General features: G+C 45.0%; 1 pseudogene; it reads right to left on the reverse strand.

The window, feature by feature from the left end:
• Positions 1–1,811: 1,811 nt before the first annotated feature.
• Positions 1,812–45,438, reverse strand: LOC129033970 (iron-sulfur cluster assembly 1 homolog, mitochondrial-like; annotated as a pseudogene).
• Between the last annotated feature and the right edge of the window lie 26,651 nt (positions 45,439–72,089).

A 72,089-nucleotide genomic window follows, 5' to 3' on the forward strand; every position in this document is an offset into this window, starting at 1 on the left:
CAAAGTGCTGAGATTACAGGCGTGTGCAAAAGTTTTTAATTTTCATGAAATTCTATTTATCTGTTTTCTCTTTTTGTTGCCTGTGCTTTTGGTGTAATATCTGAGAAATCATTGCCAAATCCAAGCCATAAAGCTTTTCCCTGATGTTTTCTAAGAGTTTTATAGTCTTAGCTCTTACCTACCTTTAGGTCTTTGATCAAGTTTGAGTTAATTTTTGTAAATGGTGTAATGTAAGGGTTCAACGTGATTCTTTTACATGTAGATATCCAATTTTTCCAGCACCATTTGTTGAAAACACTGTCCTTTTCCCAGTGAGTGCTCTGCAAACCCTTGTTAAAAGTCAATCAACTAAATATGCAAGGATTTACTTCTGGGCTCTGTATTCTGTTCCAGTGATATTTTTGTGTATCCTTATGCCAGTGCTGCATTGTTTTGCTTTTGTGGTAGCTTTGTAGTATATTTTGAAATCAGGAAATGTGAGGGTTCAAATTTTCTTTCTTTTTCTCGATAGTTCTGGCTATGTGGGGCCCCTTGAGATTTTATATGAACTTTAGGATGAGTTTTTCCATTTTTACAAAAATCGCTATTAGGATTTTGATAGGAATTGCAATGAATGGAGATTGCTTTGGTTAGTATTGTCATCTTAATAACGTCAAGACTTATCATCTATGAACAAAGGATGTCTTCCCATTTATTTAGTCTTCTTTAATTTCTTTTAGCAATGTTCTGTAATTTTCACTGTATAAGTCTTTTGCTTCATTGGTTAAATTTATTCCTAAGTATTTTATATTTTTTGATGTTATTGTAAATGCAATCATTTTCTTTTTTGAATTGCTCATTGTTAGTGTACAGAAATGTTACCGATTTTTTTGCATGTTGATTCTGCATCCTAAACTTTGCTGTATTTGCTTGTTATTAATAGCTGTAACAGGTTTCGTGTGTGTGTGATCTTCTGCATATAAAATCATGTCAACTGTGAACAGAAGTGGTTTTATTATTCCTTTCCTTTCTTCCTTCTTTTTCTTGCCTAATTGCTTCAGTTAGAACTTCTAGTACTGTGTTGAACATACAGCCAAAAATGGGAACCCTTGTTTTGTTCCTGATCTTAGGCTAAAAGCTTTCAGTCTTTCACCATAGAGTATGATACTGGTGGTGCATTTTCATCTATGGACTCTACTATGTTGGGAAAATTTCCTCTTACTCCTTATTTTTTGGGCATTAAAAAAAAATCATAAATGGGTGCTGAATTTTGTCAAATGGTTTTTCTTCATCAATTCAGATGATCATGTGGGATTTTTTTTTCTCTTCATGCTCTTAATGTGGTATATTACATTGATTTAGTGTCATATGTTGAACAATTCTTACATTCCAAGAATAAACCCCATTGGTCATAGCGTATTTTTTTTAATATGTTGCCAAATTTGGTTTGCTAGTACTTTGTTAGGCACTTTTGTATCAATATTCATAAGGAATATTGGTCTGTAGTTTTCTTGTAATTTTGTTTTCTGGCTTTGGTATCAAAAGTAATGCTGGCTTTATTGAATGTTAGGAAGTGTTTTCTCTTCAACTTTTGGGAAGAATTTGAGAAGCAGTGGTGTTAATTCTTCTTTAAAAATGAGTAGAATTCGCCAGTAAAGCCATCTGCTCCTAGGCTTTTATTTTTTTGTTTGTTTCATTTTCAAAATGCATCACTTTATTTTCCTTATAAGGCAGCCACACATTAAGCACGTGACAGTCACATGATTTCTTCAGTGAGCCCCAAGGCTTCCATGAGCTTTCCTGGAGCCTATGGTCAGAAGAGTCCTGAGATTTCAAATATTAAAGGTTTCTCCACAGCCACAAGTTGCTTTGATGTTTGGGTTATTGAACACAAACTCACTGGATAATTTGTCTTCAACATAGTCCATTTCTGTTCCTAAAAGTGTTAGCTGTGCTTTCTTTTCGATGAATACTCTGACTCCATCTTGAATAACTTCTTCATCAGAATCTCCTTTTGTCTTTGTATATTCTATAGTATAAGAAAGGCCATTATAGCCCCTGGTTCAGACACCAGCATTTATACCTACATGCTCAGGCTTATCTTTAAGAAGTTGTTTTATCTTGTTTACTGCTGAGGGTGTCAGGGTGAAGGCAGCCCCGGTGGGCTGCAGTTTCCTCTTTCTAGTTTTTTTAGTTTTCCTAGTTTTTCTAGTTTTTTAGTTTTTTTAGTTGCCCAGACTAAGGAAGCCAACATCTTCGTTGTCCTGGAGCCCTGGTGCTTCGGAGCCCGGCCACCTCAGCCTGTCTCCATGAACACGGCGGGCGAATTCCTGGCTTTTCTTTCTTGGAGGTTTTTGATAAGTGATTCAATCTCCTTCCTAGTTATAGATCTAATCAGATTTTCTATGTCTCCTTGAGTCAATTGTGATAGATTTTATGTTTTATAGGAATTTTTAAATTTCACTACTTTATCCAGTTTGTTGGTGTATAATTGTTCATCATATTCTTTTTTAATAATTTTTATTTCTGTAAAACCGATGGTAATGTCCCCACTTTTATTTCTGACTTTAGTTATTCGAATCTTCTCTCTTTTTTCCTTAGATAATGTAGCTAAAGTTTTCTCAATGTTGTTTTTTTTTGAATAATCAACATTTAATTTTGTTAATTTTCTCTATTTTTCTGCTCTCTTTTTTTTAAATTTCTGCTCTAATCTTTATTATTTATTAATTATGTTTCTTTTGACAGCTTTGGTTTTAGTTTATTCTTCTTTTTATAGTTTCTTAAGGCATAAAGTTAGTTTGTGAATTTGAGATTTTTCTTCTTTTTTAATGTAAGCATTTAAATCTACACGTTTTTTCCTGGCATCACTTTTACTGAATCCCATAAGGGATTTTTAATTATAATTTTTTTAAATTTTAGATTCAGGGGATACGTGTGCAGGTTTGTTACAGGATATTTGTGTGATGCTGAGGTTTGGGCTTCTATTGATCCCGTTATCCAGATAATAAACACAGCATCCAATAGGAAGCTTTTCAGCCCTTGCCCCCTCTCTCCTCCTCTCCTTTTGGAGTCCCTAGTGTCTGTTTTTTCCATCTTTATGTCCATGTGTACTCAAGGTTTATTTTCCACCTAAGTGAGAACATGAGACATTAGGTTTTCTGTTTCCGCATTAATTCACTTAGGATAATGGCCTTCAGCTGCATCCATGTTGCTGCAAAGGATATGATTTTATTATTTTTAATGGCTGCATAGTATTCCATAATGTATATATGCTGCATTTTCTTTATCAGATCCATGATTGATAGGCACCTAGGTTGATTCTGTCTTTGCTATTGTGAATAGTGCTGTGATGAATGTATAAGTGCGGGTGTCTTTTTGGTAGAATGACTTATTTTCCTTTGGGTATATACCCAGTAATAGGATTGCTGTGTCAAATGGTAGTTATATTTTTAGTTATTTGAGAAATCTCCAAACTGCTTCCCACAGTGGCTGAACTAATTTGCATTCCTACCAACAGTGTATTTGCAGTCCCTTTTCTCTGCAGCTTCACCAACATCTGTCATTTTTTGAAGTTTTAATAATAGCCATTCTGACTGATGTGACATGGTGTCTCATTGTGGTTTTGATTTGCATTTCTCTGATGACTAGTAATGTTGAGCATTTTTTCTATGTTTGTTGGTCACTCATACGTCTTCTTTTGAAAAGTGTCTGTTCATGTCATTTGCCCACTTTTTAATAGGGTTATTTGTATTTTGCTTGTTGATATGTTTAAGTTCCTTATAGATTCTGGATATGAGTCCGTTGCCAGATGCATTGTTTGCAAATATTTTCTTCCATTCTATAGGTTGTCTGTTTACTTTGTTGATGGTTTCTTTTGCTGTGCAGACTCTTTAGTTTAATGAGGTCTCACTTGTCAATTTTTGTTTTTGTTGCAATTGCTTTTGAGGACTTAGTCATAAACTCTTTGCCTAGGACAATGTCTGGAAGGGTATTTCCTAGGTTTTCTTCCAGGATTTATATAGTTCAAGGTTTTACATTTAAGTCTTTAATCCATATTGAGTTATTTTTTGTATATGGTGATAAATAGGTATTCAATTTAATTCTTCTGCACATGGTTAGCCAGTTCTCCCAGTTCTCCCAACACCATTTATTTAATAGCGACTTTTCCCCATTGCTTACTTTGGTTGATTTTATTTAAGATCAGTTGTTTGTAGTTGTGTAGCTTTATTTCTGTGTTCTCTATTCTGTTCTATTGGTCTATGTGTCTGTTTTTGTGCCAGTACCATGCTGGTTTGGTTACTGTAAGCATATATAGTTTGAAGTTATGCATCCCATAAGTTTTGATATGTTGTGTTTCATTATCATTTATCTCATTTCTTTCATTACTACCTTCTTTTGTATTTAGTTGATTTTTTGTAGTGATACATTTTGATTCCCTTCCCATTTACTTTTATGTATATTCTATAGATATTTTCTTTGTGGTTACCATATATAACCTCCTAAAGTTATAACAATTAGATTTAATTACCACCAACTTCAATCACACACAAAAACTACTCCTACATAGCTTCATCCTCCCCTTCATGTCATTAATGTCACAAATCATAAATGACATCTTTAAACATTGCGTGCTCGATAACATAGATTTATAATTATTTTATCCCTTCTTTTTTTAATCCCAGTAGAAAATAAGCTCAAAATTATAGAAATACTGGCTTTATACTTGCCCATGTATTTACATTTACAGAGATCTTTATTTCTTCATATGGCTTTGAGTTACTGTATAGTTTTCTTTAATTACAACTTCAAGGCCTCCCTTTAGCATTTCCTGTAGGATAGGTAATGAACTCCTCATTTTTTGTTTATCTGGGAATGTCTTAATTTCTCATTTTTGGAAGACAATTTTTATGCATATAAAATTCTCAGTTGACAGGTCACTTTCCTTTCAGCACTTTAAGCTATCTGCCCATTGCTTCCTGAGATCCAAAGTTTCTAATGATAATTCTGCTGATAATCTTAGGGAGCATTCTTTGTATGTTATGAGTTGCTTCTCTCTTGCTACTTTCAATATTCTTTCTTTGTCTTTTGGCAGTTGATTATAATGTGTCTTTGTATGGTTCTCTTTGAGTTTATCCTACTTAGAGCTCGTCAAGTTTTGTGAATTTGTGCATTCATGTCTGGCATCAAATTTGGGGAGTTTTTAGCCATTATTTTTTTCAATTTTCTTTCTTTCCCTTCCTTTCTCTCTTCTCCTTCTGGAACTTCCCTAATGTGTGCTTGTCTGCTTAATGGTGTCCCACAAGTCTCTTAGGCTCTGTTCACTTTTCTTCATTCTTTTTTCTTTCCATTCTTCAGACAAGATAATTTAAATTGTCTTGTCTTCAAGTTCATATATCTTTCTTGTGCCTGTTGAAATTGAATCTGCTGTTAAATACATGTAGTGAAATTTTCAATTCAATTATTGTACTTACAGCTCCAAAATTTCTGTTTGGTATTTTTTAAAATTTTGGTCTCTGGTAATATTGTCATTTTGCTCATCTATCATTTTTCTGATTTCCTTTAGTGGTTTGCCCATGTTTTCCTTTAGTTATTTGAGCATATTTAAAACAGTTGTTTTAAGGTTTTTGTGTAGTAAGTCTGATGTCTGGGTTTCCACAGGGATGGTTTCTGTCAATATCTTTTTTTTTCATTTTTTACTTGAGTGAACTATGTTTTCCTGTTTCTTTGTATACCTTGTGTTTTTTGTAAACATTGAACATCTCACTGTTACAATGTGGTAAGTCTGAAAATCAGAATCTTTTCCTTCCCCAGAGGTCACTGTTTTTTTGTTTGTTTGTTTGTTTGTTTGTGGTTTTTTTTGTAAAAATTGTTGAAGCCTGTGGCATTCATGTCTGAGAGTTTTTCAGACTGTTTTCCCAAGACTATTCCTTGTCACATGTAATCACTGAAGTCTGTATTCCTTTAGTTTGTGTTCAGCTAATGCTTTGACCGAGATTTCCTTCAATGCTAAGGGCTCTTGCAGTCTTTTCAGATTGCCTCTGTGCTACAGCACTCTTTCAAGGCTAGCGAGGCTTATTCAGACCCTAGGGATCAGCTTCAGGTGAAAGCCTAAGGCTTTCTTCAGACTTTTTGAGCCTGTGTCTTGCCTGGGCATGGACATGGCTTTCTAAATTCTCTCATAACAGCTGCTTTTGAGTGTCCTAATTTCCCAAAGAGTCTTACTCCAGCTTCTCATCTGGGCCTTAGATGGTCTACTCTGTGGCTCCACTCAAAATCTCTTGCCCAGGCCATGAGCCTATAGTGATCTTGCAGCTTGTATTAACAGTGTCCACTTATTTTTCCAGCTGTGTTCTGAGTTAGGTAACACAGACTAGTGAGTCAGTCCGTCACTTATCTCCCAGACAGTTTAAAAGAGATGTATATAATAATTTGCAAGTAATATCTGCTCTGATTCTTCCAGTTTACAAGGAGGAAATTGGAACAAGGCTGGTTGCTGTGTTTCAAGACAAAGACTGCTGCCACACCGGGGAGAGGATGGGGCCAGGGTGAGTTAAAACACAAAACTTCCCTGCCATTTTGAAGATGACTTTTTCTTGATTGGGCCTTCACTTGACTGCTGTAAACCTTTGACTGTTTCCAGTGCTGTGACAAAATTGGTTCAGAAAGTTTCTAGGTTTTAAAAAATGTTTCTGTGGGGAAATGCAAATTAGGAGCTTCCTAGTCTATCATTTTGCTGATATTCCAAAGCCAACAAAGTCTTTAATCATGTGTATTAACACACAGATATTGTCATATCTATTTCGCCTGAATGCTTCCTCAGATCTTTGTGGAATGAAGTAGAGAATAAACACATAAACCCTTGGACAGGCTGCTGTGCCAAGACTGCAGGTGCCTGATCAGACTTCAAACTGATATTTTTGTTGAGAACTTGAAAGAGGGAGATTGTAAATGGGCCCAAAGTCCTTCTGGAGAAAAACTATTGTGAGGGTATGTCTCTCCTTTCCTTGGAAACTTTACTCAAAACCATTTAAAATTCTTCACAGCTACTTTACCAATCTGGTGGAAACTTCAACTTTAGTGTTATTATTTTTTTACCCATTTGTGGTGTAACACACATGTATGTATGTTATGAAGTGGGCAGAGGGGGGATGACTAATTATTTTTCCTTGTCCAAAAGGGCAGAGAAGTTCCCCCCTCACTCTGTCACTCCCCCACATTGATCAATCCCCTCTTTACCTCCCACTTTAAAAAACTCAGCACCTGGCCTCATTATTCCCTCTAAGGAGCTCACAGTTTGGTGAACTCCTTTCAACACCCTCACAATCTCTTGTGGGGCAGGTCTTTCTACCCACCCTTCCTCTCCTGCTGGTTTTAGATCTAAAGGGCTTTACATTTAGGATCAGCCTTCTAGTTAGTTGAAGAACTGGAGAGAGAACAGAGCTTGGTGGCTTCCAGTTGGCTCCAGTGCCACCTGAGTCCAAGTCAATTAAATTCCCACCATGACCAAGGATGGTGCCCAGAACTTTCCTTTTGAAATGTGTAATGCAGAGAACCCTGAGAAAGTTGCAATGAGGGAGGAAAAGTCAATCAGATGGGCTCCACCTTCCCTGTCATTCCTCTTTTCAGTGCCCCATCTGCTGCCAAGTAGCAATTTGGGAGCTTTTGAAAATGAGTTTTAAATGGAAGAACTAATGGAAGAAAAAGTATACAAGGAGAAGGGGTAAAGGAAAGAGGATACCCTTTCTAACAGGTAGCTCCTCTTTCCTCTTGACCTGACCTTGTGAGACAGTGAGACCAAGGAGTTTCTGGGGTCACACTTGGGCATTGTGGCCTGAAAATCAGACAGACATGGAGTGGGTGTGTGAACCATTAAAACAAGTGAGAAAAAAACCTGAGCTCGCAAAGGACAGCTCCCAGTGCTGTGGGAACACACTTCGCAGATGAGGACTGGTCGCAATGACTACTTGCAGGACCTCAGTCTGCATCTTTCAGTCCCAGCCCCCCAGGGGAATCAGAGGAGGGAAGGAAACCTCCCTAAGATGTCTGTCTGGTCAAGGCTGCAAGGCCTTCTGGTTTTCAGTTATGAAACAAAGGCATTTAAAATGTTCTCTCCTCACTTTCTCTGAGAGCCAGGATCTCTTTCCTGGGACTATGGGAAAGAGGAGCTGCTACAAGCCCAGAGGATATGCATGATTATCAGATGGCAATGACAACTGGGAGATTTTTATTTGACTTGGTCCCACTTTCCCATTTCACAGGTGGGAGAGCAGGCTCAGAGAGTGAAGTGGTTTTTCCAGTTTTATAGAGTAAACGTCTGTTGAGATGAAGGCCAGACTGCTGATAGCAGGCCAGGCATGTATGCTGTCTGATTAGTTCATCTATCTTCCCCTCTACTCCTGTATCTTCCCACACACTAGCTCCAGTCAAATGAATCAGCTATGAGGTCAACAAACCCATGCTTTGCCTTCCTGCAGAGTGAACAAGGTAGGGGCACATCCCCATCAGAAAATAGGGCAAAACCTCCTGGTTTAATCAGGCTGACTTTGGTGCACAATCTCAAGTAAAGGGTGGAGTTGTTTCCTTTTCTTGGTAGCTGATGTTGTCTTTGCAAAGAAATAAATCAAAAAAACCACAGGCAGAACTCCTGCTAGTATGTCAGTGCTTGACCGACAAACCGATTCATACACTGGTCTGGTTTGGCTATTTACATGTATAAGGTCTTTCCCCACAGGATTGATATACAGACAAGTGGGTTTGCAAATCCTAGCTCCTCCATGTGTGATGGAAGGATTTGGAATCCCAGTTGGGGTGTTCTGCTGTGAAAAATTTATCAAGGTAGGACTGTGTCTAAACATTTAACTCTGAAAAACGGGCCAGCAAACAGAAATACCATATGTGAATTTCCTATTTGTTCCTTAGCTCAGGATTATTGGTGGTTTCATCCTTAGTCCACAGTACACCCCTCCCATCACTTTTTCATACTCATTTAAGTACAGAATTAGTCAAAACTGGTTTAAAAGTTATGACTCAGAGCACGGGGCCAGTCACCTGGGTGTGAGACAGAGGGTCCTGCACTTGGTTTAATGCTTGGATGTTGCTGTCTTGAAACTCTTAGTAGTTTTTGGACAAGTGCCTGTATTTTCATCTACCACTGGGCTTTGCAAGTTATGAAGCTGGACCCGTTGGCATATATGACTTCCAATTTCGGCTCAAACTTGTGTTGTGACTTTGGCCAAACTTTACTCTTTTTGAGACTCTGTTTCCTCATCCATACTCGCCACAAGGGCAGTGGCTGCAGTAGTTATTTACTACTAAATTCTGAGCCCTTACCATGTGCCTGACACAGGTAAGTGCTCAATAAATACTTGTAGAATAAATGAATTAATGTCAAAGAAAACCTGCTGCTTAAAATTTGAATGGCCATTCAAATTGAATGGCCATTATGAAATAAAGATGATGGCAATATCACTGACCATCTATTTCCTGATGGCTGCTCTGGGAATTTACTAAACAGCGGATACGGAGAAAAGAAAACAGCCTTCAGTAGATACAACCGGGACTGATGCCAGACATCTCATTGAATCTTATAAATTCTTCATCTTTACATAAGCGTGCATGGAAAAAGGCTTCTCAAGCCATAAAGAAAGCTACAAAGAAAGCTCTGGATATTGCGTTTCAGGCCAAGGTCTAGTTCAAATGCAGTCTGGGAAAAGTCCCATTTGGAAAAGCTGTCTGCTTGCAGAATTTTATTCCCCATTAGTACTTTGGTATCACTCAGAACACAGGCAGAACTAAACGCTGGGCCTAGAAAGGAAGAGGACTTCTCGTAAGGATGCCTCCAGTCAAAAGTGTGGTTTTGGACTGGATAAAAACTAAACATCAGCTCCAGCAAATCTGGGAGGCATTTGGTAAATTGCTGAATTGGACCCTGCCTCAAGACTTCTTGATTATTTTTTCTGCTCCCTTTCCTGCCCCAGGGTGTGCCTCAGAGACGGAATTCAGGGTGAGCTTTTCTCCTGAGCTGCTGGGGGATGTGGGCACAACCCCACCTGAGATGTGAGCATGGAGCTCTGGTTAAAGCATCCAAGCTTTTGAGATTCAGGGCTATAGTTAGAAGGGGAGGTCAGAGATCACAGTAGCTACTGGTTATTTCTCACTTACCAGGTGTCATAAGTTCTTCATGTGTATCATGTTTAATCCTCAAGACCCCTAAAGGAGCTATTATTACACCCGTTTTAAAGGTGTGGAAAATGAGGCTCAGATAAGTTAAGTAAGTTGACTTAGTTGATGCATTTATTAGTGGTAGATCCAGGATTTGAACCCAAATTGCTCAGGGTCTAAAGTAAGTGCTCATTTTTCATCTACGACTTGTCCCTTTTGATTTTGGGATTGCCAATGGAATGTGGGTGGGCATGATGTGGGCACTGGCTCTAAAAGTGCTTGCCATGAGAGCATGAGTAACCACTGCCCTTCAGGCTTAGCCCCAGCTGGGAGATGTGAACAGACTGGAGCTAGCTATGAAGCTGGAGAATCTCTGAGCTGTGGAGGTCATTTGTTACACAACACCATTGCAGCAATAGCTGATTAACACAGCTTGTTTTTTCACTGGGAAAAGACAATCAAGATGATATACGTATCAATTCAATAAATGTTTATTGATTACTCTGTGCCAAGTACTGAGCTTGGTTCTAGGGAACACAATAATCAATGGATCAGACACATGCTTCCTTAGTCTCGTTTGCTGATTTATCCTTCCCTACCTGACTTTCAAATGTTATTGTGAAGGTTCCATTCTAGACCCTCATATGTCTCAATATTCTTCCCAAATAATCCCATCCATCTATGTCCATGGCTTCAATTCCAACCATATCTGTAGCTCTCTCTTTCTTTCTGAGCTCTAGATTGGCATAGCTAATCCAATCTTAACTGTCTGCTTTCCTTTGCCACTGGGCACTTACAGCCCCTTTCAAGCTCAACAATTCCCAAACTAAACTCATGCTCTTCCTCCCCCTAATTTGGGTCATCTCCTGTCGGTAACCACAGAGGAAGTCCTGTCCCCATTATCTACTGTCAGAGTAACTCATACTTGTCCTTGGTAGGGCTTGCCAAGGTTAATTAATTAAATGCAATAGCTTAGTTAGTTAATTGCTTGTCTTCCTCGTGAGAATGTAAACTCCTCCAGAGCATCCACAGATCTGTATGTAATTGTGGACACTCACCTATGGAATAAGGTCCAAACTCTCACAGCTTTCAAAGCTCACTGAGATCTGGTCTCAACTTAACATCAAGTCTCCATTTCTCTGCTCAGGCAACTAACACCCTTCCCCTACTATTTCTCTTTCCCTGGATAGGGAGAAACACACATGTAGGAGGAAAATGACCTATCACTGAAAATGCACCAAGAAGCTGGTGTATTTGGCCTCGCCTGCTGGCTCTGAGGAGCTGCCCATTCTGAGTCCCTTCTTCAGGGACAGAGTACTGTGGTGCTCCTCTTTACCACACTGTCTCCCATTATCCCCAGCCCTTTCTCCTCTAGCCTGTCCCTCCCACTTTCCAAACTATCACTGTGCAACAAAGAAAGAGAAAAAGGAAATGAAGCAATTGAAGTGGAATTGAATCCTGGAAATCTGCAATAGCAGAAGGAAAGGTGGGGCTTGTGCTCCAACCTCCTCATGTCAGAGTTCATGGCAATCTCCTGGGGCTGGTTTTTTACCTTTTATCCTTTAAAAATTTTAATGTACTGCAGATTCTAACCTTCTTATCCATTCCTGGAAATCCCCCCATTTTACTTCTTTTCCCAATAGGCCCATTTAAATCTTGGCTTTGCCATTAGCAATGTTTGAATCTGAACAGCTTTAAGGTAAAGTGATCCCTGAAATGGTTCAAGTTAACATTTTCTTTTGTTTCAAAATTTCTTGCTTATTTTTTCCGGTTAAGACCCCAGTCCAAACCCCACATTTCAGATAGCACATCTGAGCTGCAGTCTCAGAACAGTGAGCTCATGTGCTGTGTTTGTCTTGGCTCAGCCCGCCTAACCTAGGCAGGGACTTGGTGTGTATGTAGGGGAGTGGGGGAGTGGGGATTTGTGGGGGGGCGGGTAACGGCAATAGATTAGAGCCATAACGACAGCCCAGTCCTAGCCCTTGTTAAGCACAAGGCTGGCCAGCCTCTTAGGGCTTCAGGAACCCCTTCAGGGAAGCCCAGCAACGCCTTGTTGGTCCCTTTTTGGCCCTGATTTGCACCTCTGTGGTCTTTTATATTGGCTTATGTTCTTTTTTCTTTTTTAGAGACAAGGTCTCATTGTCACCCAGGGTGGAGTGCAGTGACACAATCATAGCTCACTGTGGCCTTGAACTCCTGAGCCCAACCAACCCTCCTACTTCAGCCTCCCAAGTAGCTAGGACTACAGACCCACACCACTATGCCTGGATAATTATTATTTTTTGTAGAAACAGGGTCTTACTGTGTTGCCCAGGCAGGTCTTGAACTCCTGGCCTTGAGTGATCCTTCTGCCTCAGCCCCCCAAAGCACTGGGATTACACGCATGGACCTTTGCACATGGGCCTGGCTTACATTCCTCTTCTGCTCAACCAGGACAATGGTGATAGGTGGTTAGAGACAGTCTGAGCAGATGGGGAGGCAGAAGAAGAATCTGATGCATCTCCAGAGGTCTTTCTGTCCATTCTGGTGGGCAGATGTCGTGGCCGTCCCCAGGGTCCAGCCCAGGCCTTAGCTCATAGCCCATTTAGTGCCTGCCAAGTACAGGTCTCCCAGATGTATAATAGAACCTGACTATCGCTAGCTAGCTGTCCTTTTCTGTGGAATCTGCCTTGCCACCCCAGTTTGAGTCTTCCCTGACATCCATACACCTATCTACAGCCCTCTGCTGCTGTTGGAACCCCCAGGGCCCCATGAAGGCCCTTCTTGCCTCTTCCCACTAAAACGTCTGCCAGCTCCGCAGTAGCAGGGGCCTCATTAGCCAATCTGAGAGTGAAGTGGCTTCGTTGTCTGGGGAAATACCCGAGGTTCGTTGTCTCGAGCCAACAAGATTAACGACACGGACACACACGCACGGAGTAGGTTTAGGTTTAAGGAGCGGAAAGTTTAATAGACACAAAAAGAAGAGAGAGAGAAGAGAGCTTCCTCATGCAGAGGAAGGGGGTGCCCAAGAGGGTTTCTAAGTTTGGGATGGGATGCAGTTGATTATATAGACGGGCTTGAGGAGGTGGTGTTTGATTTACACAGGACCCAGGGGATTGGTTTGACCAGGTGTGTCATTTACATAGCCCTCGAAGAAACTGGCCCTCCCACCCTAATCTTTTATTATGCAAATGTGGCCTCAACCTGGTGGTGCCATGACACCTGCACAGGTGACAACAAGGAGAGGGAGGGGAAGTCACCATGTTGGAATGTACTTGGCTTCTAGGTACAGCTGCTGGCACTTACACATGTGACCTTCCAGCTTGCTTATCTATGCTTACAGCTTGGCTTTTGGGCTGCTTTCTGTTAGAAAAGAAATGGTTTGGGGGCTGCTTTTTATTAAAAGGAAATTCCACCGAAAACTCTTTTACCCACACTAACTACCTAAAATAATTTCTTAATAACGCCTCTATCATTCATGCTGGTTCCATAGACTCAGGGTCCCAGGGCACAGAGAATTTGGGACCCCATGGTGCCCTAGCCTCTAGATCCCAGGTCCTGAGGGCAGTTAGGGATAACTGCATTTAGGCTGGGAATGTAATGCCATTCCTACTGTTTGAAATTTGTGGGCTGGCATAGAAAGCCATTGCATGGGGCCTCTCACACAGCACTCAATAAACCCTAACAAACCTCATGATAACCTGTTTCTACATGTGGGAACATTCGTATCTTTCAAAGATCTTCCATGGAACTCTCTGGAAATACTAAAATAGAGATCTTTGTAAGGGCCATTGCACTTTAGTCTGGGCAACATAGCAAGATCCCGTCTCAAATAATAATAATAATAATAATAATAATAATAATAATAATAATAATAATAATAATAGAGGTCTTAGAATCTGAGAGTGGAATTCTGACCCTGGCCCTGTCATGGCACAGTGTGACTATATCACACGCAGCTGCTCTGGGTCCTGCTTTTAAGATGTGTACAATGAGTGGCTTGCCTAGCGTTGCTGGTTTTCTAATAAACCCTGACCACACAGAGGTGCCTGGGGAGGAGGAAGGGAGGGAGAGCTCTGTGCCGTCCTTCCAGCTCCGACAGAAGAATCTGTCTTAATCAGGCCTGCCCATAAGCTTTCATTTGAAAGAAAGTTTTGCACTTAGAAAGTAAAGCTCAAAAGCCACAGGACTAGGAGAGAACCAAGACCTTTCCAGCTCTAACATTCTGGAACTGAGCACCACAGCCTGGCATGTGACAAGCTGGCATTGCATTCCCCTCAAAGATGTCACTTAGGAAAAAGCTGACTCACTCATAGGAGTTAAATGGATTCTTCTAAGGGAAGACAACACCAGTAGCTAACTCATTACTGAGCAGGCTGAATAACACTGATTGTCAAAGGAGCACGTCTATTGGTCGCAAAGTGCCATATGGCTGATTGCGTCTAATAAAATGAGCTCATGTTGAATTGACAATCTGTATATGTCTCTGTTGTCCTCAAAAAGACAGCTGAAAATGATTGAGGGCTGCAAGTATTTGGTGACTGCACCATGGATGCAGTAATTTAACTCAGCTGTCACTAAGCTTGTGCCAGATTTGGCCTAGCAGACATTTTTGTGTTGATGGGGCGTGTTTCTTGGTGTGTCTCATTACAGGTGATGGGGTCAGGCCCAGCTGAGGGGTCCACATGGACTCCCCAGCAGGGGCAGTGTATGGCTGTGAGAGCTGCTCACATATCTCTAAGTCCTCATCCATTCCTTCTGTTCCCATGCCCTGCCCATCTCCTCCCACCAGATACAGTGCCAGGTGGGGAAGGCAAGTGAGGATGGTGGGGAGGGGGGTGCAGTGGCAAAGGCCCCCAATACGGTCTGCTTTGTGACTTGTGGCTGGAGGACTCCACCTAGCACCTTCCTTCTGAGCTGAGCTCCAGCTTGAGCCCCAGTTGCCCCGAGTCCTGGTTAGAGTTCAGAGCTGCAGCTCAAGGTGGTAGCTGCAAGCCCCATGTGGCTACTGAGCACTCTAAATGTGGCAATTCCAAACTGACACTGAATTTCAAACCCTTGGTATAGAAAAAGAGATTATAAAAATCTTACAAATTTTATACAATTACATGTTGGAATGATAATGATTTTTATATATAAAGTATATTGCTAAAGTTAATTTCACCTGTTTCTTTTTATTATTATTACTTTTTAGTTAGCCACTAGAAAATGTAAGATGACGTGTGTGGCTCACATTATAATTCTGTTGGGCGCCACTGATCTAGAAAGAATTCGATTTGTAAAGGGGCCCAGATGGACCATTTCAGGGGATTCGGCAAGTGTTTGCCGAGCACCTTCTGTGTGCAGCTCATCTGCCGCACAGATGGCTGTCTGAGCTGCTGAGGGAGGTGGGAGGTGGGGTCGGAGCAGGGAGCTGCCCCATTGGAGGAGCGTGGGGAGCAGTGCCCATCCCTGAGCTGAACCACGGACATCTGCCTCAGGAAGCACTTTGAGTATCTGGGCCCAGCACAGCCCGGAACCCTCCCAATACCTCTAAGGTTACAAGCAATTGTCTAAGGCCTACGTTATTACTGCACACCCAAGCACAGCCCTCAGCATCTCATGGGAAAAGAGAGCCTTGTCTCCAAGATGCACTTTGAAGTTTAAAAATAAAAGTGGGGGTGACCAGTGCAGTGCTGGTTGGCCTCAGCCCATGATGGGGGCTTGGGAGAGTTTTCTTCTCTTTCTTCTCTTCCTCCCTCCCCTTCCTCCCTTCCATTCTCCTCTCCTTCCTTCCTTTCATCCTTTCCTTCATTCCTTCCTTCCTCCCTCCCCTTCCTTCCTTCCATCCTCCTCTCCTCTCCTTTCTTCCTTCCTTCCTTCCTTCCTTCCATCTTTCCTTCCGTCTCTCCCTCCCTCCCTCCCTGCCTCCCTCCCTTTGATGCTTAAGACTCAGCACAGGAAGAGAGAGCTCCTAGGAACATGAAAGCTGAAGATAAACCCCAAAGCCTCCTTTGTCTTCCCTTAATCTGCTTTAAGCTCCCACCAGCTCAAGCCTAATTGAGTTAGTTCTTGAGTGAAAGGGAGCTTTGGTGATGTTAAACTGTTATTTAATCACAAGTGGCAGGTGGGATGTGGGGCAAAGGGCAGGAAAAGTGGGTCTGTGGGAACGTAGAGCTGAGCAAAGCCTTCCTTCCTCCCCTCACATCAGGGAAGGCCCGCGATGCCCTTTCATTAGTATTTCAGCCAGTGTTTTCCAAATTGCTGACCATAAACCGTTAGGGGATTGGGAAATCAGTTTAGTGGATTTCAATGAGCATTGTTGAAATGTGGGGGGTGGTGCGGCCTGGGAAGAGTAGAACAGAAAGTAACAGAAGGCTTTGCCTGTAATAAAAGGAAGTATTGCTTCCTGAAACTTTTGACTTAGATGTGAGTGTGTGTGTGCGTGTGCACGCATGGGTGTGTATACTTAATTGCAACAGAAAATGCACTTTTTGCTGTGGGTCATGAGCAAAAAAGTTTGAAAGCTTCTCTCTGATGCTCCTAGAAATAGAGCCCCTTCTGTGCATGGATCAGGAGAAATGATAAGCGACAGAGGACGGGGAAAGGAATCCTTGGCCGTGTGATAGAAAAGGCCGTGGGGAGGTGCGAGGTGGGAGGTGGGAGAAGCAGCAGGGCCTGAGTGCCCAGTCCTGGGCAGCCTGTTAGACTTCATGGCCCCATGGTCTGTTTGCTGCTGCACATGCAGCAGGGAGCAGAGGCCAGGTCCCAGGGGGCACGTGGCTCCACATTCTGAAAATCAAATTAGTGGACGAGGGAATGGAAGGCCTCTTTGAGGGGCTCTGTGCCGCATGTATTCACCTGGGATCGGGGGAGGAAGGATGACAATGGAGAGAGTGTTCTGGGAGGAAATTCAGTCCTCACCTGAGTAGACTGTCTGTGGGGGCTTTGCAGAGGCTCAGCATTGCAGAAGATGACGTTTCTATTTCCATTGTTAAAGACACCGTCTTGGCCGGGTGCAGTGGCTCACACCTATAATCCCAGCACTTTGGGAGGCCGAGGTGGGTGGATCACGAGATCAGGAGTTCGAGACCAGCCTGGCCAATGTGGTGAAACCCTGTCTCTACTAAAAATATAAAAAATTAGCCGGGTGTGGTGGCATGCACCTGTAATCCCAGCTATTCGGGAGGCTGAGGCAGGAGAATCACTTGAATCCAGGAGGTGGAGGTTGCAGTGAGCTGAGATCATGCCATTGCACTCCAGCCTGGGCAACAGAGCAAGACTCCATCTCAAGAAGAAGAAGAAGAAAAAAGGAACCCCTCTTGTTCTTTCGCCATTCATATTTTATGTGTATAATAGTCAAAGAATATTACGATGAGCACTGGGATTCATACTAACTCATTCTATTGCTAAAACAATTTTTTCACTGAACTTTTTCTTTTGGTTCCTCTTAAATAATATCACTATTAAACCAAAAAAGTCAGAAAGCGAGCTATTTGGGAAAAAACAAGCACAAAGATGAACTCAACCCTGGTTGAAATATAGCCCTGGGGAAGGGAACTACTTGATCTCCCAAAGCACAAAGATTGGCGACTTTGTAGCACTTTGAGTGTCTGGGCCTGGCAGGCAGCTCCGAATGTTCCTGTTGCCTCTAAGGTTACAGATGATTGTCTAAGGCCTATGTTACACCTTCATACCCATGTACCACACTCAGCATCTTATGAGAAAAGAGAGCTTTATCTTTAAGATGAACTTTGAAGTTTAAAAATAAAAGCAGGGCTGCTGTTTCCCAGGCCGCTGTTAAGACTGCGCAGAATGGGCTATTTCTTTACAAATAAACAAGCATCTCACTGGTTGACCAGCTAACTGGCATTTCAGGTGGCTGCAACCTCTTCCTTTGAGGCCTACCCAGGTGAAGGGACATTTACTTGGGTTTAGCATGTTTGCATCTGAGGAGAAATTTTTAAAAGCATTTTTCTCATGGAGAAAGGGAAACATTTTGCTATTTATTTATTTATTTATTTATATTTTAGAGATGGAATCTCACTCCGTCACCCAGGCTGGAGAGCAGTGGCATGATCATAGCTCACTGCAACTTTGACCTGTGCTCAAGGGATTGTCCCGGGAAACTGTTCTTTTCAAATGGCAGGGAGATAGAAAATGCTGATGATCCACAGTGCTGCTCAAGTTTAGAATGCAACAAAGAAACAGCCAGTTGTTGTGAAATTATTTGCCAATCATTACACACAATGACAGGAAATTATTTATAGAAAAAAACCCAACACAATTTCTTTCCCCAGCGTCCCAGGGGACGAACCGGGGAAGGTAGTGCAGGAACAAGCCCAGCAGTGAGCTGTCACCTGCGGCGCTGCTCAGCCACCTGCTGTGTCTTCAGTGGCTTCCCCTTCAGGCGTAGGGCTTTCTTCCTGCTGTACCTTAGTGTATCCCGGCAGGATGAAAGCAGGTCTGAGACAGATGTTTCTGGGTCCTGGTGTTTCTCTTTGCCCTGCCCTGGGTTTAGTATGCACACATCCACACTGGCGGTTGCTCCTAGCCCCAGGGCCTATGTCCTGCGACCTTTCTTGGCCTTTACCTCTCATGGCATGAAAGAGGGAAAGGCCCAGAGAAGCGAAGGCCCTGCATGAGCCAGGTGGCTGGGGAGGGGTTGAGCAGGCTCACAATTAGGAAGATGACAGACAAGGATGCTGGCATCCTTCACACTGATGTGCTGTGTAAGGTCCGGCTCACAGTGTGACCCTGTCACCCCCAGAGGACCAGGACCATTGAGCAGCACCTTCTGACTGGCACAGCTCCTTTGAGGCTCTCAGAGGTACAGGTTTTCCTTCAGGCCTGGTGGCTCTTCCTGGAGGAGATGGTGCTGCCACCCTCTCTAGCAGTCCAGGGTCTGCACAGTGGGCTTGGTGGGGCCCAGTGTCCTCGGATCACAGCTCCCAGCAGAATTCTGCTTCTCTGCTGCCTATGGTAGCTCCTCCACCAGGACCCAGCCAGTGCCAGGAGGGTGGAGTGGGTCCTGGAGGCAGGAACGGGGTAGCAGATCCCTGGAGAGCTGAGCCCGAAGGGACCATGGGCCAGCTTGGGAAGTAAAAAGAGCAGTAGAGAGGCTGGAGCCAGGTGTGGGTCTCAAGTATGGGTCTCAGGGCAAGCGAGGGGGTGTGTCCCCAGAGGGATGGGAAAGTGGGCCCAAGGCTGAGTGAAAGCACGTTGCCAGGAAGAGCCAGGGGACGGAGAGGGAGCCAGAGAAGCAGAGGACTCATCTGCTGTCCTGGGGACCTGCGGGTCACTGCTGCTGAATCATCAGAGCTGCCTAGAAGCTGCTTGGTTGAACCCAGGAGCAGAATGGGAAGGACCAGAAAGGAAGTTCTTCTCCTTCTCGGGGACCCTGGAAAAGGATCATGGTCATGGCTGGGCTGGGCAGCACCATGAGGGCATCAGCCTCAGGTGGAGCAGGTCCTGGTCAAAGAGCTCCATGGTCCAGGCCAAGCTGCTAGAGCAGAGCCTGAGGCCCCTGGCAGTGCGGTGTAGGTACCGTCAGCACGCACTGGCTTACGTTCTAGACTCTACGTTCACTTTAGAGGTGAGGCAATGGAGACCTGGAGACTTGCCCGGGGCCACAGAGAGTCGGAGGCGCTGGTCCTCCAGAGTCCATGCTCCTTAATCACTTCCCAGGGTCTGCAGTGATCAGATCCTGGAGACACAGTGATGAGACCTTATCATGCCTGTATTATTAAGGGCCCAAACTGAGCTAAATGGCCAATTGAAAGATGGATAGATAAATTCCAAGGATGCTGTCCTTATGGCAAGGCCATTTGATTTGCTGGTGTATTTATATATTTGGTGGATTTTTAAACCTCTGAATAAGTATAGAAATTTTTTACCATGCTCATCTGAGGAGTCCCCAGGCCTGGGAAATAGGGAAGGACTGCACAATTTGCTGTTTCTTTAAGGAGTGGAGCATCTGCCACCATTCTGTGTCTGGCTGCTCTCCCAGAACCTGGTGCACTGACAAGGCCAGGCTGTGGCTCAGGTCCACATCCCAGGAACTGCCCTGCCCTGGGTGCATTGATAGCGATGTTGGATGTGAAGGTGGCTGTGGGCCTAGTGTGCACACTCTCCCCTTTAGAGAAGTGGATGCTGGGAGTTTTATGTTGTCCCATGCCTGGATGCTGGTGTGGCCTGGGCCGACCGAGTATCTGTATCAGCTGCCATCTTAGTGCTCTAAGATTTGCCAGTTCCCTTCCTGGGCTAATGGCCTGCAGGCTGTGCCGGCTGTCTCCATGGGAGCAAGGCTGTGGACTGCTGTGTGTCCTAGAGAGGAAGTGGACTGCTGAGTTATGTGCTTACGACAGCCTGTGGTTTCTCTGTAGGCTGCAGCAGACCCAGCAGACAAGCCGAGGAGACCCTCCTTGCCTCTGCTCCATGCCTTCACCATCCTCTGATTCTGTCCACCTCACAAATGAGAAAACCGAGGCTCCCTGAGGGTCAATGCATTGATCAAGGTTCAACTGCTTGGAAGTGGCATATCCCAAACTCAAAGCTTTTTTATGCAAAAGCTGATGCTACACTGTTGTACCAAGTGCCTGTTATATCTTGTGAGTAATTTTGCTTTGGCAGGACAGACCAGCAATCTAGAAATCGTTTCTTAGTGATGCTAAAGGGCACCATGGTGGAGTCTTTTCCTTCATGACCAGAGTGATGCGCCTGCCCCAGAGAGCTCCTGACCTCTCCCTGGGCTAATCAATGATGTTTGCAATAAGTTATCCCACCCAGGATTTCCTTCCCCAAAAGAGGGGTTTTGCAGGGGCTCTGCTGTTTGGATAAGGCGGTGAGTCAACGTAAGATTAAAAGCCTCTTGATCTGCAGAGAATAGTGCATTGTGGGCTCTGGCTGCACCCTACAGGGTGGGGACCCAGGCACTTCCTTTTCTGTATTGCTTGTTTGCAAGGAAAGGGCTCCTATGTCATCCATAGAGACCAAGCGGGTGATGACAGGTGTTCTTGCTTCCATCATGGGTATCTCTGGCCTGGACAGCCAGGAAGAAAATAGTGATTAACTTTGCGCCAGCTTTCCTTTCTCTGGTTGATTTGGCAAAAATGCTCTGACTTTCCCTTTTGTTCTGTTTGAGGAACATTTTAGCAGGAGGAAAGATTTTGTCAGGCTGAATTGATCCAGTTGTGTTTCCAGGGTATCCAAGCCTCTCCCTGCGGCCCTGGCCCACCTCCTCCCCATGCACCAGGCTCTGGCTCTCGGGTACTCCTCCTGCCATGGGGCCCAGGCAGCAGCTACAATGCATGCTTTGTTCAGGAAGCCCTGGGGAGGCAGCTGGCTACAAAAAAGTTCATCCACTAACTGGGCTTGTCCTTGACATCTGGCTTCTCTCCTAGGACCTCACTTTCCCCAACTTAAGTGGGATTTTGAATTAATGAAATTATAGCCCTTTGAACTGACTTGAGAATTCTCTCCCAGGCTCAAATTACATCTCCACTCAGTGTGTCTAGATGGCTCCAACACTTTCACAGATCATCCCCTCCCAACCCCTAGGAGATCATCTACATTGCTGTTTTCCAGTTGTAGAAGAATGTGATTCAATAGAACCTACTGCCTGAGACAGTGATAGCATGTGTGCATTTATTGAGAGCACTATACTAGGCATTTTATACTAATTTTCTCTAAAATTCACAACCCATAAGGTAAATAATGATACAATATCCCAATTTTTCTGACAAGAAGACCAAGGCTTTTGTCTACAGTTACTCAGCTAGAGGGTGGCAGAAACTAGATTTGAACCCATATCCCTCTAATGCTAAAGCCTGTGAGACTCCACAGTGTCCCTCTAAGTCACAAGTTGTCTGTGAGTGTATATTTACAAACACATGTGGACAAAAATATTAATGGTAGCATCCACAAACGTCACATTGAGATGTGAAACAGGCCTCTAATAAATCAGATTGGGATACCTTCCTTGCTTCTCACCTGGCATAATGCTGGGTTTGTGGCAAAATACAAATATGTATAAAGTTGGCCTCCTGTTGCCTCAACACAAGAAGCCTTTGCATCCTAAAATTGCTATTACTTAAGTTAAAATACATCACACAGTCTACTTCAGCCTGCTTCAGGCCAACTTGTGGTTGTCACAGGGGCCAGCCTCAGAGGTAGACAGAGTTTAGACTTTTCAGTCTTGCCCCCAGTGTCCTTCTTCTCTCACTGGGAATTTCCCTTTGATATTCCAACCAAATACCCTTGCCCTGGATGGAGTCATATTCTCTGAAGTATCTTCCATTCAAGGGTCCTAAGAGTCAAGTTCATTCCTGATGGAAACACATGCCCAGGAAAAGAAAATCAACCCTCAATGTGATCTAGGTCGTTTAGATCTAATTTCCACTTTTTAAAAAAATCCAAGGGTCAGAGGGACATGTTAAATGACACCATAAGAATATAGCAGCAAGTCCAGACTGGGGGAAACTGCAGGACAAATGACCTGGTTTCTTCTCCAATAAGAATTTGTAAAGGGAAAAAAAGGCCAAGTGTAGGTGCCCGTGCCTGTAATCCTAGCGCTTTGAGAAGCTGAGCTGGCAGGATCGCTTGAGCTCAGGAGTTTAGCCTGGGCCACATAACGAGACCTCATTTCTACTAAAAACTTTAAAAAAATTCACTGGGCATACTGGCACCCACCTGTAGTCCCGGCTGTTTGGGAGCCTGAGGTGGGAAGATTGCTTGAGCCCAGGAGGTTGAGGCTGCAGTGAGCCGTGTTGTGCCACTGCACTCCAGCCTGGGGGACAGAATGAAACTGTCTCAAAGAAGAAGAGGAAGAAAGAAGAAGAAGAAGGAGAAGGAGAAGAAGAAGAAGGATTTATAGAATATGTAGGTAGAAAGAAACTTCAGAGACAAATCAACCAATCTCAGTATATGAATCTCTTATTAAATCCAGAGTCAAACAAATGAAGTACAAATTGCAAGACAATTGGGAAAATGCAAACACTGGCTGGGTATATTATGAGACTAAGGACTAACATTAATTTCTTAAAAAGTAAGAATAATGTTATCATAATCACATATTTTAAAAAACAGCCCTTATCTTGTAGAGCTATCAATGGAAATACTTAGATTGCAATGACATGATATTTGTTCATACTAGTATTTGTTATACCATAGCCAGGGTAGGCAGCAGTTAATTGCTGGGTGTATAGACAAAATACTATCTGCCATGTGTTGATAATTGTTAAAACCAGGTAATGGGTATGTTGGATTATTAAATATTGTCTGTAATTTTATACATATATGAAAGTTTCCATAATAATGAGTTAAAAAAAAAAAACAAAAGAAAATAAGGGCATACCCCTTTATGCTCCGTCCCCAGTGGGTGGCCCAAGTGGAGGGTGGAGAACTTCGACTCTGGATTCAACCAGACTAGTTGGGCTCGCTGCGCCCACCACTGCCCAGCTGGAAGCTCCACTGGATGGAGCCCTGGCCTGATGTAACCATGGCTCACTGAGGAACAACCTGAAGGAGAAAGAGCTAGCTAGCACATTTAGAGGACAATCAGGAGAGTAATGGAAAGGAATTACTAGCACAATGGCAATCTATGAAAAGCACTTTGTAAATTGGGAATTAATAAATTCTTTTTAGTTACAATTCATGTATTCTTAGAACTAGGGATATAGCAATGTTCACAAATCCTCTTCCAAAGGAATTTAGAAAAAATAATTAGAGGATGGTGCAGAAACACAAGGATATAAATGATGTAGAAATGCCAGAGAGAGATCATGATTGATGGGTAGGAAACTGAGGAATGACCTCAAGCATGCCTGGACTACCCCTGGTCCCAGGCTGGTGGGTTCAGGATGCACAGGGTAGGGCTGTCCTCCTTCCCGCCTGGCTAGCCTGCCTGGCAAGGCTAGCTCTTCACGGAACCGGCTCAAGAATAGAGATTGCACAAGTGTTTCAGCAAAGTGCTGCCACCTGGCAAGACTAGAATGCCAATAAAACTAGAAGAGTCAGGAGGAGCAGAGAAGTCCTGTCAAAGTGAAAGTGGGGGAGTGCCTTAGTCTGAGGGTTCGGCTCTTAGTCAGTGTGTTCGGGGTGGATAGTGTCGGGGTGGGCCATGTCGCCCTTTCCTCTTGCTGCCTCCGGCCCTTGTCCCAAGAGCTACCTCTCTGGTCCTCAGATATCCCAAGAAGGCAGGACGGGGAAGGGGTCAGGTCCCCAGTGGTGGAGCTGGGAGGTGAACACTTCTTATTTGTCCATTCAGTCAGGCTGGTGAAGGACTTAGGACTGCCCTGGTCATGCTGGGCTGATGTCACGCACTCAGGGACCAGGTTTGCATCCTAGCCTGCTTCCTATTTGTTTCTGTCCTTGGACAGGTTATTCATTTACCTCATCAGTAAAATAGGGATCTCCCTCTGCACTGCTATCATAATGGAGATTATTGCCACGTGTTTCCAGGTAGGGGTTTGAGAGGGAGAATGAGCAGGAGGTGGTGAGGTGCAGGGACAAAACGTGGGCTCCAGGGACAGACAGAGAGGAGAGATCCCTGTTCCTCTTCTTGCCAGCACTTGGATAAGGTTTTTAGAAATTTACATTTTCCTGCTGCTCAAAATTGTTGTTATTTTCTTTTGCATTTTCTGGACAAACAAGTAAAAGATTCTTCCATAATCCAGCTTCTCTCCCCCATCAAGGTTGTAAAGAAAACCAGTAGTGCTTGGGAGAGTGGATGTCAGGCGTGGTGTGATTATGTGTGAGAGCTCTTGGGAAACACTCAGTGTATTGGAACTTTCTTTCAAAGAAAGCAAGTGAGAGAAACAAACAAGTTAAGGGGACTGCTATGGTCTGAATGTTTGTCCCCCCCTCACCCCAACATTCATATTATTGAAATTTTAACCTCCAATGTGATGGTATTTGGAGTTGGGGCCTTTGGGAGGTGATTAGCCCATGAGGGTGGGGGCCTTATGAGTTGGATGAGTGGCCTTATAAAAGAGATCCCAGAGAGCTCCCTCATCCCTTCCGCCATGTGAGGACACAGAAAGAAGGTGCCATCTGTGGACCAGAAAATGAGCCCTCACCAGACACGGAACCTTCGGCACCTTCTTCATGGAGTTCCAGCCTCCACAGCAGTGAGGAAGGAGTTTCTGTGTCTTGGAAGATGCCCAGCCCAAGGCATTTTGTTATAGCAGCTGGAATGGACTAACACAGTGACCATTCTCCCTTTGCTGAAGTGTCAGTATCAACCACAGCAACACAGGGTTTTGAAAGCAGTCAATAAATGAGTCACATTAAATCACAGAAAATAATTCTCATATGGAAAAGTCATCTCTTTGTCTCCTTTTGCCTGCTGGGAAAGGCTGTCTCCTCTGAGCCTCCTTCCGGTGATCATGCACGGGTGTCGGTTAGAGATTCACCCTCAGTCTGTGGCTTTATTCACATCTGCTGCATCAGAGCTCAGCATTCAGGAGCCAGAGCCCACTGGGACAAGGGACAGCCACCACCGGGGAGGCAGAGCTGGGAGACAGAGGGCACCCTTTTCTCCAGGACAGGACCACCACAGGCCTGGCTGTCTCTGCGATGGGCCCCCATCTCTGTCCTCTGAAGCCTTACCAGAAAGGTTATCGGCTGCAGGGAGATGGAGGTCCTCAAACGAAAGTTGCTCTAATATGACCAAACTCAGTATCTTTCAGAAGGTGGCCACTTACTGTTGTGGATGGGAGCCCTAAATGGTGACCTGGAATTGCAGCCTCACTGAGAGGCTTCCCCAGGGATCTGAGGCATGCAGCTCTCACTCAGCCACAGAGATGGCGTCTGAATTGCCTTCTGTCCACGGAGGGGCAACAGCAATGTCCCCACAAAGTAGTAGTGGGGAACTTGCTGTGGGCAGACTGAGACAGGGCCTGAAATATGCCAGGGAGTGGCTAAGTGGCAAATGGGAGCTAGAAATGGAGGGACCTGGGGAAGGGCAGCTCAATCGAGCACAAGTGGCACTCGCAGAGCAAGCAGGAGGACTGTGAGGCCATGCTTGTCGCATCCAGCTACCTGCACAGTGGGTGGTCCCGCCTCTCCCTAGTCCCCTGCATCAGCCCAGTCTCCGTCCTGCTAGCTCTCCACTTGCTGTGGCACTGAAAATTCCGGCCGATGGCATTTCTACCAAGTCATTACTGACCAATAGCATTTAGCTTGTTTCCCTTCTCAGAGACAAACAAGTTTAAAAAAGAGTTTTCTGCTGCTTCTCCTTCTCCTCTTTCTCTTTCTCTTTCTCCTTCTCCTCCTCCTCCTCCTCTTCCTCCTCCTCCTCCTTCTTCTTATAGAGACAGGGTCTTGCTCTGTCACTCAGGCTGGAGCTGGAGTGCTGTGGGGTGATCATAGATCACTGAAACCTTGAACTCCTGGGCTCAAGTGATTCTCCCACCTCAGCCTTGTGGTAGCTAGGACTATAGGTGTGCACCACCACACTCAGCTAAATTTTTTGTAGAAAATAAGTCTGTTATGTTGTGCAGGCTGGTCTCACACTCCTGGGCTAAAGGGATCCTTCTGCCTTGACGTCCCAAAACACTGGGGTTACAGGTGTGAGCCACTGTGCCCAGCCAAAAAATAGTTTTCATTTACTGTACATCTATGTGGCATAACCTGAAAATTTTTCAAATCAAATCGCTCAGTCCAACTTTTATTTTGTCATATGTTTTTCCAATTCTCAGCCATTTGCATAAGGAAGGTTCATTTAATCATTTCTCATTTGACAAATACTAGTGCCTGCTATGTCATCCTAGAGTTTCACAACGTATTTTATGCTACTGAGAGTTCTGAGAAGTTCTGCTGTAAAAAAATCAATCTCTTCCACTTTAGCTCATCATCTTTTTTCCTTGATACAAATTCTGGTGGATTTATGCAAAAGCATACTTTACAACTTCAGAGTCCAATGTGGAGCCCCAAGACCCCTGTGGCAATCCAGCACTTGAACTGGGACTGGTCTAAACTGAGACATGCTGTAAGGATAATATCCATGTCAAGTTAGGAAGATAGGGCAAAAAAGAAGAACATAAAACCTCACATTAACAATTTTTATTTATTAATTTTTTAAGACAGGATCTCACTCTTGCCCAGGCTGGGATGCAGTGGTGCGATCACGACTCACCATAGCCTCGACCTCCCCGGGCTCAGGTGATCCTCCTACCTCAGCCTCCTGAGTAGCTGGGACTAGAGGCACATGCCACCACACCTGGCTAATTTTTGTATTTTTTGTAGAGACAGGGTTTCGCCAGTTCACCCAGGCTGGTCTCAAACTCCTGAGCTCAAGTGATCCTCCCACCTCAGCCTCTCAAAGTGCTAACTAAGATCACAGGCGTGAGCCACAGTGCCCGGCACATTAACAATTTTGAGGGCGGTGGTGGAGAGGACAGCGGGGATGGGAAGATGTCCATCAAAGGGTACAGAATTGCAGTTATGTAAGATGAATAAGTATAAGAGATTTAATGTACAACATGAGGACCATAGTTAATAATATTGTATTGTGTTGTATACTGGAAATTTGCTAAGAGAGTAGATTTTAGATACACTTAACCACACACACATGCACACACACACACACACACACACAGAGTAGCTAACTATATGGGTAATGGGCATGTTAATTTGCTTGACTGTAGTAAGCACTTCACTACATATATGTATATCAAAATATCAGGTTATACACCTTAAATACATACTGAAAATAAAACAATTTTTATATTGATTATGGGTTGAAATGATAATATGTTGGCTATATTGGGTTAAATAAAATGTTGCTAAAGTTAACATTATTTGTTTCTTTTTTTTTTTTTTTTTTTTAAGGAGAGTAGGTCTCATTCTGTTGCCCAGACCAGCCCAGACTCCCCTCAGACCCTGCCTCACTTCCACTGCCAGGGTCTGATTTGTCCTTAGATGGCCCACACAGTCCTCCCAGGTATCTGCAGCTGCTGCTGGAACCTCCTTCACGCAGGCAGAGATGGGGTTTTTGGCCCTGACACGGTGTCCTCTTACACTCTCCCTGAGCTGGCTGCTAGAACTGGGTCATGTCTCTAAATGCCCTTCAGTCTTTCACAAAGCAGGGCGCGCGGGGTGTGTGAAAGTTCAGGCTGTGCTGCTGGGAACAACCCATCCCGTCCTTTCCCTTTGCTCCTCCCCAGCGTTGGCTGAAGCCCTCCTTTATTCACTGGCCAGGTTATCTCGTAAAGAAGGCGCTAGCTTATGAACTCAGTCAGCACATTGGTGAAACAGCCTGAGATCATTTGAAGCTGGTTTCGGGGCTTTGTTTATTCTTTCAGTTTTTCTAAAGTTACTGAAGGAGGTGCGTAATTCAGAGCAACTGAGAATTTTCTAGTAACTCTTTTTTCTCTGTGCACCCCCTCTCCACAGGAGGATTTAGATAGAAGCCATTACTTATTATTCTTAAGTGAGTTTGCCCTTTTGCTCAAGGGTAAATTATAGTCAAATCTTATCAATTTTTACTAAAATAATTTGAAATTATATAATTCACTGTATTAGAGTTCTCTAGAGGGACAGAACTAATGGAATATATACATATATATATATATATATGGGAGTTTATTAAGTATTATTAAGTATTAAGTTTATTAAGTATTAACTCACATGATCACAAGGTCCCACAGTAGGTCGTCTGCAGGGTGAGTAGCAAGAAGAGCCAGTCCGAGTTCCAAAACTGAAGAACTTAGAGTCTGATGTTCAAAGGCAGGAAGCATCCAGTACCAGAAAAAGATGTAGGCTGGGAGGCTAGGCCAGTCTCTCTTGTCACATTTTTCTGCCTGCTTGTATTCTAGCCATGCTGGCAGCTGATAAGATTGTGCTCACCCAGATTAAGGGTGGGTCTGCCTTTCCCAGCCCACTGACTGAAATGTTACCTTCCTTTGGCAACACCCCCACAGACGCACCCAGGATCAATACTTTGTATCCTTCAATCCAATCAAATTGACAATCAGTATTAACCATCACATTCACATAGGGCCTGGATTGAAGTTACTGGTCCTTGTCAAACCATACATTGGGAAATACCTGTGGCACAACAAAGGGTCCCAAATTTGGAATTCCAATCCCATATTTGGAATATGTGGGTTCAACCCCTAGCTATACCAAGTTTTCCCAGGGAGGCCACTCATCTCTTAACCTTAGTTTATGCTCTATAAAGTGAGGATAATAGTAGAAATACACCCTGTGCCAAGTTGTAAGGATTCACCAAAATAACAGAAGTAAACAACCTTTGTAAACTGCAAAGCTATGCAAATAGAAATGGTCATTGTTTATCAACAGTGTGCATGAAAAGTACAAACAAGATTGGGAGAAATAAAATGTTAAGATCATATTTTAAAACTCTATAAGCATTCTATCTTCTTACGATTGATGTGCTAATTCCAACACCTTGTATTATGACCAGCTCTCTGATGACCTCTGTTTGAAATCGGACCCTTCTCACTCTGTTACCTCCTAGAGACCCTGCCAGAAATGCCCAGAATAGAAAGGGGAACAGCCAGGACAAAGGGGGGCAGCTTCTGCAAAGGAAAGGCTTGTTTCTCTTGGTTTTATTCACTGCTTATAAGGAGAAGAAGTTAGGTCCTGAAATCCCAGTAATTGACTCACCATCACTTTAAAAAACTGATTTTTATATGGAAAAAAATATGTTTTCCTGACAGAGTATAAAAAGATAAAAGAGCATCTAACCCACTGCAAAGAGAGGTCTTATGAAATTCAAGGGCTGAACTCCGACTTTCCATGAAAAGAAAGGCCATCTTGGTCAAATTAAACATAGGCACTTGCAGTCCATATCGTCAGCAGAAGGACGGCCTGCTGGTCTAGCGAGCATACTTCTTCCTTATGCTGCTTGCTGTCTGTCACCTCCAGCAGATTCACTCCCTACCTTCTTCCTCCCTCTTCCTCCCTTCCCCCTTTCTTTTCTGGTAGTATTTGTGTCTACTTAGCCACACATTATCTAAATCCTACTTAAGATAAACAGGAAAACGGAAATGGGATTTAGGAGTTAGTGTGGAAAAGTCCTTGAAATTTTCAACTCAGTGTATGAAAACAAAAGAGGGTTAGGTAAGACGCCAAAAAAAAAAAAAAAAAAAAAAAAGAGTGCAGAGATTTCTAATAATTGAATTTGGGAAATATTTGCAAGCAAATCATACAAATGCATTAGTAGATGGACCCCACCAGAAGCACCTTTGTGGATGGATAAGTTGGAAGCTATTCCTATTAGATGGTGTAAAAGAAGACAATTTAAAAAGGCTTAAAGTTTTACAATTTTTACAGATTAAAATTTGAGAAGGCAAATGTTGGGGGTTATAGGTATTAAGAATGAGGAGTAGGGATATCAAATGGACTTCAGTGAAATGACGGCTGGGTGCGGTGGCTCACACCTGTAATCCCAGCACTTTGGGAGGCCGAGGTAGACAGATCACGAGGTCAGGAGATCGAGACCACCCTGGCTAACAGGGTGAAATCCCATCTTGTAAAAATACAAAAAATTAGCTGGGTCTAGTGGCACACACCTGTAGTCCCAGCTACTCAGGAGGCTGAGGCAGGAGAATCACTTGAACCCAGGAGGCGGAGGTTGCAGTGAGCCGAGATCGCACCACTGCACTCCAGCCTGGGTGACAGAGCAAGACTCTGCCTTAAAAAAAAAAAAAAAAAGAAAGAAAGAAAGAAAAAGAAATGGCATAGTTGTTGAGAAGGAACTTCCAGTGTGTTTAATTAATCCTGGATACTCACATAGGATTAGAGATCTGTGATGCTCTGGCGTTTATGAGCCTCCACTCCTCAGTCTTCCTAACTTGTAGCATGGGTCTTTTTAATGAAAAACTGCCCCAAATCATTTTCTAACAAAGAGCAGCCTGAAAGCTGGGAGTTTGCAAGGGTGAATGCCAGCAGGAACTAAGGAGTAGACATGTTCAAGATAGCGACTTCATCTTCCCTTCTCTGCCAGTCATGTGTACTGTAAATGACATCATACCAATATTCCAATCAATTCTCACTCAGTTGCCACCCACAATGACAAACTGTAAGACAGAAAAGCAAAGGAGTGAAAATGGCCCCTTGAAGTCCAGAGAGTGATGTCATACTTGCCTCTCTGGCCTCATCACTTATCATGACAAACATCTTCTCATTCCCTTAGTATGCTTATGCTGTTCCTGCCAAACTAAGATATCTTTTGAAGATAAAACAAAACATAAAAATAGGCCTTTCATCTTATTTCAGTGCAAATGGAATGTTACTGAAAAATATATAAAAACAAATTATACCAGAACATAAAATACATGCATGGGTCTGTGCAACAGAAGTGACCTCTATTACACACATCAACTGAGGTTATACAATGAGAAAAAACATAACTTTTTAGGTAAACTTGCCATGAAGTGGATAAAATGAGAAGCAAAATATGCCACCATCTGATAACAGAGCCCAGAGAAGGATCTGAGAAGCTTGGCCCTGACTTGATGGCTGAGACCAAAAGCTGAGATTGGGACATTCTACAGTTCATCTGGGTAAGAGTGCCCATGTGCTGGGTTTCTTCATTGTAATGATTTTCACAAAATATGTTCACCAAGATGAGCAAGATTTGTTGGATGTAAAACCTGACACATTCACTAGGGCCAAAAAGCAAACACCCCATTCAGCTAGTTTTTAAACACACCATCAAGTAAATTGGCAAAAATGCCCAGCGTCTGTAGCCCCAGTCAGCAGCCCCAGGAGGCGGAACCACATGGGTTTCTCACACTCGATTGGCCCTGGGCTGCGTGGGTTTCCACATGGTCAGGTCTCTGAGTGGGCTTACACCTGAGGATGGCCAGGTTGTGGACAGGTGACAGTTGTCACTGCCTGCCCTCACACACTGAATCTGGGTGTCCAAGGCAGGGGGCAGAGTCCTGAGAACAAGAGAAGCCCATTCTAGCAGCTGCTTCTTCCTTACAGGCAGCGGCTCTGTGGAAAACACAATGATGGTTCTACATTGCCAAGTGATTCAGAAGACTGGGACTTTGTGAAGACGTGTCGCGAACATCTTAACCAATTTTATTCTCCATATATTCCTCACTTTATGAAACAGCACTCTGTGATTTAACATTGTTTTTAAAAAGTTTAAAGAGTACTTCCAACAATTATAAAATTAGCATTCTAAGATGTAAGAAACTGGTCTGGTCTTAGTGGTGCTTAGGATAATGGTGCTGTCTTACAATGGTAAGTTGCACAGATAAGCACTGTGCTAGGATCTTTCAAGTTGACATTGGATATTGCTATGGAAATTGTCAATTTTATTAACAATGATTTGTAAAGGTATGTAAAAATTTGCCTTTTCGTAGTAAAGTTTGATGTCTATCTCTAGAGAAGATGTAATACTGGTGGGAATATTTAAATGACACTATGTATATATAGTGACACAAAATCACTATACACATTCCTACATACACACATGTATATACAGTCATGCATTGCTTAACAACTGGTTTATGTTCTGAGAAATGTATTGTTAGGTGATTTCATCGTTGTGTGAACATCACAGAGTGCAGTTATACAAAGGTAGATGGTATAGCCTAGTACACACCTCGGCTATATGGTACAGACTATTGCTGTCAAGCTACAAACCTGTACAGCATGTTGCTGTACTGAACCTTACTGTACTGAATTGTAACACAATGGTAAGTATTTGTGTATCTAAACATAGAAAAAGGACAGTAAAAACATTGCATGAAAGATAAAAAGTGGTACACTTGTAGAGGGCACTTACCATGAATGGAGCTTGCAGGACTGGAAGTTGCTCTGGGTGTCAGTGAGTGGTGAGTGAATGTGAGGGCCTAGAACATGATACCACTGCTAACATTATAAATGCTACACTTAGACCACACTAAAATTATTCTAAAGTGATTGCTCTACAACTTTATGACAGCTGCAATATTAGGCAATAGGCATTTTTCATCTTACAGGACAATAGATACTATAATCTTACAGGACAACTGTCTCATCACACTTTATCATTGACCAAATCATTGTTATGTGGCTCATGACTGTACATACCTATATATGTATTTTTTCCTTTTGCAAATGTAGGAACTCTACCCAGCTAAATACCGCCAGATATAACATGCTTGCTCCAATTTGCATGTTTTGCTGATATTTTTAATGAACGGAACAAATTCAAATCAGGCTGTGAAGGCTGCAACATTATGGTGATTACAACTGCAGAAAAATTGTTGGCAGTTAAAAAAAAAGAAAAACTTAAACTCAACCTGAAAGATAAAACAAATTTGACTTTTAAAACTTTGCTTAAATATGTTGCAAAGATGAGCATTATGGTATCTAAGATTTTTTATTTTAATGACATTATTTAATATTCAAAATGTTTCAAAAGATATATTAAAAGAATATTTTTGCCAGAAATGGAGAAAGATTCTTTGATTTCTTCCAGATTTAATACTTACTAATTAATGATTTGAAACATTCACTTAGAGCTTTTTTTGATTTGTGATTTAATGTTGGAACAAAAATATTCTGTTACTCTCTTGAGCGTTTCCATAGGGGATTAGCAAACAGGAGGCCAAAGCCAATCTCACTGCATGTTTTTGTATGGTCCATCAGCTATGAGTAGTATTTACGTTTTTAAATGGCTGAAAAGTGATAAAAAGACAAATAATATTTTGTGAAATGTGAAATTTATATGAAATTAAAATTTCTGTGTCTGTAAATAAAGTTTTATTGGAACATGGCCCCGCTTATTTGTTTACATGTGGTCTGTGGCTGCTTTTGAGATAGAAAGGCAGAGTTAAGTAGTTGTAACAGAGACCATAAGACCCACAAAACCTAAAATATGTACTACTTGACCCTTTACAGAAAATTTTGCCAATGCTTAACCTAGATCAATTTGCTGAAAAAGCATCTCGAGGTTGCAAAATCAATTATTTAAAAAACATTAGCATGCACAGTTGCTTACCTGAGTGCCCCAGACCCTTCTCACTGTGCTGCAACTAAAACAATCCATAGAAATAAACTGGTTGGTAGGGCTGTTATTAGTATTTCAAGTTCTTATTAAATAAATAACACTTCTTAACTTGCTAAATAAAATTTTGATTTAAAAAGTTGTGACATTTCTTTTTTCTTTTTTTTTTTTGAGATGGAGTCTTGCTCTGTCACCCAGGCCGGAGTGCAATGGCACAATCTCAGCTCACTGCAACCTCCGCCTCCTAGGTTCAAGCAATTCTCCTGCCTCAGCCTCCCAAGTATCTGGGATTACAGGCACGCGCCATCATGCCCAGCTAATTTTCATATTTTTAGTAGAGACAGGGTTTCATATTGGCCATGCTGGTCTCGAACCCCTGACCTCAGGTGATCCACCCACCTCGGCCTTCTAAAGTGCTGGGATTACAAACGTTAGCCACTGCTCCCAGCGTCATTTCTTCTTTTTTTTTTGAGACGGAGTCTTGCTGTGTCACCCAGGCTGGAGTGCAGTGGCGTGATCTTGGTTCACTGCAAGCTCCACCTCCCAGGTTCATGCCATTCTTCTGCCTCAGCCTCCTGAGAAGCTGGGACTACAGGCAACTGCCACCACGCCTGGCTAATTTTTTGTATTTTTAGTAGAGACAGGGTTTCACCACGTTAGCCAGGATGGTCTTGAACTCCTGACCTTGTGATCCACCCGCCTCGGCCTCCCAAAGTGCTAGGATTACAGGTGTGAGCCACCACACCTGGCCCAGTCTTATTTCTTAATTGAATTTTTAACTACTGTTGTAGATTTGAAGTAGCATAAATTTGTGCCAATGAAATATCAACATGTGGTTTTATATTAGGGGCTTTGGCTCAAGATTTCATTAAAAAATGGAGCCCACTCCTGTAAAAATGTGAAATTCATCAGAACATACAAAGTAAAAGTTAAAGAAAGTAGGGTCCCTGGGCACTTAAGTCCTATTTTTTTTTTTTGAGTCATGCTGTGTCACTCAGGCTGGAGTGTAGTAGTGCAATAACAGCTCACTGCAGCCTCAGTCTCCCAGGCTCAAGAAATCCTCCCACCTCAGCCTCCTGAGTAGCTGGGACCACAGGTGCATGCCACTATGCCCTGCTAATTTATCTGTTTGTTTGTTTGTTTTCTTTCTTTCTTTGTTTTTTTAATAGAGATGGAATCTGGCTATGTTGCCCAAGCTGGTCTCAAACTACTGTGCTCAAGCAATCTTCCCACTTTGGCCTCCCAAACCGCTGGGATTAAAGGTGTGAGCCACTGAGCCCAGACTTAAGTCTGTTCTTCAAGGTCCATTTCAAATGCCACCTTTTTTTTCAGGTGGGCACTGACCATGTCAGTTCCACGTGTTCTCTTCTCTGGGAGTGCTGGTCTTGCTATTCTGTCCTAGGCACTTCTTAAAAACCTGTTTCTCTGTTTGAGTCTTATCTCTCTGTTGAGGTTTTCAGTTCCTGAGGACAGCTGAAATGTCTACTCCCAATGCTAAGCTCTTATTTCTCTATTTTTTTTTTTTTTTTTTTTTGAAACAAAGTCTCGCTCTGTCGCCCAAGCTGGAGTGCAGTGGTGTAATCTCGGCTCACTGCAACCTCCACATCCCAAATTCAAGCCATTCTTCTGCCTCAGCCTTCTGAGTAGCTGGAACTACAGGTGTGCACCGCCACACCTGGCTAATTTTTTGTATTTTTAGTAGACACGGGGTTTCACCATTTTGGCCAGGCCGGTCTCCAGCTCGTGACCTCGTGATCCACCCGCCTCGGCCTCCCAAAGTGCTGGGATTATAGGCGTGAGCCACCACGTCCAGCCTACTAAGCTGTTATTTCTTAACTGAGCTATGCCCTTTGAAAGATCTACAATTGATTTTTATATTTACACCTTCCCCAACTTACGGGTTAAGCCAGGGAGAGACCCTAAGCAAATGTCAGTCTTAGGATATTACAAATGACTAGAAATTTACAGTTAAGAAGCACCTTTGCATGTACGATCTCAGCTGATTTTGGAAGAGCAGGCCATAATTCTGTAAGTGAGGTCAGTGGCTTGGCCAAGACTTGGGTACCTGGTGAATGCTCACTGCAGTCAGGGCCTGAATGTGCGGCTCTGGGTTTAGTGTTCACCACTGGCCTTTCAGCTCCATCATTGACGCCTCAGGCAAGATAAGACTACTGGGGCTGAGGGTAGGAAAATGGGCCATGAGAGATGTCCCAACCTGACTGACGCATGTCTGTGGTCTGCAGAGACACACAGGCTGGGCGGCTGCGAAAGTGTCCAGGTGTTAAAGGGACCGAGCCTTTACTGAGTGCTTCTCATGCATGTTCTCATTCATTCCTGAGACAACTCCATGAAATAGGTTCTAAATCCCCATCTCACAGATGTGGAAACAGAAGTTTGTGAGTTCAGTAATCTACCCAAGGTGACACCACCGGGGCGCTGTGGAGTCCCGATTTGAGCCTATTGTCTGTTTGTGGGGTCTGTGTCCCTCCAGCTGCCTCCCACCAGTCTCTCTCTCATCCTGCCACATGTGCCTCTTATACACAGGGCTGACGGCCGCTTATCTGAAACCAAGCAAAGAGCCAGTGCCCTCCCAGAGGATCTGACATGGGTGACATTCCCCAGGACAAGGAAGTCCAGGCAGGTAAAGAGGAGATGGGGCAGCTTCCAGTCAAGACAGCAACATGAGGTGGGGACAGGGGCTGTGCCCCCTGGGCCCCAGTGCCGAGGAGACCCTAGGAAACCCAAGGAGCTATGTCCACATGGGGCTGCTTGTCTCCTGCTTTGGGGATGCTCAGTGCCACTGTCTTCTGCTCTGGGACTGTGGAAGATGGTTCAAAACCTGCCATGTTTACTTGGAAGGCTGAAGCTGGAGGATCGCTTGAGACCAGGAGTTCGAGTCCAGCCTGAGCAACATAGTGAGACCCCATCTCTAAGAAAATAAAGAAACAAATGAATAAATAGCCTGCCATGATTTTCCCATTCCTGGTTGCAAACTCTTGGTAGGCAACTGCTGCTCCTCTTTCTTTCCAAGCTCATCCTAACTTTTCCTCTGCTCATTCTAAAACAAGAGAGGAGAACACTTTTCTGCTTCAATGGAAGTGAGTAAGTTTTGAAGAAATATGCTGGATCACACATATCCAACCCCATGGACCCTTCCCTTTGGCTAAAGGCAGAGTGAGTGGTTCCCTGGGAGAGCTAGGTGGGTCTATGTGAGATGGACAGGCCTCTCCACTCAGGGGATTGCTCAATGGGATTGACCACAGCACCGTACACACTGCCTGGCTCCCTTTGCTCACCAAATATTTATTATGCACCACCTATACACCAAGGCCTATAACAGGCCTTGTGGATACAAAGACAAATTACAAAATGCCTCTGCATGAGTCATGGCTCCAGCAGGTTGCCAACGGAGGCATCAGCTCCATTGTGTCGCACAGAGCAGAACGCGTTTTCATCGTCTGTGTTTCTTCGAGCCACACCACAAGGAGGCTAAACATAGGGTCACCTTGATCAAAATGATAAGAATGTTTTTCTCATCCTCATCCCCTGGAAGGATCTCATGTGGATTGTGAAGGAATGTCATCCTTTTCTTGCGACCCAGAGCCAGCCTCCTATTCCACCCGCTCCAGCACAGACTAGTTCTAACTCATGCCCACACAGGAGAGGAGGTGTAGACCAGGAGGAGAACTCGCTTACCTGGCCGATGCCTCCACTGCTCGCCAGCCATAGGGCTGGAACCTGCCAGAGGGGCCTGTGAGCATCATTCACTTCCTTCTGCCTAGATGAGCTGTTTGACCCTAGAAGGCACTGAGCTCTCTCAGAGCCACCTGGCCATCCATGTGGGTTGCTGACATGAGGCAATACAGTTAGCAAAGGGGACTTAAGACAGAAGCAGTGTAGGGTGAGTTTTCCAATGCCTGATCTGAGAGTCTTGTCTGTGATGCTGCGTTTGGGAAGCACTGCGTTCTATAAGCTCCTCTGAAAATCACAGTGCATGCCAGTGTAACAAAGACTTGAAGAGCCCTGTGATAAAATCAAAACAAAATAAAACACACTCGGACACAAAATCCTGTTTGTCTAAATTAGCATTTTCCTCAAGTTTTTTTTTATTGGTTCGAGGGTTTCTTTTTTCTCACTGAAAACTTCTTCATCTTACAGAACTAAGGCCTGTGGGAAAAACATAGTGCAGACAACCCTGCCCTAGGGCATCAAGGCAGGAGGGTTGGGGGTGAGGGGGGGCACACTTTGCCTTTCCTCCAGTTTCCGCCTCCCAATGGCAGGACCCGGGACCCAGGACGTCTCACTCCCCTCTCCACTCCTGGCTGTGGTGGTGTGTGTCCCACATCGGAGGCAGCTGTAGTTGTTGATTGAAATGGGACACACATTTCTACACATTGTTAGCTGAGCTCACTGGTAGGAGGACACACACTGGGGAAAGAATCTTGGCTTAGGAATTGGACAGACAAAGCTGGGTACTATTGCCTATTTAACAGCTGTGTGATCTTGGGTAAGTTAGAAGTCCCTGTAATTCTCGGTTTCCTTCTGTATGACATGAGAATAATGCATGCTTGACAGGCTTGTGTAAGGACAAAATGAAGTCATGTGTGCGAAAACCCTAGGGATGTGTCAGATACAGGGGAAGTGTGCAGTCATTGTTAGCCTCATGTACACACTCACTCACACACACTCTCACACTCACACCATCACACCCTTCACACCACACATCCTCTCACACACCACACTCACACACACACCAAACACACTGGCACACAGGCCATACACACTCACACATGCACATCCTGCAGGTCCCTGAGGCGCAGGCACTGTGCTTGGGCAGCATTCTGAAAGTACAGCAGGACCCATGTCCAGTGCAAGGGAGGGTTGGGGGGCACTTTCCACTCCCTGGCAGAAGGTCTGAAGGGACTCTGAAGCCAAAACAGATGGAAGGAATTTGACAAAACGCTGGCAAGAAGGGCGTGGTGGCTCACACCTGCAATCCCAGCACTTTGGGAGGCCAGCCTGGGCAACATGGCAAAACCCTGTCTCTAGAAAAGCATAAAAAATTAGCCAGGGTTGGTGGTGTGTTTTCACTCAGCTACTTGGGAGGCTGAGGTGGGAGGATTGTTTGAGCCCAGGAAGTTGAGGCTACAGTGAGCCGTGATCATACCACTGCACTCCAGCCTGAGCAACAGAGTGAGACCTTGTCTCAAAAAAGAGAGAAAGAAAGAAAGAAAAGACACTGGTGGTAGCTTTCAAGTCTTTAGAACTTGCTCCTACAGGGTCTTGATGCGATGGACAAAAGCAGCTGAATCGAGCAGTAACAGGGGTGTGAACGAATCCTCCTATGTGTACCCCTCATGTCTGTGTTCTGCCCACTTCTGCAGAGAATCTCTGCCCCAAGCCAGGCCAAGGGACATCTTTACATGAGCAGCCAGGGGACAGAGACCTCTGGCTTCCCCAGGTGGGCCAGGGAAGCACAGAACAGCCAAGGGTGTCCCGATGTCTATTCACAGCGTATCTTCTTCCATCTTGAAAGTGCATCACTTGTGGAAGGAACAAAACACCATTACCCTCTATCTCATGGAGAAGCAGAGGTAAAAAGCAGAGAAGCGCTGTTTTACCCCATCCTTCCTTATCTCTCTCAGCCATACTGGAAGCCCCCAAGGACGCATGATTATCTCAGGGTGACTGATGCTCTCTCTTTCCTTAATGCCACACACGTAAGTCCACACTTTCAGCAGAAAAAAATACATAAGTGAGTGTAACAGCACAAGAGCCATCTATGCATGCTTACATAATATTGTTTTGGGGCCTGTAAAACCCTGACTGGAAAAAATATTCCAGGCTGGACGCGGTGGCTCACGCCTGTAATCCCAACACTTTGGGAGGCCAAGGCGGACAGATCACAAGGTCATGAGATCGAGACCATCCTGGCCAACATGGTGAAACCCCGTCTCTACTAAAAATACAAAAGTTAGCTGGGCATGGTGGCGCTTGCCTGTAGTCCCAGCTATTCGGAAGGCTGAGGCAGGAGAATCACTTGAACCTGGGAGGCAGAGGTTGCAGTGAGCCAAGATCGTGCCACTGCACTCCAGCCTGGGTGACAGAGCGAGACTCCGTCTCAAAAAAAAAAAAAATGAAAAAAAAGAAAAAATATTCCTTGTGCTAATGCCCAGGAGTCCACTCACAGCTCTGGTCTAGTCCCTTCAGTGTGGTGTTTTGATGCTGTTAAAAAGCAAAACGTCCCTGAGAAAGGGTACAGCCTGTGAAATATCTGCAGGCATGAAGGCTGCGAGGGCTTTGTTAGAGGCAGGAAGAGTATCTGTTGTTGGCCAACGAAGGTGGGTTCGTTTCTGCATTAGCTCTGTGAGCCCAACCCTGACCAAACCCAGACACCAAGATACTCGGTAAAGTAGCCCCTTAGTAATGGTTTTTGGCTGGACCATCTCCAGAGCCCTAGGAAAGCCCATGAAAGGAGCTGCCATCTGACGTGGTGTTGGCCTGCAGCCCTTGCTCGAGGCTGAGGAGGACATCTGGGCCTTCCGCTGCCTGGGTGTTTGCCTGGTGAATAATGGCTGTAGCCAGAGTGTCTCCTCAGAGTCAGGCCCCAGGCTCTGTGACCTCAGGAGGTCAATAAATATTTGTTGACCGACAGACTCCACTGCTTGTCTTATTACAGACACACAAGGGGGCCTGCCCCTGCTGGCCAACCCCCAGTGTGGCCCCATCAGAAAACACAGGACAATAAACAGAGACGGATGGTCTGCCAGGAAAGACAGTGTCTTCCATTTGGTCATCCTCTTCCCAGCTGTGCCCTTCATTGAAGTTACAGGACAGAGCGAGTGGCCTCACCAGGCCTCGGGGGCACCAGGACCTGAGGCACCTCCTTCCTCCCTCCCCTCCCCCTGTCCTGAGGTGTGATGGACAAAGGGAAACCCTGCCTGGGTGCCGGCTGATTAACCTCCCGTTCACACTGGCCTGGTGGGGGGCGTGGGCTGAAGTTTCACAGAGTTAGCAGATGTGCTTCTAATTATTTATTAGGACTTCTGTCAGTGTGGCTCTTCTAATGAGACACTCTAAACTCCCAGAGGCTCGCCCATAGGGGAATCATACAGCCACGGTTTGCAGGCAGGAAAGGCATGTCTCCATCACCACCCAGCCTTTGCCTGAGTTCAGGTATGCTGTTATGTGTAAAGTGTACGAAGTCACACGTTTAAACACTAAGCCAGGAGACCTGGCAGCTGGAATGGCCTAAATGTTGACTTCATGGACTGAACTGTGTCCCCCCAAATTCATCTTGAATTCCTAATCCTCAGGACCTCAGAATGTGACTGTATTTGGAAATAGGATCTTGAAGAGGTAATTGAGTTATGGTGGGCTAATCCAATCTGACTGGTGTCCTTGTAAGAAGAGGAGACTGGACACAAACACAAACAGGGAAATTGTGTGAGGACACAGGGAGAAGATGACCAACTGCAAGCCAAGGAGAAACTACCCTGGTAACACCTTGATCTTGGACTTCCAGCTGTGCAGAATCACAAGAAAATACATGTCTGTTGTGTAAGCCACCCAGTCTAAGCGGCTCTGATATGGCAGCCCTAGCAGACTAATACGGTGGCCCTGGGGAATGTCGTCCTTTATACCCGGGGCTTCACAGCTTACCATGTGTGCCATGGCTAGTGGCTTGTGCAGTCCGCACCACAGGCCTGAAGGGCAGGTCAAGAAGTATTACAGGACTCCTGCCCCTTATCTAAAACTACTGGGAACAAATGTGTTTGGACTTCAGGATTCCTCAGATTTCAGAAAGATCAAGCATGCATATACCACAAATTATTGAACACTGAGTGAGTCTGACATAGCACCCATAATTAAACACACGAACACTTCTGAAATGAAACAGGATGCGTGTGTGTAGAGATAGATGTCTAGATATAGATATGTATTTGCACTGAGGGATTTATATAGTTTGGATATTTGTCCTCCCCAAGCCTCATGTGAAATTTGATCCCCAATGTTGGAGGTGGGGCCTAGTGGGAGGTGTTTGGTCGTGGGGGCTGATACCTCTTGAATGGCTTGATGCCCTTCCCCAAGATAATGAGTGAGTTTTATTCTATGAGTTCACGTGAGAGCTGAGAGCTGGTTGTTCGAAGGAGTCTGACACCTTCTCCCCGCTCTCTTGCTCCCTCTTTCTTGCCATGTGGCATGCCTGCTCCCCCTTCACTTTCTGCCATGATTGGGAGTTTCCTGAGGTCCTCACCAAAAGCAGATGTCAGTGCCATGCTTCTTGTATAGCCTGTGGAACTGTGAGCCAAAGAAACCTCTTTTCTTTATAAATTACCCAGCCTCAGGTATTTCTTTACAGCAGCACAAAACGGACTTAGACAGGGATACACATAGAATATATATAACCTCCTGTTTGTTCATATGAAATTTTGCCACCAAGACAGTTAGTACTAAGTGGATAAATACTTGTTTGGTTTGGGGGACTTTAGAAATATGTGTAGGGTATTATGGATTTGCCTAATACCCCCACCCCCACCTCCTGACTTTCATAGATGAAGAAATCAAGACTCAGAGGGTAAGCAGTTCATTGGAGATCATTTGACTCATGGAAGAGCAGCTTGGCTCTTAACTTCTGTCTCCTAACTCCAAGATCCATTTCCTTCCACATGAGCCTAGAGGGCCGCCCTGTAGGGTTTATTCACCACCAGCTGCTTGCAGATGCCTTCCTATGTACACATCACCCACATCCTTCCTCCACACCTTGCTACCTCCTGGCTCCACCTTGAACGCCTGGCAGCTGTCAACAGACATTATCTTCTAGGCTCACTCCTCTGACCTCTCTGACTCATAGTTTTGGAACTAGAAATGATTTTAAAGATTATTCTAGCATGGTAGCCTGCTGATGTTTTTAAAGAATCAAGCCCTTTATTTTTCCAGCATAATCATACAACTCAGGTTATCAAACAAATACAGCAGAGCTTCAAAGTGAGCTGTACAAGGTGAGCCTGGCATCCTTCCCTAGCCCAACCAGCCAGAGAGATCTGAGGTACTGTTACTGCAGCAAATCTGTATCTGTGCAGTCTGCAGCAACCTTGATTCTTGCCTCCTCAGAAGAAAGAATTCAACTGAGGGGCATAAGGCATAAGGCATAAGGGAAAACTGAGGCAAGGTGTTTTGTTTGTTTGTTTGTTTGTTTGTTTTGAGATGGAGTCTCACTCTGTCATCAAGGCTGGAGTGTAGTGGCATGATCTCAGCTCACTGCAACCTCCGCTTCCTGGGTTCAAGCAATTCTCCTGCCTCAGCCTCCCGAGTAGCTGGGACTGCAGGTGCATGCCACTGCACCCAGCTAAATTTTTATTTTATTTTTAGTAGAGATGGGGTTTCACCATGTTGGTGGCCAGGCTGGTCTCGAACTCCTGACCTCAGGTGATCCACCTGCCTTGGCCACCCAAAGTACTGGGATTACCGGGGTGAGCCAATGCACCCGCCCATGAGGCAAGGTTTTAGAGCAGGAGTGAAAGTTTATTAAAAAGCTTTAGGGCAGGAATGAAAGGAAGTAAGTACACTTGGAAGAGGGCCAAGCAGGCAACTTGAGAGGTCAAGTGCAGGGTTTGGCCTTTGATTTGGGGTTTTACACGTTGGCATGTTTCTGGGGTCGTGTGGTACATCTCCCCTGATTCTTCCCTTGGGGTGCACTGTCTGCATGTGCAGTGGCCTGCCAGCACCTTGCAGGGGCCTTGTGTGCAGTGCGTTTACTGAAGTCATGCACATGCCCACTTGAGGCATCTGTCCCTTACCAGTCCAGCGTTCCTAGAGGAAGGTCATATATCAGTTAAACTCCGCCATTTGCCTTTTAGTGCGTGTGTTGGGTCCACTCACCCAACTCCTGAGATCTTATCTGGAAGCTGCTGATCACCAGTTTCAGGTATTTTCTATCTATTGGGAGACTGCCCTTCCCTGGCGCCGGCTGCGACCAATTACTATTTTAGAGAGATCGTTAACAACCAGCTGCCTGTCACCTGATGGTCGCCTGACATTTCTGGTGTGTGTGTCAGGGCTGGCGGGGGAGCACTCTCCTGTCCTGCTCATGCCTGACTAGCTACCTACTATAACAGAACCTTCACAGAACTCTGGGGATCCCCAAAATACAGTCCGATAAACTCTGATGCAGTGTGACCCTCTCACACCATGGAAGAGAAAAAAACAAGATCTGCCAGGTCACAAAAGTAGATGATTTTTACAAGATGCCCACTAGTTATGACTAATCTCATTGCATAGAGTCAGAAACGGAGGCCCTGAAAAGAACAGCAAAAACAAAAACAAAAACAAGAACAATAACAACAACCCAAGGGCAAGCAGACTGCTGTTTCCATCCTAGCCCCTGGGCTAGCAGCAGCGCTGCAATTAGCATGCCTTACAGATACATGTTCCAGGCATTTCATGTTGCTCTCCCATATGGTAAACAGAAGAGTGAGATGTACTGTCTGGAAAGCTGCCTAGTTGTATCCTGGGCTGACCAGGTTTATGCTCGGGAATTCTTAGCAGCGATAGTTTGTAATATGAAGCACAAATTCCAATGCCCATCCTTATGCCCCAAATGTTCATAATAATGCAGTGACCCCTGAGTTAACCAAATGTAAAGAAATCCCAAAATATGTTACATAAGAGAGATTTTTGTTTCTCTGCTCTAGAATCTGCCAAATGGAGCATTTTCAAACTTTTCATCTCAAAAAAGTTCCCCCTAGACTAAAATCCAAAATCCAAGAGTTCAATCCGAAAAGGATAAATTTGTTAAAGGTCATGATCCTGGTAACTTAGACTAGATTGTAGTGAAAATTGATGTTTTCATGACAGAAAAAAAATTAGGTTTATAGTAGTAGTATTTTGGAGGAGTTTTGCCAAAAAACTTTGAGTATCTCTTTCAGTTTTCTTAAAGCGATGCTTGTCTTTTCCTCTGCCTTCTTGATTCCATTGTGAAAGTCACCTCTACATGTTTGGGGGCAGTTCCAGGGACTTCAAAGTTTGCTCAGCTACTGTCTGAAAGTGAGATAATGACTATAAATTGTCCTTTGATATTCATCACCCTCTTGCTCTTGATAACAGAAGCCCCTGAGCACAGGCAGGGCTCACAGCTACGCACAGGGATATGACGTTCTTCAGCCTCCCTTGAACAAGATATGGCCCTTAGGTGAAGGTTGCACAAAAAGGATGCAAGCAGAAGTGATGTGGGCTACTTCTGAGTTATGTTCTTAAGAGAACCACGCTTGCCCCTCACTCACCCGTGCTTCATGTGATTGAGGATGGTTCCCCAGGACTCGAGAAAGGGAACTGGGCCTCTGGATGATGACCTGCTGCAGCATTACCCACACTCTGGGCCACATGTTTTGGGGTCCCTTTGTTACAGCATCTTCCCTGTATCTACTAACAAGCCTGGGACATGACGTGTGGGTGTGACAGCTGCAAGAAGCAAGCATGGCAGGAAGCCTGCCGTCTCCCACTCCCCTGCATGCATTTACTCCCCTTCCTGACCCATTTTCTGCTTGTCCTATCACAGCCCTATCTGAGGAGAGGAGCTCTGTCCTCATTATAAAGATGTCATGGATAAATCTTGAGAGGAATGACTCTGAAGAATGCACTGGGCTAGCTGGGCGCAGTGGCTCATTCCTGTAATCCCAGCACTTTGGGAGGCCGAGGCGGTCGGATCACGAGGTCAAGAGACTGAGACCATCCTGGCCAACAGGGTGAAATCCCGTCTCTACTAAAAATACAAAAATTAGCTGGGCATGGTGGCACACGCCTGTAATCCCAGCTGCTTGGAGGCTGAGGCAGGAGAATCGCTTGAACCCGGGAGGCAGAGGTTGCAGTGAGCTGAGATCACGCCACTGCACTACAGCCTGGGCAACAGAGCGAGACTCTATCTCAGGAAAAAAAAAATGCACTGGGCTAGAAATAAGAGCAGGAAGTTCTGGTCTTGAGCCTTGGCCAGAACATGATGTCAGCTTCGGTGACAGCACTTGTGAGCTCTTGGGAAAAAAAGTAGCCGTTGTGACCAAGGGCCCGAGAAGTCCACAGGTTACTGAAAAACTTGCGCTTGATGCTGCCCTGCTCATAAGTGTAATTTCAGCCAATGAACGCAGGTCGGCCCAGCACGTGGGGAGGAGGGACTCTGGGCCAGCAGCCCTCACATCTGGTTCACATAATGATACCTCGCACAATCACCACTGTCGTCCTCTTCTCCACAGGCTTTTCTCCCTGGAGCACTGAGCAGATGTGAACCTTCTGTACTGTGGTGGCGGGCAGGGGTAGGGGACTCTGATATTTTCAATCATTTACTCATTCATTCATCAACAAATATTTATTGAAGGCCTCCTGTGTGCTGGGTGCTACGCTTGACAGGAGGGTCAAGGCCCCTGCTCTCATGGAACTCGCATTTTAGTGGTGGGAAACAGAGAACAAGTAAGTAAACATTGAACAATATTATTTTAGGACGTGATTAAGAATGAGTTGAGGGCAACTTTGGGAAGAGTGGTCAAGGACACTTTCTTCAAAGGGCTGATGTACACACTGAGACCAGCACCAGGAGATGAAGCCAGCCACGAATAGTGAGTGCAAATGTCCTGGGGCTGTCAAGCTCTTGCTAAGTTCCAGAAACCTAGAGAAGGCAGTGCCGCTGGAGTACAAGACGTTCAGGGTGGAGGGCCGAACAGTAGGCAGGGGCCAGATGGTGCAGGGGCCCTGCGAACTCTGACATGGACTTTCAATTTTATTTTAAGCACAATCTGAAGCCATTGAAGGATTTTTAAACAGGAGAAGGATGTGGCATGATTTGCATATTAAAAAGATAGCCCAGCTGCTATGCAAAGAATGTCTTTTAAAAGTGCAAAAATAGAAATACGAAGACCAGTTAGGAGGGTATTGCAGTAATCCTGGCAAGAGGTAATAACTATTATTATCCGCATTTCATGGAGGCCTAGAGAAGATGGAATTTATGCAAATGCATACTACAGATAACAATAATGCTTTACTTTTATTTGCATTTTAATGCAATAATGATTTTAATTTGAAAAGCCTTTTTACCTATAGCACTTCATTCAAACTTCAGAACAACCCTGGGGTAAACTATGATCCCATTTCTTAGACTGAAGTGAGCCTCTGAGAAGTGGATGCCTGACAAGATCACAGAAGTGGTCAGGGCCAGAAGCCTGGTTTAACTCCTGGTCTCCTGACTCCTAACTTCCAGTTCTTTCCACTCCCCTTTCCCTACCCCATACCACTTCCCCAGATTAGAAGCAATGGGCATAGAAGCCAAACCAAGTAATCAAGCATCCAAAGTCACACAGGACATCTGCCCTGAGGGGCTCCAGGAGTAATCGAGCTACTTACCAAGTCCCTGTGAGATGCCAAGCTCTACTTCAGTTGCTGCCAGAGGGTTAGAGAACAAAGGAAACAAGACATTCCTTGGCCCCTAGACACTTAAAATCTAGTTGGGAAAATCAGGAGGACTTCTATAGATTATTTACAAATGCTCTGCAAATTAAAAGCCATATCCAATTACAAAAAAAAAAAAACTTTGGGAAGAACCCAGATTCTTTCCCTGTGTCCAATGGGCCTGAACTCTATTAACAAAGGTAGTTCCTTTAAATGGGCCTTCATGGTCCTCAAGGGCAGTTGCTGGCCTGTTAACAAGGTCAGCAGCAGCACCCGGGTAATGTTGGGCTGGAGAAGTCCTTTTCCAAGTGCCCTGTCTTATCTAATGTGGCACAGCAAAACACTCTCAAACTTAGTAATCCAATAACCATTTTTATGATCCTCATGAATTTTGTGGCTCATGAATCTGGACAGGGCTGAGCTGAGCTGGCTTGTTTCTGATCCACCATGTTTGGGCCTCAGCTGAGAACACGTTAATGGCCAGGAGCTGGAATCCCCTGATGCCCCATATGGCTGGCACTTGGTCTGATACTCGCAAGGCTGAGCTGGGCTTGGCTTGCTGACCAGCCCATTGCCTTGTGCTTTCTCCACGGGCTGGGGCTCCCCACTGGATCATGGCCTCATGGAAGTCATACTTCTGCTTTGCAGCTCGGAGCTCCAAGAGTGAAGGTTCCAGAAAACGAGGTGGAAGCCACATGACTTTGACTTACTCTCGAAGTCCCACAGTGTCCCCTCCACCACGGTCAATTAGGCAAATCATTGTAAGGTCACCCACACTCAAAGAGGGGGCCACAGATCCTGCCTTTCAATAAGAAGAACATCAAAATTTTACAGCCACAATTAAGAGCAACCACCGTCCCCTTTGCCTAAATGGTGTGCTCCTGTGAGTAAATATAAATTAATACTGAATAAGGTGTTCATAGTAGCATTGCCAGTGTGCAGAATGAAGGAATGACTACAGTTAAGATTGCCTAGTCAGGAGGGTGTTAATACAGATGTTTTTCTGAAAGGTTCATTTTAGTTAGGTTTTAAAGGATGCAAGAAAAATATTGATTTCAAATGAACGCTAATTATAAATGAATCTACTCTTCTCATTAAAGCAGCCCAGCAGGGCTTACACTTGGAAATACTTAGAGAGAATTAATAGAGTTATTATGTGCTTGAGATAAAAATAAAAAGAGAATGCTAGGTTGCTGCAAGAGAAAAAAGCAAAGAGCCAGTCTAAGAAACACCACGGAAAATGTGTGATTTTTTCCCTGTTGATTCTCCTGGTAGGCTCCTGGACTATTCTCTAGTCAGCTCTCTGGCAGCAAAGCATAGTATGATTGCAGAGTATCTCACAAAGAAGAATAGGTTTTCTTCTCCCATGGTAAGCTAGAATGCATGTGCGCACCTGGTAAAAGAAAAACCTGGGTTAGTTTGAACCTCTTCCATTGCTTTTTAAAACATCTTTATTAAGACGTAATTCACAAATCATAAAACCTACCCATTTAAAGTGTATCATTCAGTGGTTGTTGGTGTATTCACGGAGTTGTGCAGCCACTAGCACAATGTAATTTTAGATTGTTGTCATCACCCCAAAAAGAAACCCCACCCCATGAATAGTCATTCCCATTCCTAACCTCCTCCCCAGCTCTAGGGAACCTCTAATATACATCTGTCTCTTTAGGTTTGCCAGTTCTGGACATTTCACATAAATGGATGTAAAGTGCTTCTTTATGTCTGGCTCTTTCACTCAGCATAATGTTTTTAAGGCTCATCCATATTAGCACTTCATTTCTTTTCAAGAAACAGCAACGTTCCATTTATGGATATATTACATTTTGTTTATCCATTTATCAGTTCATGGACATTTGAGTTGTTTTCACTTTTTGGCTACTATGAATTATATTGCTACGAATGTTCATGTACAAGTTTTGTGTGGACATATGTTTTCATTTCTTTTGCATATGTACCTGGGAGTGGAACGCTGGGTCATGTCTGTTTAACATTTAGAGGATCTGCCAAAGTGTTTTCCAAAGGGGCTGTACCATTTTACATTCTCATTAGTAATGTATGAGAGTTCCAACTTTTCCACTTCCTTGCCAATACTTATTATTTTCTGTCTTTTTGATTATAGCTACCCTAGTGCGCATGAAGTTGCATCTCATTGTGGTTTTGATTTGCACTGCCCTGATAATTAATGATGTTGAGCATTTTTTTCAAGTTGTTATTTGTCATTCATATGTCTTCTTTGGAGACATGTTTACTCAAATCCTTTGCCCATTTTTAATTGGATTACTTGTCTTTTTATTATTGAGTTGTAAGAATTCTTTTATATAGTCTGGATATAAATCCCTTGCTATATATGGAATTTGCTAATATTTCCCTTTATTCTGTGGGTTATTTTTTCCTCTTTCTTGATAGTATTGTTTGCAACACAAAAATTTTAACTTTGACAGAGTTCAATTTATCTATTTTTTTCTTTTGTTGTTTGTGCTTTTGGTGCTATATGTAACAAACCACTGCCTAAATCAAGATCATAAAGATTCTGTTTTTTTTTCCCAAAGGGTTTCATGACATTAGCTCTTACCTTTATGTTTATGACTATTCTGAGTTAATTTCTGTGTATGGCATGAGGTAGGGGGTCCAACTTTACTTTTTTATTTGTGGACATCACCATTTATTTGTGTCCACCATGGTTTGTTCAAGAGTCTATTTTTCCCCTATTCAGTTGTTTTGGCACCCTTCTGAAAAATCAATTGACCATAAATAAAGGGTTTATTTCTGGACACTCGATTACATTTCATTGATCTATGTTTTCCTTATGTCAGTACCATATGGTCTGATTACTATAGCTTTATAGTAAGTTCGAAAATCAGGAAGTGTGAAAACTTCAGGTTTGTTCTTTTTCTAGATTGTTTTGGCTATTCTGGGTCCCTAGCATTTTCACATGAATTTTAGGATCAGCTTGTTAATTTCTGAAAAAGAGCTGGTTAGAATTTTGGTAAAGATTGTGTTAGATCTATAGACCAATTTGGAGAGAATTGTCATCTCAATAATATTAAGTCTTCCTATCCATGGCCTTGGGAAATCTTTCTATTTATTTAGGCCTTTCATTTATTTCAACAATGTTTTGTAGTCATCAGTATAGTCTTATACTTTTTGGTTAAATTTATTCTGAGAAATGTGTCCCTTTTGATACTACTACAAATGAAATTGTTTTTAATTTCATTTTTTTAAATTGATAAGTAGTAATTATACATATTTATGGAGTATGATGTAAAATTTTGATATATTTGTACATTGTGGAATGATTAAATCAAGCTAATTAACATACCTAGCATCTCACATACTTACCATTTTTTGTGATGAGAACATTTACAATTTACTTTCTTAGCAATTTGAAATATACATTATTATTAACTATAGTCACCGTGCTGTGCAACATATCTAAAAACTTATTTCTCCTATTTAAGTGAAACTTTCTACCTTTTAACCAATGTCTCCCCCAGGAAGCCAGCTTCTGGTAACCATCATTCTACTCTCTATTTCTATAAGTTTGACTTTTTGTTTTTAGATTCCACATATAAGTGAGAATATGCAGTATTTATCCTTCTGCGCCTAGCTTATTTCACTTAACATAATGTCCTCCACATTCATCCATGTGGTCACAAATGACAGAATTTCCTTCTTTTTAAAGGATGAATAATGCTCCATTGTGTATGTATGCTGCATTTTCTTTGTCCATTCATTTGTTGATGAACACTTAGGTTGATTTCATATCTTGGCTGTTGTGAGTAATGCTGCAGTGAATATGGGGGTGCACATAACTCTTTGATATGCTGATTTCAATTCCTTTGGATGTATACCCAGAAGTGGGATTGCTGGATCATATGGTAGTTCTATTTTTAGTTTTTTGAGAAATCTCCATATGGTCTTCCATAATGGCTGTACTAATTTACATTCCCAACAACAGTGTGCGAGGGATCCCTTTTTTCCACTTTCTCACTAACAGTTTATCTTTCGTCTTTTTATAATGGCCATCACAGTATATTGTGCCGCTGCTGACGTTTCTGTTCAGTTACCTTATTGGTCAGCTAATGATTTGCCAGAAATTTCTTTAAATGCTTTGAGCCAGTAGATCTTCCACCCTTTGCCAAGGGGCCCCGGGTGTGTTGGGGCATCTCTTCAATGCTCAGTTTACAACTCTGCTTTAACCTTTACTTCTTGTTTGTGCAGAGCCTTATGGTTAGCCAGAGATTGGGTGAGCTGAGAGACTGGGAGCTTCTTGGGTCTTTTCTGGGCATGTGCACAACCCTGCACACATGCATGATAGCATTTTAGATCCCTGGGAATATGTCAGAGCTTTTCAAAGCCCCATAGGGACACATCATTCCCCAGCTATTCCTGTTATATTTTTGGCCAGACTCTTGATTGTCTCACCTGACAGTGCAGCCTCAGGCAGCTGCAGTGATACACAATTGCTGCTGATAGTTTTTGACCAATCCCCTGGGTATAGAGTTTTTCTTCAGAGTGAACTCTGTTAGGCCAAATATCAACAATGACTGGTAAATGGGACTTCTCCAGAAGTCAGAAGGACAGCTAAATAATGACAATGTTTTGCAGATGGGACATTTTGAGGAGCTTCAAACCCGGTCTACTTCCTCTGGTGGCTGCATGGTTACTGGTTTTTACCACTCCTGAGGTTATGAGGCTGCTAATTATCATGGCTAACAGGGAGCTGGGTAGAGTGGGATGGGAATAGGCCAAGTTCAAGTGTCACAAACCTTTCTGCTCTTACCAAGGTTCAACAGTTTTTCCTGAATAAACATCCTCAGATTGTTGCCAGCCTTTGGTTAATTTCCAGAGTTCTGAAACAGTTGATTTTGACCATTTTCCTAGTGTTTCTGTTATTTTAACGGGAGAGTAGGCTTATGGAGGGCCTCACTCTGCCATTCTGTAAGTCCTGCCCCTCTTCCATTCTTAAACAGGACCATTCCTATTTGGTTGCACTGAAAAACTATATCAAAATAACATTGTCTCTCCAAAGTCATTTTGGCAAAACCTCCGACCAACCAGAGATATGGGTGAAGAATATTCCATGGTCAAATAAATTCAGAAACTATCCTTTGCTCTGCCTCATTCTTGGGGAGTCCCAATGCATGTTAGCATTCAAGAGTGGGAGAGATCCTGCTGTAAAGAATCCATTTAATTTTGTTTACCAAAGGTTTCCTAAACATATTTGCCTGTATAACTGTCTTGTTTTACTTTGTTTCATTTGCTTAACACGTCTTAATTAGTGCTTCTCAGAGTCTACTAAACTAACCTTAAAGGTGAACTCCAGGCCAAGTGTTTGGCCCACTTTTCAGAACTAACGCCTCAGGAGTTGGGTATCTGATAAGAAGTGTCAGGGTCCCCATGAAATCCAGCTGTAGTACTTTTGCCTTTATTTCTATTTTCTTTATACTTGATCTGATGTCTAATGAGGTGACTATGTTTTTTTCAGGTTTGGAGATGTGGGTCCAGCTAATTTACATGTTTCAGCTCCATTGCGAATATCCTATGTGACCTAAGAAAGTTGCTTTATCTATTGTGGTTTTCTTTCCTTTCGCCAAAGAAAGGATCTGCGAACTCATCTCCTGGAATAAGGAAGTGCAAAAAACTTTGTGGTGCAACGTATGGGTTTCATCTTCTTCAGGCCCCTCAATCAATAATGGATTCTAAGAAACCACGCAGAGAGGGAACGCCACAGAATCAGCGATCCCAGTCATATGCATGCACACGCACACATGCACACACGCATGTATACAAGACCCAGTGGGTGTGGTGAGCCCAGCAGGGCTAGGGTAGCAGGAGTCCCCAGCAGGTTGCCTCCATCTGAGAGCAGCCTTGTCCCTTTACCACAAGGGTGGTGCAGAGATAATTCTTTCCTCTGAGGGCCTTGGCCTGAGTAAGCCTGGGCAGCCCTGGCCTGGGAGGCTTGCGAGCATCCCCACCATCACTGGTGAAGGGCTCTGGGATAGGGAGTCAGGAAATTGGTTCTTGTTCTGCCTTTGTCACTCTTCTGGAAAAGTCACCTCACTTTCCTGGGTCTTCGTCATATAGACCCAGGAAATGAAGACATTGAACGTTGTTGTGACTGCCACAGTCCTTGCCAGCTCTGGAGTTCCTTGAATTTTATGATACAGGATGTCTTCATAGTGCAAGAGGTCCCAGTGTCACGCATGGCCATGGTCCCATCAAGGGCCTCCTAACTTCCCCCAGCTCTTGTCAGGCCTGCACAGGGCAGGCTTCCAGAAAACAGCCTCCTTTCTGGTTTCTGTCAGCACAGCAGTTGTGAACTTCCTGCCATGTGGCCTATAGCTTCAATGTCTGGGCCAAACGTGGAGAAAGGGCAAGCAGAGAAGGCCTGCAAGGAGGAAGCTGAGGGACTGGCACTGGCTCCCACTTCCTTCTTATCTGTGGGTGAGGCACAGAAAGCCCCCTCCCCTCCCCTGCCAGGGTGCGGTGTGTGGGCCACTGATTGGCAAGGCCTCCACATCACTACCACCTTACCACATTGGCCTGCACGTGTTTCGGAGCCGGCTCCCTTCCCATGGCCTTTCCATGCCACCCCACCCCACCCCCAGCTCTGACATCAAAGCAGTGGGCTCTGGAGCTCTGAGAATGTCCCAGGCTGTTCACACAGAGGCCATTCCACATTTTACAGCTCTAATTGGTTTCATAACTGCAGTGAGTTGATGAGAAACACACGCGCTCACACGTAGAAGACAGGGAGCACTACAAACTTTGCTTATTTTGCAAATGCAGTGAAGCAAGACAGCAGTGTCAGTGCCAACATCTGACTGATCAAGAGTGTCCATGGCATTTTTCCAGAGAGACAGCTGGGCCTGTGATGGCCTTGCAGGGCCCCAGATGCTCTGTGGGGTGCCCCAGTGTCCCTCCCTCACTTGTTTACCCGTGAATGCGTCACATCCTGCCTGGGGCTGGTCAAGTGAGGCTGGAGGACTTCATGGCGGCAGGCTCAGCCTGAGAATCCCAGGCCAGCAGGTGGTGCTGGGGTCAGGCTGCACATGGACAGGAGGATGAGAGGGCATGGACAGAAACCGCAGGTGGGGCCAGCTTGGGCCTGGCACACTGCAGGTGTTCAGTTGAGACTGGTTAAAAAGTCCTCTTGCTAGAGCTCCTGACTCTTCTTGGTGCTAACAGGCACCTCCGGCTTGTCCCATCCAAAACCCACGCTTGTTTTCTGCACCAGCCCACCCTAACCTCCTCCATCTTTCCATTTCAGTGAATGGCACCACCCCCTACCAGAGCTGAGAGAAAATCCTACCAGCTCCCCATCTCTGGGGACATCAGAACAGTGGCGTCCATGCTATCAGCACCTCCTCCTGCAGCCTCCAATGAGTCTCCTCATTTTCCCTTTCGTCCCTGCAGTCTGTTCTCCAAAAACAGCAGGAGCAAGCTTTCACAAATGGGAGTCAGGTTATGCAGCTTTCCTGCCTAAAATCCTCGGCTGGCTTCCCATGGCTCTTGAATAAAATCTCAGCTCCTCACCACAGTCTAAAGGCCCTGACTTCCACCTAACTTCTTTCATTTTTGCCGTGAGTCTGTTTGTTCCAGCCTGTGGGACTGCTGTCTGTCCTCAAGGGCATGAACACGGTCCTGCTGAAGGACTTTTGCATGTACTCTTTGGCTGCCTGGAATGCTCTGCCCTCCATGTTTTCAAGACTCGCCTGTCCTCCTCCCTTCCTCGGAGGAGTCCCTTACCACCCAATGGGAGGGCATCCCTCCATCCCATCAGTGCTGCCAAATACTTCCCATTCTACTATTTGCAGCCATTACCATCCAACATTTAGATAACCATTTTTATAGTTTTTGTTGTTGATTTGTTTATAATTAACCTCCCCTACAAGAATGAAAGCTTCTAGGTTGTCTTGTTAGCCACAGTGCCTAGAACAATGCCTGGCACCCGTCAGTGCTTAATACGTGTTGACTGAATGGAGCTGGGCCTGTTCCACTTTCATAAGTCACCCCAGTAGGAATTCCTATCATGTGGAGAGTAATGACTCCATCCCCAGGTTCACAGGGACCATGGCGAGTTGAAGTGGGGCACTTAGACTTCAGCAGAAACTTGACAGCTCCCCGTGAGCATGCCTGTGGCCACACTGGTGGAGCTCTGCCCTCACTGTGGACCAGCAGCACATGAGGGGCCAGCCAAGGTCACCAGGCCCTCCCTCCTCTCCCGCCAGCTGAGCCTCCCGGCATGCGGGTGGGACCATGAGGGATGTTTTCGAGTAGAGAAAAGGAAGAGGCAAGATGAAGACTAGCTCAGAAATGTGACTGTTTTCTTTTTGTTTACCTCTATTTTCTGATAATTATATAGTGATCATGTATGTCTTTCATAATTAAAAAATCGTTGTAAAAAATTATTCTAGTAGATTAATAGTATCAGGAGAGAGAGCTAGAAATAACAATTTACCTTTAAAATATCTTGAAAATGGACTGCAACCATGTGCAACGATCCAACCCTCTAGCTCAGGAGTCGGCCGCCCACAGCCCACCACCTGTTTTGTAAATAAAATTGTATTGGAACACGGCCATGCTCATCCTATAGATGCCTTCTAACTCTATCATGTTAGAGTTGAGTTGTTGAGACAAAGACCCTGAGGCCCGCACAGCCTGACATACAGACCACCTGGCTCGTTGCAGGAAAAGCTTGCTGGCTCCTGCCCTAGAAAGAGAGTGCCCAGCTGTCTGCATTTCCTGGGGGGTCCCTCCACAATGCCAGCACAGGCAGCCTGCAGCTCCTGCTGTGTCCTCTGCCCCTGCTTGGTGTATCTGTGTGTCTCTCTGCTGAAGGTCAGAAACTAGATTCATCTTTATATTTTTATAAGGGCTGGCAAATTTTTTACCTTAAATGAGTCCATATTATGAAAATATTTCTGTTCTGCTTGAGTAAGGAAGTCTCAGCTGATGTCCCACTCTCCAACAGTCATGCGTGGCCACAGAGTTGGGGATCCTCCCACTGAGTGCTGCACAGAGACCCCCATAGCTGCCTCTTTTGCAACTCCTCACTGTCTGGTGGCAGGGCACCCTGTCTCTGAAAGCTCTTGGCCACACGGGACAGCTGGAGATTGCTCCTCCACAGCACCCCTCCCTGACCCTGCTCAAGACTGCCCTGGAAAGGCCTCTTCAGAGCCAGGTAGCACCCCCCAGGAACAGGAGACAGTAAATACCCACCAGTCAGGATAAGCCAGGATAGGGGTGGGCAGGCTGGATTAGGATTTGCATTTTTAAAGAAATTTCATTTTGTTCTTTTCACACAAAAGCACCTGGACTTATGCTTATGAAACATTGCTGAGAAAGCACCATGCTGAGCATGAAATGAAAAGTATAAATTCATTTGTAATTTGCAGCCAGCATCAATGGCACAAAACAGGCAGCCTGGTCCAGTGTGTTTAATTGGCCCCCTGTCAGATGTGTATATCATGAAGTAGCTTTTAACACTCCCTTTGTATGTAACATAAGGGCAAATAACAGCAGAGCATAGCTTCCTGATAAACCAAAGGATCACAATTCCAGGCTAGCAGAATTCAATTAGGGAGGATATGAATTAAGCAATAGACCCAATAATTCATCTACTATGAGAAGGTGATGTGTGTCAAAGCTAGCCTCAGGAAGCTACAAGTGTGTGTGTGCGCATGCAAACGAATGATGTGTCTGTGTTCGTGTGTGTGTGTGTGTGCACATGTGCCTGTGCCTGTGTGTGTGTGTATGTGTGTGGGGGGGGTAGGGGGAGTGAGAGAGTCCAGCATTTTTCGAGAAGGGAAGGAACTAACTGAGGTTGCCTGTGAACATCTGTCATCTTTACTCTTCATGCTAGAGAAATGGCCATTCGACTTAAGACTTGCTGTTCCTCTTGAGCTGGGTGTGAAAGGGACAGAGCCTTCTTTTTCTCAGCAAAAGGTAGTAGGTTCACATTAAAATCATTTCCCAGAGAGCTAATGGTCCTCTCAGGTTAACGACTCAAGGCGAATTAACTCGTCTGGTCACTACTCTGTGGGGGACACAGGGTAGGGGGTGTCTCATCTCTAGAGCTTAATTAAAGAACTGCAGGCGTCCGGGTCAGCTGGTGGTCACGTAGGCTTGACTAATGGTAATATTTTGTTCATTAAACTTCTGGAAGGAGACATAAGCACGATCCCTCACAATCCCTCAATCCCAAAATAAGCAGACCAGCGTTTACCATGTTCTCCACAAGTCTGATTCTTGGGGAGCTGTCAACTCTGGGCAAAAGCTCAACTTTGCTGGCTGGAGGCGCACAGCATGGCTTAGTAACAGAGCAGACGTCTGCTTGTCTGCCCTGCAGGACTCTTGGGGGTCTCTGCTGACCGCGCTCTGAGTGTCACAGGAGCGGGCAGTGCAATGAGATGGGCCTCCCCGTTCCACTCTTTTGGGAAAAGCCTTACCCCTGGCCTTGGGTAAGAAGCACGAACAATAAGATCTGCATTCACTCTGTTTCTGTTCCTCTTCCTCTTTCCACCCCTCAGATTTGCAGGTCTCCAGGATGATTCTCAGATTGAGCTCCTAGGAAGCAGTTTAGATGCAGGTTCCATCCGGACTCAGGATGGCTGAGCTGGGCCTGCGATCTGCAGTTTCATAGGGCGATGCTCAAGCGGGTGATCCACAGATCACACTGTGATGGCACTGCCTGATGCACAGACAGTCCTAAGAGCCCTCTGGGGTCTCCCCATGCACCCATGTGCCGCCTGTCCTAGGGCACAACGGCCACCTGGCTGCCAGGCCTGGTAAAGCCTCCTCCGAGCTCCCGCACCATGTTCATGCTCCTCCTCATCGCATTTCCCATCTGATATGCCTGCTGCTTGACAGATCCCGTGACATTGCTTTAGAAACATTTTCTTTTAATTTTCACAACATATCCCACAAAATAGATAGTTTTATCCTGATTTTCCCTAAGGGGGAACTATGACTCCGAGGTAAAGCAGTATGCCCAAGTTCAAACAGCTGCCAAGTGCAAGAGCTGAGTTTCAAGCTGTGACCCTCGGATCCCTGCCCTCCACAGGGCAAAGTGGGAGTCCTCTGCACGTCTCTCCAGGCTCTGGGTCTGGCGGGACTTGTGCCTCCAGACTCAGCTCCCCCTGGGGGCACCAGCCGCCTGCACTTCCCCACTGTTATGAGCCGAATTATGTCCCCCATTAATTTATAGGCTGGAGTCCTAACCCCACATACCTCAGAATTGGACTGTACTTGGAGACAGAGTCTTTAAGGAAATTCAGTTAAAATGAGGTAATGAGGGTGGGCCCTAGTCTAATATGACCAGTGTCCTTATAAGAAGAGGAGATGAGGACACGGACTTGCACAGAGGGAAGACCATATGAGGACTCAGCAAGATTGCAGAGTACGGTCTTCCTACAAGCCAAGGAGAGAGGCCTCAGGAGGAACCAAGCCTGCGAACACCTTGATTTTGGACTTCCAGCCTCTAGAACTGTAAGATGGTACATCTCTATGGTTTACCACCCCCTAGTCTGCAGTGCTTTGTTATGCAGCCAAAGCAGACTGAGACACCCCTCCTCACATGTGCTGCACCTTTGCCCACACCTGCCATCCCCATGCCTGGGTGCTCTTTCCACTGTCTTTGCTTGGTTAGCCTCTGCCAGTCTTTTGAGATTCATGAGGGATCTATTCTCCTCCAATCCTCTGGTTTGGGATTCCTTCTCTGAACACCTGTAGCCCCCTGTGCATGGCGGTATCTTAGCAGACAGCAAATCATGATTGGTTGTGTGTCTGTCTCCCCAACTGGACCCCATGCTCTGGGAGAGCAGGGACTCTGTCATATACCACTGTGTGCCCAGCAGCTGGTGCAGGCCCTGGTGCATGATGCCAGACTGACATCAGTGGCACTATATGCTGAGTGCTGGGTCCTCACCAGAGCATATGCTAGAACCCAAGTTTCTCTGTGCTCATGAACAGAAGCCCATCACATCTCTTGGCAGGATCCATGGGTGGCCACATTTCCTCCTTTCTTCCTCTTCATTTGGCCTGAGTCAGCTTGTGCTTCTGCCCCTCTGCGGAGCATGAGGAGCCTGTAGCCGCCAGGGGAGCCTGCCCCACCCTGACCCGTCACAATTGCCAAGCCTCTCTTTGCCTTGAGTCCCTTGATGCCTTCTTGCCCCCTGGCCCCTCCTCAGTGCTCCTGGATCTTGGAGGCCGGTGGAACCTCACAGAGGCTGGGCTTACTTGTCCTAAGGATCTGGAGTGGCAGGTGTACTAACGCAAGGAGCCAGGCCTCCACCCCACCACTGCCTCCCACCAGTTCAACCCTGCTTCTGCAGCAGCCCAATTCCCTGCTTTATGAATGGAGCAGATCCCTCCAAGGTGAAACCATGGTTAAAACAGATCATTAAAACAGAAGATGTTTGGATTGAAAGTATATTATATTATATGCACTTTTTTGCAGCAGCAGTAGCATTTTGCTGCTAATTTTTTGCATATGCTAATTTTACAGTGAATTTCATTCATTCCCAGAGTCCACAGCAGCTTGTGTGTGCTTGTAGGCATATGGGGGTCTGGTTCACCCATGATTCAGGTGTGGACATCTACCAGCCTGTGAGGGTAGCTTCCCTGAGCTGGCACTCCTTCGCCTCTAAAATGGGGATAATGTCTACACTGCAGGGCTGTTTTGAGGAGTGGAGATTTTGTGATAGTTGTTCAAGTGATAGCTCTCACTGACAGCTACTGATTATTAACAGCAGTACTCTTTCTTTTCAACTTAATTTTCAAAGCTTGTGTCAAATATCTACTTCTTTAGTATTCTCTTTACTGTCTATCACATAATTAAGTTATTGTTTCTGTTTTCATTAACTAAATAAGAAAGGGAGAAAAGTGTCATGTTTGGGAATAAAACAAAAATAGCTTTGGGAAATCAGAAAGGAGATAAATAAGTGGGAGAGAAAGCATACCACTGATGGCTATGTCTCTCTGTGCATCTGACAATGCAGGAGCACCTTTGTTATCCCATTATCCCTACTGGGTCCCAGCACTAGCTGCCTCCCTGCAGCACTGTACCTGTTAAAGGCAAGCTGGCACCATGCTCGGTCGGCCTTGTGCTTCCCTCTTTCCTGGAATACACATGTCATTATTGTTTGTTGTTCTGCCTTGAACTCATTGCTGCAATCCACCCTGTGCACAGTTATGAATTTAACAATCAAAAGGAGAGCATGTGAGGAGCTGTCTTCTGCTGGGGGGACAAATCTGAATAAAGAGACATATAAAAATCATTCCCTTGCCCTAAAGGAGCTGACAGTCAGGTTGATAATTCAGGTCTTAGACATTTTTTTTTTTTTTTAAATTTTGTAATTTAAGAATATTCAGTATGAGCAGTGCCAGCGGAATGGTTTGGAGACTTTCAGTGCTTCCTGAGTTCAGAGGAAGGAAAGACAGCCTGGGGTTGGAGGTGGGCCCCAGAAGGCAGGAAATCCATCAGGAGACAGGCAGGATGATGTATACTCCAGGGGCAGATGGGTCATCCTGGGGGGTGTCACCTGGCTGCTCTCTCCAGGTGCTCACCTGCTCCTCCCTGCCTAACCCCCTAGAGAAGAGCTGGCTTGCCCCCACCCAGGAGTGAGGAGGTGGCCCCTACCATGGAGGCCGCTCTGTCTGTTCTCCCTCCCCCGGCAGAGCAAGAAAATCCCCTTTCCCAGGGATGGAGCAGCTTTGGGATGCACTCAGATACCACCCAATCCTGACCCCACGGCAGATGGGACTTCACCATCCCAGGGCAGAAAGGGCCTCATCACTCACAGGGCCTCACCCCAAAGCCCCGTCCACCAAGACGCAGATTTATTCAGATGGTTTATGCAGGCAAGGTGGCTTGCGTGGGAGTTCTTCCTCAGGCCCTCTTTAATAACAACAGCAATAATAAAGTCAATCCTGCATGATTATTATGGAATGCTGGTGCAATTGAGCAGATAAAGTACTTCTGAATTAATGTGCTCCTCATATAACACACAGTATACAGTATGATGTACAATGCAATGTACAACATGTAATATGAACCACACCATACAATATAGCTCAATGCAGTCAGGCATGGCTTAACAATGAGGACATGGTCTGAGAAATGTGTCATTAGGCAATTTTGTGGTGCTGCAAACATCGCAGAGTATACTTATGCAAACCTAGATGCCTTCTGCACACCTGGGCTGCATGGTATAGCCTATTGTTCCAAGGCTCCAAACCTGTGCAGCATGTTACTGACCTGAATACTGCAGGCGGTTGTAACACAAGGGTAAGTATTTGTGTTTCTAAACATATCTCAACATAGAAAAGGGACAGTAAAAATACGATACAAAAGATAAAAAATGGTCACCTGTAGACAGCACTTACTGTGAATGGAGCTTGCAGGGCTGGAAGTTGCTCTGGGTGAGTCAGTGAGTGAGCAGTGAGTGCATGTGACGGCCTAGGACACTACTATACCCTACGGTAGACTTTAAAAACTCTAGACACTAGGGCTACTATAAATTTACTTTAAAATGTTTTTCTTTCTTGAATAATAACTTAATCTTAGCTTACTATGACTTACACACTTTATAAACTTTTTCTTTTTTGAGACAGAGTCTCACTCTGTTGCCCAGGCTGGAGTGCAGTGGCCTGATCTCAGCTCACTACAACCTCCACCTCCCGGGTTCAAGCGACTCTCGTGCCTCAGCTTCCTGAGCAGCTGGGATTACAGGCGCCTGCCACCACGCCCGGCTAATTTTTGTATTTTTAGTAGAGACGGGGTTTCAGCACGTTGGCCAGGCTGGTCTGGAACTCCCAACCTCAGGTAATCTGCCCACCTCGGCCTTCCAAAGTGCTGGGATTACAGGCATGAGCCACCATGCTGAGCCTTTATAAAATTTTTAATTAAAATTTGTTTTTCTCTTTTTTGATAGCACTTAGCTGAAAACACTAACACATTGTACAGTGGTACAAAAATATCTTCTTTCTTTATATTCATATTTTATAAGCTTTTTTATTTACATTTTTTTAAAGAGATGGGGTCTGGTTCTGTCACCCAGGCTGGAATGCAGGGGCGTGACCACAGCTCACTGCAGCCTCAAACTCCTGCGCTCAAGTGACCCTCTCATGTCAGCTTCCCGAGTAGCTGGGACTACAGTTGCATGCCACCACACCTAGCTTTTTTTTTTTTTTTTTTTTTTTTTTTTTGTAGAAACGAGGTCTTCCTATATTGCCCAGGCTAGTCTCAAACTCCTGGCCTCAAGCTATCCTCCTGCCTTGGCCTCCCAAAGTGCTGGGATTATGGGCGTGAGAACTGTGCCCAGTCAAAAATTTTAATTTTTTATTTTTCTTTCTTTTTAAACTTTTTTTGTTAAAAACTAAAACATAAACACACACATTAGCCTAGGCCTACGCAGGGTCAGAACCATCAATATCACTGTCTTTCATCACCACATCTCATCCCACTGGGAAGTCTTCAGGGTAATAACATGCATGGAACTGTCATATCACATGATGAAGATGCCTTCTTCTGGATACCCCCTGAAGCACCTGCCAGAGGCTGTTTTATACTTAATTTTTTTTGTAAGAAGAAGGAGTACACTTTAAAATAATCATAAAAAATGGGATAGTGTCTTCATTAATTTGTGTTGCTATAAGGTAATACCTGAGGCTGGGTAATTTGCTTTTTTAAAGAGGTTTATTTGGCTCTCTGTTCTGCAGGCTGCATAAGAAGCGCAGTGCTGGCATCGGCTCAGCTTCTGGCTGCTTCCAATCATGGTGAAAGATGAAGGGGCACCAGCACGGGCAGACTACCTGGTAAGAGAGGAAGCAAGAGAGAGATGGGGAAGGTACCGGGCTTTTTCTAACAACCAGCCCTCAAGGGAAGGAATAGAGTGAGAAACACTCATTACTGCAAGGAGGGCACCAAGCCATTCATGAGGGATCCTCCCCCACGACCCAGACACCTCCTATTGGGCCTCAACATTGGGGATCAAATTTCAACATGAGGTTTGGGGAGACAAACATCCAAATTATAGCATATAGTAAATACACAAGGCAGGAACGTCGCCATTTATTATCATTATCAAGTATTATGTACTGTACACACTTGCATGTGTTGTGCTTTTATGTAACTGGCAGCACAGTAGGTTTGTTTACAGCAACATCACCACAAACATGGGAGTCATGCACTGAACTACAATGTTATGACTGCTGTGATGTCACTAGGCAAGAGGAATCTTTCAGCTTCATTATAATCTTATGAGACCACTGTCATCCATGTGGCCTGTCATTGACAAAACATCGTTATACGGTGCATGACTGTATAGCTCAATATCAGCTACAGGGCTGATAACGTGATGTCTATTATGCATAATTTAATGATACTTATGTGAACAGTTCATTCTATCTAAACACAGCCAAAATAACGAACATTCCACGGGAGACTGGAATCCCGTGCTGAAGGCTTGGGGACCTGAGAAGCACTGGGCATTCTAAGAATTAAGTAGTAAAGATCCAAAGGAACCTCTGGGCCAAGTCTTCCCTCCGCGCATAACTGGGCTCCTGGTGTGGTGCTTTTCCCTGAGACCTCCAGCTGGCTTGCAGCACCCAGCCTTACCTCATCTGTCAGATGGCCTGGGCTGCCCTTCATCACCTGCTCCAGCTGAGCCAGGTGGCCCCTCCCAGCCTCCCTGCTCCAGTTCCCAGCTCAGGAGAAACCTCTACTGCAGAACCTAGAGCTGTAAATATCTGTGCACGTGGTTCTCATCCTGATGAAACTGTTGGCTTGAGCAGCATTCTTCAGAATGCTGAAGGGCCCATAGCGCGTGGTGATCAGCATGAAAGAAGAGAACATATCAAGATGCATCACGTATGGTATGGACGAGCTTGTTTTGTAGAACTTTTGTTTCTTCTGTCTGTGCAAATGTGTGTTTCTGTGTGTCTGTATATGTCTCTGTGTGAATGGGTGTGTGCAAATGTGTGTTTGTGTGTGGGTCTGTGTGAGTGTGTGTGTGAATGTGTGTGTCTGTGTATAATGTGTCTCTGTGAATGCGTGTGTGTCTGTGTGGATGTGTGTGCTGTGTGTGTGTCTGCATGTGTCTCTGTGTGTGAATAGTTGTATGTGCGCTGGATCACCACGTAAAATCTATGTTTTACAGTATATTGTGGATTATGATTTTAAAAGTTGAAAGCCTTGATCTAGAGGACTGGCATTTTCCCTCAGTGCCTACAACGTGTCTGGCTTCAGCAGATGCTTGTTGGATAAGTACATGAGTTAACGTATCAATGAAAGAGTTAAATTGATAGCTAGGGAGAGTAGTGCTGATTCCTCTCAACTTCTTCTGCTCCAACAACTTCCAGTCCCTTCCCCCACTGGCCTGCAACCCATCTCCCCATACACTAACTGTCCCTTCCTCTACTTCCCCTGCAGGAAGGGGCCCCAGCCCCGATTGGCCTCATCAGCGCACTGACCTGATGCTGCACGAGGGAGGATGCAAAAGCAGAACCCTCCCATTTGGGTATTTAGAAAGCTGAAGACCCAAACTTTGTGGTGTGGCACAGAGTGGTGCCTGGTACCTGGTCCCTCCACTAAGCATCAGCACCCCTCACTTCTGCCCAGCCCTCTACCTACCCATCCCCCGCTCAACTCCTGCACAAGGAGCAGAACAGCATCCCGGAATCCTGTGCCGCCCCCCTGGCAGACACACACCTGCGCCCTGCTTTCCTTTGCCAGGTGTCTGACCTCACTGGGCTCGGGAAAGGCGGAAGCTCTGCTAGGGGTGAGTCCAGAGGCTGACAAGCTGGTGCTTCATAGCAGTCAGTTTGGACGGTGGCCAGTACAGTCACCATCTGGAAATGCAAGGTGTCCCCGAGATGGTCACATCTCAGCTAGCTCTGGGTGGAACCCAGAGGCTGTGTGGTGTTGTACCGCACCTGAAGGTCGCCAGAAGCTTCCCTCCAGAGAAAATGCCTTGATGGGTCTCACTTGTTACTCTGCTTTGCCTCCAGGGAACCTGTGGGAACTGAGCCAGAGTCAGACATTTGGCTGAGATTAGGCATTGGGCCAGACTCACTCCTGACACAATGCGTCAGCAAACCAGGGCAGAGCAAAAGCGGCCGAGGCCCAAGTGAGGCCAAACAACCTGGAAGACACTGAGCAGAGGGAAGGCAGGCTGCTGGCTGGGACATGCTTTCCCAGGGTCCCTGGAAGAGCTTCCCTCACTCAGGGAAGGAGTGGAGGACATGGACATTTGACAGCTAGCTGCTTAGCAAGGGATGGAAGCAAGCTTTGGGAACACAGATTGTCTGGGGACAGGAAGCAGAGAGCAGGGCTGGCCAGTGAGCTTCCCTGGGGCCATCCACATTCCTGTTAATTCTGAGGGTAGCACAGCTACCTCCCATTTGTCTTGTTGCCTGCTGCACGTAGCATATAGGCTATGTGCAGTCTAGGGCACACTTGGGCATTCAGTGGCTTGTAGTGCATGATTGTTGATTGAATGAAGGACCTTGTAAGTGTCTTTAGGAAGAACTTCTAAGTGCTCTCTTGATGCCAGAAAGCAGAATTCCAGAATTGTTTCCAAGTAAAGCAATTAACATGTAAATTTAAAACAAACAAACAAAAAACCTAAATGTCACAAGAGGCTCTAATGGTCTTACTAATTGGGCACAAAATGAGGGTAGGGTTTCATTCCTAAATCCCCAGTGTTTATACTTCCCTCGTGCCACATAAGTGCACAATGAATGTTTAATGAATGAAGATGCTTTGATTTCCAGGGCTAAAGAAAACCTTCTTCCTACTACCTTCATCTCCCACCCCAACCCACCCCACCAACACACATGTACCCTACGCCATACCCATACACCACACTGCACACCATAACACACACACTCCCCACGGCATAACACACATCCCACACCCCACACCAAAAAACACACACCATCACACACACACAAACAAAATACACACCCCACACCACAGTACATACCCCACACCATAACATGCACATTATAAGACACACACTCCACATAATAACACACACTTCACATCTTAACACACACCTCATGCCCCACACATAACATACACTCCCATACCACAACACATACATACACACACACCCCACACCATAGCACACACACACCTTCCCATAACACACATATGCACATACCTCCCACCATAACACACACATCCCACATCATAATACACATATACATCCATACCCTAACATACACACACACACAACACACCATAGCACACACACACAAACATACCTTCCCCACATACAAAGCTTTCAAGGCCTGAAAATCTCTAGAGATACTTTCTTTTAAATTGAGGCTTTGACCCTTATATAAAACCTCTGTGGATTTGCACATAAAGTCGCCTTATCCGTTACGGTCAAGAATGAATGTTCGCAACACTCTTCCTTGGGGTCTCCTTTAGATGAAGGGCAGGAAGAGAGCAGACGTGGGTGTGGAAGTGGGTGAAGAACCAGGCAGGAGCAGATGGAGCCAGCACTCCCTCCCCCTTTCCTCTCCCTTCTCCTCTCCTCCCCCAGCCCTGCAGAGCAGAAATCCAGGGGACAGTGGAATGATCTTAAGGAGTAAGGAGGCAATCCTGTCATCACAGCCCTAAAAGGAATCAGCTTAAAAAAGAAAAAGGTGTAATTTACACGAAAAATCCATAGCCTTTCAGAAAAGGACAGAAACGAAGAAAACAAAACAGACTTAGATCACAAGCTTGGGCATGGGTTTTCCAGTGGCAATTAAGTTAGAAACAAAAAGCACCTAAGCCAGCAGGTAGGTGTTAGAGCTGCCTGTCGGAAACAGGGAACACCATTTCTTGGTGCCAGGTATCACAGAGGAATAAGCAGCGGGGCTCAGAAGTGGGATTCAGATTCTTCTGTGTGAAATGTGGCCTATGCTTCTGATTAGCATTTAAACATAAAAATAAAAATACCTGGGTTTGAAGAATCACAGACATGGATGGTGACACTGAGACCAAGGGGTGAGATGACTCTTCTGAGACTACACATATACCGCACGCCATCACACACACACCTTACATCATAATACACACACACGGGCTTCCACTCCAGCCTCAGTTTGCAGGCCACATGCATGTCTGTCTTCTTCATCCTAACCATCTCGGAATGTCGGGGCAGTCACAGGACTGGCCTGTGTTTGGGAAGATGGTGCCAGTAACTGTGTGGCAGGTTTAGAGAAATCACTTATTGATGGTCTTCAATGACAGTACATCTGAGCAGTGTTTTATTAGTAGAGCTTGGACTGTGGTATGAATAGCTCTCCATCGGGGCCATGTCTTCAGGACCACACCACAAGACACCACAGGGACACCCAGATGCTGCCCAGCTGGGAGAGGAGAGTCTGTGGGAATAGATAGGAGTCCCCCAAGGGCTTCAGAGAAACTCTCCACAAGCCCAGTGCTGCATGCCAACTGCAGAGAACCAAACTGCTACCGGGAAGCCAGGTCTGGAGCCCTGAATAAATTCCATGAGGGCGTCTTTCAGAGTGTCACTTCAACCTGGGCAGGTTAAACACTCATCTCTGAACTTCGTGTTTTGGGTGCTGTCTACGTCTTTAACATGGCAGCAACTTAGGGCTGTCAGCCCTAAAGAATCCTGGACAAGTCTCTATCATGGCACCCAGAACTGGGCAAAGCACCGAAAAGGCATTTGGAACGAATGAGTGAATGAGTGAATGAATGAATGAATGAGATAATAATGTATTTATTGGGAGGCCGAGGCGGGCAGATCACGAGGTCAAGAGATCGAGACCATCCTGCCCAACATGGTGAAACCCTGTCTGTACTAAAAATACAAAAATTAGCTGGGCATGGTGTGGGCGCTTGTAGTTCCAGCTACTTGGGAGGCTGAGGCAGAAGAATCACTTGAACCTGGGAGGCAGAGTTTACAGTGAGCTGAGATCACGCCACTGCACTCTAGCCTGGCGACAGAGCGAGACTCTGTCTCACACACACAAAAAAATGTATTTAATTTCATTAGATGAACATATATTCATTTCTCAAAGCATCTCCTGCCTGCCCAGTAAATGACCAGCATGATGGTCTGCAACTCTCCTTTCCCCACATGGGTGACAGGGAACTAATGAAACCCAGAAAGGGAACTAGGCCATGAGCAGTACAGGAGGCTTTTGGACATGAAAATCAGGTTTGGTGTGTGCTGTGTGCAGTAGGCCAAGAAGAGGGAAGGGGATGCAGCAGGGACAAGGAGGTAGGGAGAGGCAGGTGGGAGGCAGGGCCCTCAGTGCTCCCTGTGCAGATGAATGCAGGCCTCTGAGAGCACAGCGGGGTACGCTGTCTCCATCCCTGGCCCTGTGCTCTGTCTCCAGCATTTGGTTCCCCCTGGCTGGAATGGGGCATAAGGAAGGGAGCATAGGCAGGAAGCCCAGAGCTCTGAGAAAGGACAGAGGCTTCCGAGCCTAGGCAGGGCTTGGAGCCATGTACATGTTGGACTACTATAGAACTAGCGCCCTGGGGCCTCAGGAACATGGGGGCTCAGATGACAGTGGTTCAGCCCCTTCCAGTCCTGTGCTCTCGGACTGGGCTGGAAGCTGAGGCCAGGGAAGGCAGGGAGCAGAGCCCAGGCCCAAGGGAGGGCAGGAAGCCAGGAGAACTAACTCCCTGGCCAAGGTATGGTGTGCCGTAGCTTTTGTTAGGCACAAGTGGCCTGGGCTTGCCTTTCTGTGTCTTCTAAAGCATCTCCTCACGGACACCTTTCATTCCCCACTGGGCTCTTTCCCTGGCGTCTCTTTCCTTCTTGTCGATTCTCTCTGCTCAGTGACGGCCATGTGTCGCTGGCCAAGGCCACTGGGGTTTATGGGGCAGCCTCTCTTCTTTTTTTTTCTTTTTTCTTTTTTTTTTTTTCTTTTCTTCCTTTCTTTTCTTTCCTTTTCATTCTTCAGGAGGGTCTGCACTATCTCATTTAACTCTAACAACACAGCATGAGGTGCCCCCATTGTACAGATGGGTACACTGACATTCTGAGAAGTGACAGCCCAAAGTCACACAGGAGCAGAGAGAGCAAGCTGAACCCCAAAGTCAATGCCTTCCAGAGTGGGCCGCTTCCCCTCTTGGGCCACACCTCTTCCCACGCTCCTGCTCCCTGAAGAGCATTTCCCTCCTCTCATCTCTGGCTGTCCTGGGTGTGAGGCTCCCTGGGCTTGTCTTCAGCACCAAGAGTGAAACCAGGTGTTTTCAATAAGAGAGATTATTAGGTGAGACTCAGTTGAGGTGGAGCCAGAGGGCCCCTCGGGAGAAAGCTGGAAGAGTGGTTTCCACAGTGACTTCAGAGCCAGCAAGCCTCTGGTGGACATGCTGAGCTTCTGTGATGCTGAGCCTGGGGTGGCAGGTGTTCCCATGTCCCCAACCCTGTCTCTCCTGCCATCCTGTCAGGTGAGCAGGAGGGGCTGTAGGGGGAACCCCCAGGCATCTCTCTTATCACTCAGGCTCCTTCGGGCTAAGCCGATACCTGGGGCTGCTCAAGCATCCACACCTGCCCTGCGCCTCACCAGCACTCGCCCCACCCTGAGGCTCCTCCTAGGAAACAGAAGGGGGAGATCAACATCAGACACAAATGCTGCATCAGCCCAGAGAATGATGAGCTTAGTGTCAAGCTGAGCTGGACTTCTGTGGAGAAAGGAAAAAGAAAACCCAAAAAACCTCAGACAAAACTGAGGCACAGAGGTCACTTGGAGACCTAATGTTACTTCATTAATATTTCCCTAATGGAAATATTAGTACTGATGAAAATCCCCCAGGGAGAGGGATGGGGAAACGGGTGCTTTAGTTGGATTCTCCTGGTGTCCACACGCAGGTGGGTGTGAGAGAGCTGCACTGGGAGTCACTGAGACGGAGGACAGGATGAAGGCTGATAGGCGGTGGGGTGGGGAGCTGGGAACACAGGTCCCAGGAATAATGTTGAGAATCAGGGCTCATGATCAGCTCCACTAGTTTCTTCCATGGGTCTCATAACAATTTCTCCTGAGCAAATAAATTCAGTTCAATACAGAGCAGACTGAGACACAAAGTAAATGCCCCAGAAGCTTCATTTATAGGAACAGGGAGACAGAGATTCAAGGTCATACCCTTGGACCTTAGACAAAAGCCAGAATTGCAATAAGACCTCTAGGCAGGAATAAATGAAGGGAAACCAGAGTGAAGTCTCTAGAGCATGTGGGGAATAGTCCCTGAGAGGCCGTTCCATCGAGCACATATGCCACAGGAATGGGACTTACGTCACATGTCATCAAGCACACATGTCATGGGTTTCGGGTCTTAAAGACCCTCACCTTGGATCTAATTCTGTCAAATTCCACAGGTGGAATTTGGTGAAAACTTGCCATTGTTGCCCATGACTTGATAACCAGTAATTTTAGGGCCTGAACCAATACGGCCCGGCGGTGTGCACCTCACCCCCATGTTGGATGCACACAGAAGGAGCGCATTAAACTATGAGCCCTCGATGTGTGGATGCAGGTGTGTGGGCTGCACAGTGCCTGGCTGTGTGCTCACCAGGCATTTGTTGAATGAATGGATGAATGAGTTTTTAAATCAAGCCTGTTACATAATAAGCAGAAAGCAAGAATTTTAAACTGGTCACTCGATACTTTCTGAGAGTTTAACAATATTAAAATTATAGTTAACATTCATTGAGTATTCAATATTACAAAGGTATTATTTAGTTGAATATTCAAAATATTCCAAATAATCTTATCCCACATTTTAAATAAAAGATTATTGAGGCTTAAATAGGCCCCGTAACTTGTCCAAGGGCACACAGGTAGATAAGAGGTAGGGTCACTACGTGAATGCCTGTTCGCCCGACTGCAGACTCAAGACACCGTATCGATGGCCTCTCTATAGAACATGATATGAAAACTGCCACAAGAGTGTGGCATAATGGCTAGGTGCCTAAAATAAGATTCTCAGAGAGTGAAAAGCAAGGCAGGAAGGAGGCCAGGCCATCAGTTCTGCTCTTGGGTCAGGGGTTTAGAAGTTCTCTGACCCTTACGGTACTTGTGAAATGAGCTAATGGCCCAGTTAGAGGATCCCCAGGGTTTAACATCACAAAAAAGTCTCAGTTCAAGCTGCTCATCCCTGTGGACCTTGTCCAAGAAGCCAAGGGCTGACTTTCACCAAATGGCCCAATTGTCTTCCACTGGAGCTTGAGAGGAGGTGCTCTGAAGAAGTGAGGTCAGAGTTGGGGCGGAGGGGGTGATGGAGGTGCCTTACTAGCGGTTCTTAAGTGGTGCTCCCATAGTCCCTGGGCCTCACCCAAGGAGGTCCCTGGGCTAGAATGGAATAATAGAGGGATTTTACTCCAAATCAAGCTAAAATTGAATTAACACACAAAACATTCTCTATGTTTAAATTCCTCCTATAAAACGCTTTTGAAACTTTTTTTTTTCTTTTTTGAGACAGAGTTTTGCTCTTGTTGCCCAGGCTGGAGTGCAGTGGCGTGATCTCAGCTCACCACAACCTCTGCCTCCCTAGTTCAAGCAATTCTCCTGCCTCAGCCTCCTGAGTAACTAGGATTACAGG

The sequence above is a fragment of the Pongo pygmaeus genome, chromosome 1 (genome assembly GCF_028885625.2).
Source record: "Pongo pygmaeus isolate AG05252 chromosome 1, NHGRI_mPonPyg2-v2.0_pri, whole genome shotgun sequence".
Lineage (NCBI taxonomy): Eukaryota > Metazoa > Chordata > Mammalia > Primates > Hominidae > Pongo > Pongo pygmaeus.